General features: G+C 40.1%; 1 protein-coding gene and 2 non-coding genes across 3 annotated transcripts; 1 reads left to right on the plus strand and 2 right to left on the minus strand.

The window, feature by feature from the left end:
• Window positions 1–1,483: 1,483 nt before the first annotated feature.
• LOC141646750 (uncharacterized) lies at window positions 1,484–47,838 on the minus strand. Its single transcript, XM_074454691.1, has 2 exons — window positions 47,583–47,838; window positions 1,484–3,621 (listed from the first exon to the last, which is right to left on the minus strand). Exons 1-2 carry the CDS (start codon window positions 47,836–47,838, stop codon window positions 1,484–1,486), a joined length of 2,394 nt encoding a protein of 797 aa, XP_074310792.1.
• On the minus strand, window positions 25,173–25,279 carry LOC141622280 (small nucleolar RNA R71). The gene has a single exon (XR_012532921.1). It is a non-coding gene; the product is annotated as a small nucleolar RNA R71 (small nucleolar RNA).
• Window positions 47,839–56,938: 9,100 nt separating the features above from the next.
• LOC141625091 (small nucleolar RNA R71) lies at window positions 56,939–57,045 on the plus strand. The gene has a single exon (XR_012534892.1). It is a non-coding gene; the product is annotated as a small nucleolar RNA R71 (small nucleolar RNA).
• Window positions 57,046–72,089: the final 15,044 nt, after the last annotated feature.

The following is a 72,089-nucleotide window of genomic DNA, read 5'->3' on the forward strand; positions in this document are numbered from 1 at the left end:
AAAATATCTCATGAAGCCTAGGTCTTTTATAGAAAATGCTGCATCTAAGCCTTCCTTAATGATCACAATCTCAGAGTCAGAAGTACCAGTGATGATTAGATCATCCACATAGACTAGAACAAGGATGAAAGATTGTGTGGCTTGATTAAACCTTGTAAACAAGGAGTAATCTTGTCTTGATTGAATGAAACCAATGCTGATAAGGAATTTAGATAACTCTTTATTCCATTGTCTTGATGCTTGCTTTAGGCCATATAGTGACCTTCTTAATCTGCAAACATGTCCTGGAGTGACCTTGTAGCCTTTTGGTGGCTTCATATACACCTCCTCGTCCAAAAAACCATGCAAGAATGCATTATTGATGTCTAGTTGGTGTAAATTCCACCCTTTTGCAGCAGCTACAGCTAACAAAGTTCGTACTGTTGTGAACTTTGCTACTGGAGAAAATGTATCAGTATAGTCTTTATCCTTTACTTGACTATATCCCTTTGCCACTAGTCTGGCTTTAAACCTCTCTACACTGCCATCTTGTTTGTATTGATTTTAAAAATCCATTTAGAACCAATAGCTTTGTGACCTTCTGGTAATGAAACCACATCCCAAGTCTTGTTTTCTTCTAGGGCCTGAATTTCTTTATCCATTGCTTCAATCCATCTTTGATCTTTACTGGCTTGCTTGAATGTGTATGGCTCAGGCTCTTGAATAACATTGTTTAATGAATGAATATATTCTGGAGCAAAATCTTGCAGCTTGTTTAACAGCATACTGCTAAAAACTGTAGCATGAGTTGTATTGGCTGATTTGAGATTGCATTGATACTCTTGAAACCTAGGAGGGATAACCCTAGGTCTAGTAGACTTTCTAATCTCCTCTGAAGCAGGAGCAGGCCTCTGCCTACTGTTTCTCCTTACTGGTGCAGTGACAAAATCAGGGATGCTGACTGCAACAGTAGGCTGGGATACCTCATTACTGGTGGAATGAGTTTCTTCAGAACCCCTGTCATTGTTAGTGGAAACAACTGGAACCAATATACTAGATGTTGCTGGATTTACCAGATCAACATCAAGCTGATTGTCTTTAGGCAAAATCTTAAAAGGAAACTTATCCTCTTGAAACACTACATCTCGACTGACAAATGTCTTATGAGACAAGAGATCATATAATCTATAACCTTTTTGATTGTGGGGATATCCAAGAAAAACACAATGCCTTGCACGAGTGCCAAATTTATCCTTATATGTAGGTGGCATAGTAGAATAGCAACTACAACCAAATACCTTTAATTCTTCATATTTAGGTTTGACATTGAATAACAACTCATAAGGGGTTTTCCAAGATAAAACAGATGAAGGCATAAGATTAACTAAATGAGTAGCAGTCAAAATACAAACCCCCAAAATTTTATAGGTAAGCCAGAATGTATTATGATAGCCCTAGCAGTGTCAAGCAAATGCCTATGCTTTCTTTCTACACGCCCATTCTGTTAGGGAGTGCCAACAACACTTGTTTGATGCAGTAAACCCTTGGATTTAAACAATGAACCACATACTTGATCTAAAAATTCAGTACCATTATCACTTTTTATAACTTTTAATTTAGCATCAAATTGAGTTTCTATATAAGCAAAGAAATTTCTAATTAACTCAGGGACTTGATCTTTAGTTTGAAAGAGAATTGTCCATGTGCTTCGAGAATGATCATCAAGAATAGTTAAAAATGAACGAGCCCCTGACAAAGATGGGGTCTTATAAGGACCCCAAACATCCATGTGAAGCAAAGCAAAACAAGAAGAAGCTATAGATGTACTGTTTGGAAATGGCAACCTATGATGTTTAGCCAAAATGCAAGTATCACAAAAGAACTTCTCTTTATTATTATTATTGTTTATAGTAGGTACAATGTTTCTAAGTCTGGCATAACCAATATGACCAAGCCTGTCATGGATTATCTGAGTATGTACATTAACAGCAGAAATGTTATTAGCAGAAGTGACAGCTTGCTTATTCTGAGACTTAGTTATTACATTCACTACTATATCTCTGATTACATTCTTTATTATACTACTAAAATCCTGATATCTGTAAAGATCTCCTATTCTTCTTCCCACTGCCACTGTTTTCTTACTTGAATGGTCCTGAAAAACACATTTTTTGGAAGAAAACACAGCAGACAAACAATTGTTATCAATTAACTTGCTGACTAAAAGCAAATTTTGTCTAAAATCAGGAATGAACATAACTTTATCTAGAACAATATCAGCATTCAAGTTAACATCTCCTAACAAGTAAACAAGCTTGATAGTTCCATCAGGTAGTCCAACAGGTATAGGATGCTTTAGCTTTCTAACATTATGCAGCAATTTAATATTAAAAGTAATGTGATCAGAAGCTCCTGTATCAATAATCCAGTCATGCACATACGAAGTATTAGTGAGAGAATTAACCTGAGAAGCAGACATTATACCTGCAAAATTAACATTAGATGGACCTGCCTGATTCTCTGACAACCTTTTCATGACCTGATCAATAACAGAAGTGACCAACCCTTCCATTGTACCAGCATCAAACGATGTAGATCCTCCCTGAGACTTGTAATTAGCCTTGACTTGATCTGCAACAAGCTCATCCAGTGGTGAATCTTCATCACAATGCTCAACATTATTAGCTGATTTCTTGAAAGTATTGGGTTTCTTAGGATACTTGTTGTTGTTGGAGACCTTACCCTTGCCCTTGTTATTTTTATCAGCAGGAAAACCAACCAACCTATAGCATTTCTCAATTTTATGCCCTGATTTACCACAATAAGTACATTCTTGAACCCTGAAACAATCTTCCAAATTGTGATTGTTCATGTCACAATGACTGCAATACTTCTTGCTTTCACTGGTAGATGCTTTCTTGGTGCTCTCAATCTGTTTGTATGAAGCATATGCAGTAGTATCAGCAAGAACTTCAACAGATTCTGTAACTTGCTTTTGTTTTTCAATCTTCTGAAGCATTCCAAGTGATTTGTTGATAGAAGGCAACGGATCAAAAGATAGAATCTGAGTACGAATGTTATCATACCCACTATTGAGACCCATCAGAAATTGTATGAGCTTACTATTGTTCTCCCTGTCCTGCATCCTCTTGAATAAGGAACAGGTGCAAGAACTGCACTTGCCACAAGAACAACTTGGCAGAGGATCCAAGCTGTCTAAATTCTCCCAAGCTGACTTAAGCTTGCTGTAATACTCCATCGGAGAGGAATTCCCTTGACTGATATCTCCCATATCCTTGGTGAGTTGATAAATCTCGATGGAATTTGCCTGACCATATCGTTCAGACAACTCTAACCAAAGCTGGCGAGCAGATGTGAGATACTTCAGATTGTCCCTGATCGTTTTATCCAAGGAATTCAAGATCCAGCGCATCACCATTAGATCACAGCGAATCCATTGTCTGTACTTCTTGTCAGTTGAAGCAGGTTTTGGGTTAGAATCATCAAGAAATGACTCTTTATTCTTGGATGTCAATGCCATCAGAACCTCCTGCTTCCACCCCAGAAAATCCGCACCATCAAAGAGAAATGTTGTGAGATGAGAAGTAGGCTGATCAGATGTTGACAGAAACAATGGATCATCTTAAAAATCATAACCAGATGAATCATTAGGAGTTGATTCAGGCATCTTGATTGTGTATTAGAAGATTAAAGAAGAATTATGAATGATTTGAAAAGAGTTTTGTGAAACAAAGAAGAAAAAACTAATGAATTTATGAAGAGAAGGTTGAAGATATGAAGAACTAGTGATGAAGCAGATGAAGATATGAATGATTTTGATGATGAAGATATGAAGAGATTTATGCGGAAGCTTTATGTTGTGACCAGAATCGATTTGGTGATTGATACCATATCAAATGTATTGAACTGTATTATGATTGAATTGAATTATGAAAGTTGTATCTTACAGATTGTGATACAATGAGTATATATAGTAGTTAGCACCGACCTAACTAATGTAACAAACTGATTAACAAACTGACAGCTGTACATCATTAAGCCTAACTAACTCTTAACTAACTGTAGTTATATTCTAACTGACTTGCTTATATCATCAATAGGTTCAAAGGGTTTTCATGCCCCTTGAATTTAGGGATATCCGTCATGTTGAAGTTGGTTGGCAACTTGGAACTTACGGCCTCATACTTGCGATTATTCTCCCTATAAATGTCATCCCCTTTAAGATACATCAATTGCTCCTCTAAGTATTGGAGTCTTTTCTCAGCTGCAGTCATTCCCATGGGAGGGTTTTCGTCCCTAAAGTCATTCACGAAGTCATCAACGACTTCACTTTCTCGAGGAGGCAACCTCGCTTCTACGGCATAGATCCGGCCCTCGATGGTGTCAAGGCGATCATACACTTGATCTTGGGTAACTTGGATTTGAGCTAGCGCGCTTAGGATTCGATCATTACCATCTTGAAGTTGATTGAGATTCACGTCGCTTGTTTCAGGCATCTTGGAAACTGGATAAGAGATCGACGACGAATCAAAACAAGATCGACCATTCTAACACACTACTAAGAAAGAAATGTTTTGACTCGTGAAGTGGGTGTGTGCCACTTGTGTCAGTGAGCTTTGAAGAAATGACAAAATTTGAAAAATGTTGGTCCTAGTCAACTATAGTGTAGTTGTAGGAGTGGACTCGAAGTGAGGTTTTGAAATGGGCTTGGGCCCGAATTTTGACTCGATACATGGACAGAGTTTCGACTCGGTTTTGCGCTAATCATGGGCCTTTTTTCGAAATTTACACTTTAAAGGGATTTTGATTTTGCAAAAATTGTCATGGTTTCGTTTAGAAATGGTGATCACGTAAGGTACAAGCATTATAACGGGATGCTGAGTGCATTTAAAAAGGTTTTGGTTTAAAGGGTAGGTTGCCATACCGAACAATCAAACCCGAAGGCTGTGGAGAGGCTCGTACCAAACAAGAGTAAGGCCGATTCCTAGTCCATTTCCTCAAGTAGTGAAGGTCCTTGATACAAACAAGAGTAAGCATCATGGTATGGATGACGTCAATCGCTATCCATCCTTAGGCCCAAATAAGAATTAGGACCGTTTAGACAGGACGATTGGTCGAATGGGTTGGGTTGGGCCTAGGAAGGCCGAATGAAACGATCTAGGAAGACCGAGTTATGAAAACCGACAATTGTCTTGTACAAACTATTCCCTAGCCTTGTTCAAGTTTCACCCTTTTGGCTACACGTAAGTGTATTATCCCCAGCGGAGTCGTCAAACTGTGGACGCGGGCCCACGGGGGCGCTTGGGAAGGAAGGAGAACAAGCATTTGCATTTGTGGAGTCGCCACCAATTTTTATGGGAAATTGGAACCGTTCGAATACCTCGTGTCATGTCAAGACACAAAGTAGAGACATGAACACCAAGAACTCGTTACCCTTAGCATTCTATGTCTAGAATGACTCTCGTGGATGCCAATGAACACGGATGTTCACAGAGATCTTGAGTAAGGGGTGAGGGTACGTATTAGGAAGCTCTTTTGATCGAACACCTAATCCCGCCCGCCTCGATAGCGGCCTCTACTAATGATTAGGGAAATTATCTATACTCGATATATTGTCGATTATATGCATGCAATGCAACATCCAATGTTTTAATCCTAGCATGTGAAGATTAGACTAAGTCGGTGAACAAGTAATTTAATCATACAATTAATGTCAAAGTAGGAATTAAGGTTAATTACATGTGAAAACATACAAATGATACAAGAAATATGATAAATACAATAAATAAAATTACAATAATTAAATTACAATAATTACATCGGGTTTATTGATTTATGTCGAAAATACCTTTAAAACGGATAATTTAACAAAAAGGAATAAAAGAATGAATTAACGAACAAATCATTAGGCGATAATACGGTTAATAGTTAATTATACGTAAGCTAATTAAACTAGGTCAAGGTAGAACGGAAGTTCAGAGACAGAAGTCAACCTGGAACAGGCGCAGCAGGACTGCGCCCTTTGGAAGAGGCGCAGCAGTTGCTGCGTCTGTTCCAAGGGTGAGTTCTGGCTCTGAAGCCAGAACTGCAAATCTTTAACATTAATTGGTGAATTTAAGGATCGATTATGATATTTAACTCGGATGAAAGTGATTTAATTCATTATTTACATATGAATGAGTCATAAAAGCAATAAAACATGGATGAAACGAATATGAACGAATTATTTACAAGATTAAAAGGGATAATTAACAAATTAATGAACTAACTAAATTAATTAGGTTAAATATGATGAATTAACGATGGACTAATGATGAATATGATAATAGACAGATGGGAATATATCAAAGATCGAATTCCAGAAACTCAACATGAATGAATCGAATTTCTACAACCCGGTTTGACTTTAATGACGAAAACCCGCAAATATTAATTACTTGGGATTTAAGGTCGGATTTTTAATGATGAATCATATACGTTAATGAATGATAAATAATGTACATGTGAGATTATTACGCTATTATATCAAAGAATTGACGAAAACAAGCGGAAACAAATAAAAAGAAGACGGATTTACAGAGGATGAAGGAAGAAGAAAGGAAGCAGGAACTGCGGAAGCCTCACGAAGAGGCGCAGCAGATACTGCGCTCCTTCGAAGAGGCGCAGCAGTTGCTGCGTCCTTTCTCGACGGTTATCTTCTGGTAATCCGTAAAAAGGGTTTTAAATGAGGTTTTATAAATCGGTTTTAATAAGTATTTTCGACATAAATCTTACATTAATGATACAAAAAGATAAATAACAATAAATAAAAGAGAGATTTACACCCTCAGACTTACATGTTTGACGAAACGAGATGAACTAAGTTTACGATTAGTGATGCTCGACTCGAATGTAACGAAAGTGCCCTCGTAGGAGGAAAACGATTAAGATTAATTAAGTTGATTAGTTGTGGAGTTGGTCAAATTGGTCGGTCATGCAAACGAGGGTGGTACTCAGAAGGATCCGAGCTTACGTGGTCGAATGTTCAAGCACGTAGACGCCAAAAAGTAAGAACTTGGTCTAGAATGCAAAGGGAGAAGAGAAGAGCGGACACTCGCGTGAGAAATATAAGGAGCGAAGGCTCCTATTTATACTAATCACGTGAAGGAATAGGGTTTTCGGAGAAACTTTGGAAGTGAATCTCGAAAAGATATGAAAAAGATACGAAAAATACGCAGAAAAGGACCTGGGAAGAGGCGCAGCAGCCATCGCGCGTCTCTTGGAAGAGGCGCAGCACTGCCGTCTGTTCCCAGGTGGTTTCCTCCTGCGGAAGAAAGATTTCCGTGTTTTAATTATGGAATAACGGGATAATCTTATTTTCCTTAATATTTTGTATGAATATTACGGGAAATTGTTTACCAAAGATTAAAAGATTGTGAAATATTTATAAAATATGGAATAGAAATATCCTAACATTCCGAACATTCGACTCGGGATTTAACGGTTATCGAAAAAATGAAGACGGTTTTAGGCCCGGACCCCAAATGTACTCTAATTACTGTCAAAACGACCGTATCGGCGCGTAGATGACAACTAAGAGGTAGACATGAGTGTTTGAGCAATCACTTGATGATAAACTTACGAACTGTCACAAATCGTTCCGCGTACCAAACATGCGGCCCAATCATCACCGGGTGGTTTGCGGGAGGTGCAGAAATGAGGTATCTACAGAGCCCCCACTTTGACTGAGGCTTGGACAAGGCGAAAGTCAAAGTATAGCCATCAGGTCAATCGAAGATTACAACCTGACGACTATGGCGACGCGAGGCGGTTCAAGGGGTCTGAACCAAGGACCTGTCGTCGGGAACAATTTAGAGTCTGTCGACTATCGGGGAGGGTCGTTTAAAGTCTATTAGACTACGTAAGGAGGCTCGCCAGCCATAAGAAGAGATCATACCTGAGACTTCTTCTCGAGATGCTTCCGGAGGTGCGTGGGAGCTAAAGGTAAGCGTAGGAGCTAAGGGTAAGCGTAGGAGCTAAGAGTAAGACCTAAAAGATATATAAGGATTGGTGCTAGGGTGTGGGGCCCTAAATGAAAGCATCGACGGGAAGGAGGCCCGAATATAATTTCAAACTAAGGGGTAACTAAGGCTTGAGTGTAAGAACTCTACGGGTTTGGGAACTTCTGGAGAACGACACCTTTATCGCACTCCGCGGGGAAACAAGAAATATTGTGAGTAGCGGGGACACAAAGTGGAACTGGCCGGGAGAAATCTGCTTGGGTCGTCTTCAAACAAACTTCGGATGAACTTGAGAGGGACGATTGTATGTCGTGAACTCTCGTGCTGGGAAACCTTATCAGGAATGTATCTCCAGGTCTTGAGAGGGATTGTCTATCCGCTTACTCTCGCTGGGGGAACATAATCGGGAACTTATCTCCATGTCTCGAGAGGGATTGTCTGTCCGTGTACTCTCGCTGGGGGAACAGAAAAGAGGTGTGTCGAAACACCTGTGAAGGAATACCTGCTCGATGTGACAAGCAAAGTCTTGGAAGCGTAAAATAACGTATAATAGCCCACAGTCAGCTTAGAAATGCAGGTCTGAACGAAGAATAATCGTCAAACGGACCAAAAAAGATAAAATGGCATCGAGGAAGAGGCGCACCAAAGATGGGCCCACAAATAACGAACTCATAACGAATTTTTGAAAACTCGTATGAAGGGAACCTCAGGAAGAGGCGCAACAAGAGCTGCATCTCTTGGAAAAGGTGCAGCGCCTGCTGCGTCTATTCCTGAGTGTGTCTTTTCTTCGTAAAAACGCTATAAAATAGAGGGACTTAATTTCATTTATTCGAAACATAAATCATCAATTTCTCTCTCAAATCTTAACCATTTCCGCCAAAATTTGATCCAAAAGCTTGCATTCGCCATGACTAATCGAGGTATGTATATCATTCTTGCATTAATCTTCTATAATGGATGAATTTGATCGACAAAATTTAGGGTTTTCAACCCTAAAATGTCGAAAATTTGGGGCTTTTTCCCAAATGATCTTGCCTTGTAAAATTGATCTTGTAAATGGATAATTGGTAATATAAGGATCATAACCATATATTTGTTTTGAAGTTTTGTTGAGTTTTGAGCATTTGAGTGAAATTGAGACGGTTTCACAGCTAAACCGTAAATTGCTTCAAAAATGGCCTTAGGATTGCCCATTTGCGATGAAACTTGATATTTGGAATCCTTGGATGATGGGTAAGCTTCCTACCATCTCGAAATTTTGGTTTGTGACGGCTTTTTCAGGACACTTTTCTAGGGCATAATCGTCGTTATAACGAAATGCTGCCGAAATTTCGACTCGAACCCATGACTAGGCTTCAACTTAGGCTTGACTTGACCCAAATTACCACATGAGTGATCGGGTTTGTGGGAATACGGCCAAAGATGGCGAGAAAAGAGCGATTTCAGGGCTTCCGAAAGCTCGAAAATTCCTTAACCAAGGCTCGTCATCACTTGACGCGGCCTGAATTTACTTTAACGTTGCAGGTGACGAGGCTTCTACTTCTGGGAGGGCTCCCATGGAGATAGACACTGCTGTTGACCCTTCTCGTGCTATCGAGGAGGCTTTGGAGGAGGCTTTCACCGCCGCGGTGATGGCTGCTGAAGACGAGGTCCACGAGGAGGAGGCTGCTGAGGAGGAGGAGGCCCCGAGGCGGGCCAACGTTGGGCGAGGCGGTCGTCAGCTGAGGGTAGCACCTGCGTGGGATGAGACCTGGGACAGCAGGCACTTGCTTTGGGCTGCGGAGGGTCACCTGTCCTACAGGACGGTGAAGAGCTTAGTAATCTTGAATTCATTAACCATCACTCACCTTCTTTCATTTCATTTGCTCATATCCTTTCCAATTTTCATTCAAACTAAAGATAGCTTTTGTTTCAAATCACAATAGGAGGCTGGGAACATCAGGTCGTTCTCGGGCGACACGACGGCGATGGAGTGCTACGAGAGGCTGTCGGTGGAGGAGCGCGCCATGATCGAGCGGGGAGCGTTTGGCACCTTGGTGCAGGCTTGGAGGGATATCGCGAAGAGGAAGCTGCGGGTTAACCTTAACCTGGTCCGCGCTTTCTTGAACCGATTCTGGGACACGACTTCCACTTTTCACATGCCTTTTAGTGAGGTGGGAGTCACGTTGGAGGACTACGGCATGATTTCTGGGCTGTCGTGTGGGACTGAGGTGGTGGAGTGGCCGGAGACTGCCATGAGGGTGGACTCGGCCGAGGCTAGGAGGTTGATCGGCTGGAACTTGGCGCCGAAGGTCTGTTCTGATGCCCGGTTTGGTGCCCGTTCTTATGTCCGAGACTACTTTGCGGGGAAGACCCGGCGCGGGTGGTGATTGACGGATAGAGACGGCTCCTCCTCCCCTACACCGAGCAGAGGGCCCGTTTGTGGCTTTGGTGGCTTCGTCTTCGATCTACCTCGGAGACAAGGGAGAGAGGCTGTCGACGAAGCTCCTTCCCTTTCTTTCTGACCTGAGCTCCCTAGGGCGTTGGGACTGGGTCACTGCTGGTTTTGCAGTCCTCATCCGCTTCATGAGGGCCATGGTTCGTCCGGAATTGATGGAGAAGGGGACTTCTCCTGGTGCTGTCGGCCCTGGACTACTGTTGGAGGTATGAACCTTCATTTAGACTAAAATCACTTCCTTTCCTTGTCGAATTACGAAAAATCGTTATTGACTATCTTGCTTCACAGGCGTGGGTGTACTCCTACTTTCCGAGCCTCTCGCCCAAGAGGACGGAGCCGCTGGAGAAGGCCTATCCCGTCGTGAGGGATTGGGTGATGTGTCGTACGAGGAGCAAGCGTTCCTCTCACGGTGTCTACCGGCGGGACGTGAACGCTCTTCAGCTGGACAACGTGAGCATCTCACTTATATTCATTTTGATTCTTCATTACTTCTAACCGATCATAAGAATGATTCCTTGTTTATCTGTCCCCAGTGGGTGCCCAGGCCTTGGGCGGAGTACGCTGGAGCGCCTCCTTTTGTGGCTGAGGTCCTTCGACCTAGGAGCTCGAGCCGGCTGCTGTTGAGGACGTCGATGGGTCCTTTGTGGTACTTGGGCGAGCGCTTGGCTCGTCAGTGCTCTCGGGATATCTTGACGGTTCCCATCGATCCTCCTAGGACGATGTTCAGGGAGCCTTCTGGGGCTGAGATGGAGGCTGACTTGGCTGGCATTGGTGGTGACGTCCTCCTTCTTCCTGGTGAGGACTACTCGGCGTTCCTCTACGGGAGGTTGGCGTACTGGCCGGTTGTGGTAAGCATCTTACTCTTCTTTATTTATTTTTTTGATTTTGAGGGTACGATGAAAGATCATCGATTAATGAGAAACATTTGACTTTGCAGGAGGTCGAGGCGGCGGGCATCGAGCCCCTAGAGTACCCCGAGACCCTTGAGTACACTGACGTGACCGGGAGGACGACGATCTCCGAGCTGCGTGACTTTGACGTGGCTGTGACGGATGCTGGCCTGGACGATTGGCAGCATCTGATTCGGAGGGTCCGCCTCTAATTTGCATGATTATTGTGTAAGAACACATTTTGATTGAACTTATCCAATTTACTGAGAACTTATTTTTGAAAATGCAGGTTGCGCCGTCTCGGTTTGTGGCGTTATGGAGGGTGGCCAACCGGCTGCGAGCTACTGCCGTCGAAGCACTTGTCGGCGGTCGAGGCCGTCAGGTATGAACCTTTTGTCTATTTTATTTTTGAATTTGATTTTCCAACTTTTCTTATAATTGCTTGAAATGATTGACATGAGCCAATTTTGTTATTTGCAGGGGGAGCGTGAGCTGGAGCGAGAGTTGGCCCAGTCTCGGGAGGAGACAGCTCGCTTGTTGAGGGAGCTCGAGGTTCTCGACGCCGAGGTTGCTGCTCTCGAGGCGAGAGTTGCGGAGTTAGAGGGCGACCGGCAGTAGTTTTGTCTTGTTGTTGTTTGTTTTGTTGTATCTTGCACATTTGTACATATTAGGACCTACATTTTGGACATTTTGATTTTGCTTGGGGCTCAAGCCCCCAGTTTGTTGTACATTTCCCATTTTTGGTTGTATATGATGGCCTGAGTGCCTTTGCTGCTGGGTTGTGTTGCTTGTACCTGCAGGTTAGCTTTGAACAGGTTTGGTAGATGACGGTTTATGCCGTCATGCTGCCGAAATTTACATAGAAATTACATAGAACATACATTTGTATATACATATGGCATAAATTAGCGCAAAACGAATGACTCAAAAGTGCAAAAAAATGCAAAAGAAAGTGCCAAAAATGCAAAAAATTTGCCGGAAATGACCGGACGGTAGGGAGGGTTACCCCTAAAAAAATGAAAAAAAAAAGAAATCTATAAGTTAGAAGTGAAATGATTAAAAAAGGAATAAATAAATAGAAATAAAGGAAATATATATAAGTTTTGAAATAAATTACGTTAAAATGAAAATTATTTCCTAAAATGAAAATATACAAGTGTGCTAGAATGACGAAAATGCTGATATTGCCTCGAAATGCGTGCCCGTGGAATTAGAAAACACGAACTATGGAAATTTTGACGTATTTACCAAAACAATAACCCGTAGGAATAGGAAATTATTCGCCAAGGAATTTAGGAAAGATCCAACGCGGAAAATCACAGAAACCTTGCTGAGGAAGAGGCGCAGCAGGAGCTGCGTCCCTTTGAAGAGGCGCAACAGGTGCTGCGCCTGTTCCCAGGTGTGTCCGTTCTGACGGATTTTAGGAAACAGATTTTAGTATAAATAGAGACGTCGATAGAGCTTTTATTCACACAATTCTCCCGTCTCTTCTTCGTCTTATTACATAAAATTCTCAATATAATCATTCATCATGAATACTTTGGAGATTCGTCTAAAAGAGTGGACCAATGAGTTTTCCAACATGGAGAAACACGATATGGGTGCTTATAATCTTGGATCTTTGTTGAGTTTGAAGCTCATCAAGGTTGTCAAACCATTCCTAGATGCTTGTCTTGATTATTGGGACCCGAATTATCATGTTTTTGTTTTCCCCGGAGGCGACATTTGCCCATTTCCTGAAGAAATTGCTGCGATTGGTGGATGAGACCCAGAACACTTGCCTGCTATTCCTTCTACTTCGCAAGGGTATAAGAACAAATTCAGAGACTTGCTTGGGTTGACGAGAATTGAGGTGGACCGTTTAGTGACCTCGAAAGGAGTGCGAATGTTGGACTTCATTGACCGATTCATTAACAGAGCCGACCCCACCATTTCTTATGTTGCTAGGCGAGGAGCATTCGGATTTTGCTTGTTGCATGTATATGTCCTTCAAGGGCATGTTGATGAAGACTTAAGAGGTGATCCCCGTCTCCTGGGCCTGATTGAGCAAATGGAGCTGCGTAGGAGCCCAGCTTGTTTATGCTTAGGAGAGATCCTATTGGGTTTGGATAATAGGAAAACCAATCACGACCTACCGTACTTGGGAAGTCCCGTTATTTTGCAGGTAAAAGAACGCTTTTCTTCTCTTTTTTTGTTCTCTTTTTTTTTGTCTTTCGTTTTTTTTTTGTTTTTTGTTTTTCGTTCTAATACCCGCTTTTGGTAGGTGTGGCTTATGGAGCACCTTCGATTGATCGAGCCCCCAGTTCATGTTCCTTCTTATCATGCTCGTTCGATTGCAATGAGGACCAGGCTTTACATGGTGGACTTCACTCGAGTCTGCAATTATTGGGAGAATAAATTGAAGAGTGATGATGGCCCCTTGATTAGGTGGATTGTACCATGGTGGCATTTCAAATCTGTCACTGGGGTATCTTCCTTGGATCCTACCCGATCTGTGCACATTCCTGGCTTGGAATTCATGGTATGCATCTTCCCGGAGAGACTGATGAGACAGGTTGGACTAAAGCAGACAATCTCGAAGCTTGACACAGTCCCGCAGACTGCCATGGCGCTTACTACTGAGAGCCGAAGGGAGTGGGCCATTAAATGGGCGCAAAGAAATGTATGGTTCTTGAACTCTTCTGTTAGTACCTTATGGGTGTCGGATTCCTATCTGCGGTGGAGGAAGGCTACTACTCCGGAGGAGCGCGAGAGATTGAGGAAGCGCGAGCCTGTTGACTACAAGGTGCGCGAGGTGGAAAAGGAGAAAGAGAAGCATCTGACTGAGGGAGGGGAAGAAGCCGGGTTTCGAGTTGTTCATCCTTCGAAGAAACCAAAGACCTCTCCTGCCGTGGACAAAGTGATTGACAAGAATGGGAAGGCTAGACCTCGAGAAAGACCGTTGGTGATTAGGTCCGAAGTGGCGTAGGAGCGTCCGGCTCGGGGTCGTGACAAGAAATATGACAAGAATGACAAGGGCAAAGGGAAGATGGAGGAATAGCCCAAGTCTTTATTATTATTTATTATTATTATTATTGTAATAAGAAGGTGGGGTTTTTAGAATCCTAGCCTATTTTTTATTTTTATTATGTAACGTATTATTATTATTAGAAAATGAATGAAATAAAAAAAGGTTAATTGGTTATGAAACCGTTGTGATTTTCTATTTATTATTCTTGTCGAATTCCAAATGCAATTGCAAATGTCCTTCTATTTACATTTTGAAATTAATGGGTTGTATCCTGTGAAGGATTGCCTACGTATTCATTTAAAAATGAAATCAAACCCTTGCGCGTAGTTCGAGTAAATGTAAAAGAATAATTGTTCTGAACAAGAGCTTGTAATGAACTTAGAAGATAAGCATGAGCTTTTACTTACTCTTAAGGTGCTAATTTAGTTTATTTGATGATATGAGGATGACAGATTGTCAAAATGCAAGAGCAGAGTGACATTAGCTTATTTCAGCTTGGCCAGGGGCCGTTTATTTAGTGCCACAAGAGCGACACGTGAGGTCACGCGAGGCGCGTTTTTGTTCCTATTCTAGGCATAATACCGTTTTAGTTGGTCAAGGTTTGTCGGGTTGGCAAATTCATTCCCATCTAGGTCTGTGATTCTAACCGCACCCCCTGGAAGTATGGACTTGACTAGAAATGGCCCAGCCCAATTAGGTTTGAATTTTCCCCGTGGATCGACAGGTAAAAGAGCTCTAACCGACTTGAGTACTAAGTCTCCTTCCTTGATGTTCCTTGGCTTGACCCTTTTATTGAAGGCTCGTTTGATACGTGCTTGATATGTTTGGACATTATATAATGCGCGTAGCCTGCGTTCATCCAGGAGGATGAGTTCTTCATATCTATCCCTCTTCCAATCGGCTTCCGGGATTTGACTTTCGAGTATGATACGCAATGATGGTATTTCTAACTCGACTGGCTGTACAGCTTCCATGCCGTAGGTCAAATAGAAAGGGGTGGCCCCAGTGGGCGTCCTAACAGATGTGCGATATCCCCACAAAGCAAAGGGTATCTTGCTTGGCCAATCTCGATAGTTGTCAATCATTTTCTTGAGAATTGTGACAACGTTCTTGTTTGTCCTTTCTACCGTGCCATTAGTCTGTGGTCTATATGGCGAAGAGTGGTGATGCCTAATTTTGTACTTGGCTAGCAATTGCTCAGTCTCGGCTTGGAAATGTGATCCATTATCACTAATGATCTCATGTGGGCAACCGTATCGACATATGATGTTGTTTTGTATGAACTTTGCTACGTTTTTAGCCGTGAGACTAGTGTAGGAAGCCGCTTCTACCCATTTGGTGAAATAGTCAATTGCCACTAGGATGAAACAGTGACCTCCTGTTCCGGCTGGGGTTATCTTCCCGATTATATCAATTCCCCCGGCAGAAAATGGCCAAGGAGATGTCATTATATAAAGTAATGAAGGAGGGACATGCTGTACGTTCCTGAAGATTTTGCAGTTATGGCAATGTCTTACGTATTTGATGCAATCGGATTCCATTGTGGTCCAATAATATCCCAAGCGTGTGATCTTCTTTGCCATCATGGGCCCACTCATTTGAGGACCGCATTCTCCATCATGGACTTCTTCCATCACTTTTCGTGCCTGTGAATGATCGAGGCAACGTAGGATTACACCAAGAGGTGTTCTTTTGTATAACTCTCCTTGCGTGAGAACGTATTGGGAAGCTAGTAGGCGTATAGCACGTTGTCCCCTTTTTTCCATATCTGGTGGATAGGTACCGTTGAGCTTGAAATTTAGGATTGCTTGGAACCAAGGTTCCTCTGTGATTTCCTCTTCATCGGTGATTTGGTGACGTAAGCTGGCTCTGATCGTCGTTCGATACATAAAGGCATTTCCACCATGTCATCTGGCATGTTAATCAAAGATGCAAGTTTTGCAAGAGCATCTGCAAATTGATTTTCTTCCCGAGGTAGGTGTAGATAGGTCACGTGATCAAATAATTGGGCAACTTGGTCTATTCTGGCTTGATAAGGTGCTAGGCTTTCGCTTCGGATTTTCCAAGATCCCGTAACTTTATTGATGATCAGGGATGAATCCCCATGTACTCGGAGGTTTTTAATGCCTAAGCTCACTGCCGCTTGTAGTCCAATGAGACAAGCTTCAGATTCTCGCAAAGATTGTTTGTCACCTCGAAGTCGAGTTTGACAGAGATTGGTGTATGCTCGCCTTCAGGAGAAATGAGCAACACTCTTATTCCAAATCCTCTTAAGTTTGATGCTCCATCAAAGTAAAGGTCCCAGGAGTCTACATCGGTTTGGAGTATATCCTCGTCTGGAAATGACCAAGTATCTATTGTTTGTGCATCATTGATGGGATTTTCTGCAAAGAATTCAGCAACGGCGCGCCCTTTTATAACCCTCAGGGGCATGTATTTGAGATCGAACTCTGAGATCATCAAGGTCTATCTTGCTAGGCGTCCGTTGAGGACGGGTTTCTCGAAGAGGTATTTGACTGGATCCATTTTGGAGTATATTTTGATGGAGTAGCTAAGCATGTAGTGACGTAGCTTCTTCGTTGCCCACACAAGAGCGAGGCATGTCTTTTCTAGTTGTGAGTATTTGCACTCGTACTCCAATAATTTCTTACTAAGGTAGTAAATATCCCTTTCTTCCTTTCCTACGGTTTGAGTTAGCATGGTGCCCATGGCTGTTTCGGTTACTGTGAGATATAAACCAAGAGGTTGATCCTGTTGAGGTGGCATGAGCACTGGTGGTTTAGCTAATATCTCCTTGATTCGGTCAAATGCCTTCTGACAGTCATCATCCCACATGGTGTGATCCGTTTTCTTGAGCTTCTTGAAGATAGGTTCACAGATCATGGTGAGTTTCGATATGAATCGACTTATATATTGCACTTTTCCCAGGAATCCTCTGACTTCTTTTTCTGTTTGAGGTTGTGGCATTTCGATCAGAGCCTTGATCTTGGAAGGGTCTATTTCAATACCTCGTTGGCTAACAACATATCCCAGGAGTTTGCCAGATGTTACTCCGAATGCGCACTTCTGAGGATTGAGCCTCATGTTGTACTTTCGTAGCCTTGAGAAAAATTTGCAAAGGTTCGCAATATGCCCCTCTCTATCCTTGGATTTGACAATCATGTCGTCTACATATACCTCAACCTCTTTGTGCATCATGTCATGTAGGAGTGTGGTTGCGGTGCGTTGATATGTAGCTCCGGCGTTGATTAACCCAAACGGCATGACCGTATAGCAATAGGTTCCCCATTGAGTGACAAAGGCGGTCTTATGCATATCTTCTATGGCCATTTTGATTTGGTTATAACCCGCGTACCCATCCATGAAGGATAGCAACGCGTGATCTGCGGTATTGTCCACCAATATGTCGATATGTGGTAGAGGAAAGCCATCTTTAGGACTTGCTTTGTTTAAGTCTCTAAAATCAACACAAACACAGATTCTCCCATCCTTTTTGGGTACAGGTACTATGTTGGCTACCCAGTCAGAGTACTCGGAAACTTTGATGAACCCGGCTTTGAATTGCTTATCGACTTCTTCTTTAATCTTGAGAGCCCATTCTGTTCTCATTCGACGAAGCTTCTGTTTCACAGGCTTGAAACCTGGCTTGATTGGGATTCTATGTTCGGCGATATCCCTGTCGATCCCTGGCATATCTCTGTAGGACCAAGCAAAAACGTCTTTGAACTTGTGTAGGAGGTCTATGAAACTGGCCCTTTCGGTGGGGCTCATGGTAGTCCCTATCCTAAGTTCTTGGGGTTCTAGTTCGGTTCCTACATTGATGGGTTCAGTGTTCTCTATTACTGGTCCCCCTTCCCCCTCTTGTAGTATTTCTTTGGCTATGTAGGGAGGTATCTCGATTGAGTGCAGGTCCTGGTTATCCTCGCATCATCAAATGTAATTGCACCAAGATAACACAAAGAGTAAGCAGAACCTGATTTATTCATATTAAAGTTTGAGAAAAGTTGAAACAAAGAAGCCATCCGATCCGTGGTCAGTGGCGGTAAAGGGACAGTTGTTGGGACATTTCCCGAACTACTGTTACTATTTGAGGCTAAGCTAGGAGAAACAAAGGGAATAGGGGTGACGACAGGAGGAGACTTCTTAGTGACTTTTCTAGACTCCGACTCTGACTCCGACTCTGACTCTGACTCGAATTCATCATCTTCTGGTTCTCCTTTGAACATCTCTCCTTCTCCAGTAGTGAGCTTGAAGAGTCTTCCTTGATTGTTGGTCCACTTGATTGATTTTCTCCATCCTTTCTGCTGGTTCGCGTTTGTTTCTGTGATTAACGCGGTAGGGTTGAAGTGATCGTCTTGAAGTATCATGGTAATGATCTCATCTTGCGCGGCTCTAACAAATCAATCTTCTCCAAATAGCAGACTGACAGCTTGTTCGTCTAAGCAAGGTGCTTGACGGGCTTTGGCGGTAGGAACCGTTTCTGGAGGAATGAAGTAGCAATCGTGAAAGATCTCGATTCCGGCTAGCTTCCTTCCGAGGTAGTGCCAAGGTTTGGGAAATCCGTGAAAGAGTTCTTGACCTCCTTCCCTAACAAAGTACCCATTTAGGGTAGGGAAGTATGGTCGCATTTGGACTCCTATGTGTTTACGGCTTTGAACTTGAGCGAGCATCTCGAGAACTTCCTCTTTAGTGGGTTTGTATCCTAGTCCAAGTGGTATTCTTTTTTAGTTGCCTTCCTTGTAGGGTGCGAAGGTGTTTCTTCGGGTAGGGTTCAAAGGCATTCCAGGGAAGTATCCCTGGGATTTGAGTATGTGGTTGACCACCAAGTTGGAGTAGGGATCGTAGCATAGGGCTGCCAATTCACTTTCTATGACACTTATGCTTTGAAAGCCCCCAAGTTCGTATACTGGATCCGCAAGGACTTGATTATTTGACTTCTTTTCGATTATTGCCTTGATGGGCGACGAAGTGATCGTCACCACTTTGCCATTTAATGGGATCTTGATCTTTTGGTGAAGGGTGGATGTTACCGCTTTGGAAGCGTGAATCCAAGGTCTTCCCAGAAGTATGTTGAAGGAAGCTTTGATGTCTACTATTTGGAAGTTAACCTTTCTCTCAATTGGCCCTGTGGCTACGGTTAGGTTAACAAGCCCTACTACCTTTCGTTGTGTACCATCATATGCGCGAACACCTTGATTGGTAGGGGTCCAATCCGACTCTTTCATGCCTAATTTGTATGCCGTTTTTAGAGGTATGACGTTGACCGCGGAGCCATCATCTACCAAGGTCATTGGCACATTCTTCTTTAAGCAAATGACGGTGATGTAAAGAGCCAAGTTATGACTAGCACCAAAGGGTGGCAAATCTTCGTCTGAGAAAGTAATAGGATTACTTAACTATGGTGATTCTTGGAAGACCAAATTGACTACATCGTCGGGTGTGGAGTTATGTGCCACATTTAGTTTGGCCAAAGCTTGCAGTAAAGCTTGGCGATGTGGGAATGAGCTTGCTACTAGTTGCCAGACTGAAAGATCAGCCTTTGTCTTTTGTAATTGCTTGAGCAAATGATCAGTAGAGTCATCTTCGTTATCATTTGGTGTGACAACGTTGGTTGGACCATTTTGAGTAGTGCTTTGATATGGACGCCCCGAACGAGTTAGGTGGCCCACATCTTGGTCTTCACCATTTTGGACTATTTCCTTGACTAGGGAGTGTTTACTGAGATACTCGTCTTCATCATCATCGGCCCATACCCCATTGATTGTAGCTAGTTCCCTCATTCTCATGATCTCATCTTCTAATTGTGTGATTTGGTCGACTAGTTTATCAACCACGGCGACTAGTTCTTGCATAGTAGCATTTTGAGAGAAGATTAGTGGCGCATGTTCTTTAGGTGTCGCATTGGGGTTATGTAAAGTTGTCACCACGCTTTCCAATTCCCAAACTTGCCTATCCACACTTCTTGCCCATGCAATGAAGTCGGCGATGGTAGGGGAAATGGTAGAGTATAACCCTTCATTTTCGATTGCGTGGATTTCATCTTCAACTGGAGAAATGAGGTGTGAACAATCTAAGGTAGATTCTTCACTTGTGATCACTAGAATTCCAAGAGGATTCTGAGTGTTGTTGGGTTTGCCTCCCGGCGGTATTGATAGTCGACCATCCTCAATCATGTCTTGAAGCACATTCTTCAGTTTGTAGCATTTATCTGTGTCATGCCCCTTACCCCTATGATATTCACAGTACGAGTTCTCGTCCCAGAATTTGGATTTCTTTTCTGGTTCGGGAGTAGGTCCTATGGGTTGGAGTTTGCCTTGCTTCATTAATCTTTTTAGAGCATTGGAGTAAGTGTCCCCAAGATTTGTGAATTTCCTTGGTGGGGTACTCTTCTTGGATGGCTCGAGAAGGTTAACTTCATCGGTTTTGCTAGTGGAGCCGTAAGAACGACTTCTTGAGCCTTGATATCCTCGACCTACCGTTTTGGACAAGAGCCCTTTACGGATGTCATCTTCAATCCTTGTTCCTAGTACGGTTAATTCCTTGAAAGTTTTGATGTTTTGGTATCTCAAATGGTTGGCATAGATGGGCTTTAAGTTGTCCACGAATTTCTCCACAAGGGTAGCCTCATCCGGGCGTTCAACTAGTTGAGTACTAGTCTTGCTCCACCTACTTAGGAAGTCGGTGAAACCTTCTTTGTCATTTTGGGTAAGAACCTCTAGAGTGCGCATGTTAACTTGGATCTCAGCATTATCCGCATATTGCTTAGCAAACTCGATCGTGGCATCTTCCCAAGTAGCGATCTTCTTGTGTTCTAGAGAGTAGAACCATTACTTTGGGATGGTGTCAAGAGATGAAGGAAAGATCCTTAAGAACATCTCGGGTTTGATGCCTTTGATAGACATGTAATCTTTGAAAGCACGGATATGGTTCAAAGGGTTTTCATGCCCCTTGAATTTAGGGATATCCGTCATGTTGAAGTTGGTTGGCAACTTGGAACTTACGGCCTCATACTTGCGATTATTCTCCCTATAAATGTCATCCCCTTTATGATACATCAATTGCTCCTCTAAGTATTGGAGTTTTTTCTCAACTGCAGTCATTCCCTTGGGAGGGTTTTCGTCCCTAAAGTCATTCACGAAGTCATCAACGACTTCACTTTCTCGAGGAGGCAACCTCGCTTCTACGGCATAGATCCGGCCCTCGATGGTGTCAAGGCGATCATACACTTGATCTTGGGTAACTTGGATTTGAGCTAGCGCGGTTAGGATTCGATCATTACCATCTTGAAGTTGATTGAGATTCACGTCGCTTGTTTCAGGCATCTTGGAAACTGGATAAGAGATCGACGACGAATCAAAACAAGATCGACCATTCTAACACACTACTAAGAAAGAAATGTTTTGACTCGTGAAGTGGGTGTGTGCCACTTGTGTCAGTGAGCTTTGAAGAAATGACAAAATTTGAAAAATGTTGGTCCTAGTCAACTATAGTGTAGTTGTAGGAGTGGACTCGAAGTGAGGTTTTGAAATGGGCTTGGGCCCGAATTTTGACTCGATACATGGACAGAGTTTCGACTCGGTTTTGCGCTAATCATGGGCCTTTTTTCGAAATTTACACTTTAAAGGGATTTTGATTTTGCAAAAATTGTCATGGTTTCGTTTAGAAATGGTGATCACGTAAGGTACAAGCATTATAACGGGATGCTGAGTGCATTTAAAAAGGTTTTGGTTTAAAGGGTGGGTTGCCATACCGAACAATCAAACCCGAAGGCTGTGGAGAGGCTCGTACCAAACAAGAGTAAGGCCGATTCCTAGTCCATTTCCTCAAGTAGTGAAGGTCCTTGATACAAACAAGAGTAAGCATCATGGTATGGATGACGTCAATCGCTATCCATCCTTAGGCCCAAATAAGAATTAGGACCGTTTAGACGGAACGATTGGTCGAATGGGTTGGGTTGGGCCTAGGAAGGCCGAATGAAACGATCTAGGAAGACCGAGTTATGAAAACCGACAATTGTCTTGTACAAACTATTCCCTAACCTTGTTCAAGTTTCACCCTTTTGGCTACACGTAAGTGTATTATCCCCAGCGGAGTCGCCAAACTGTGGACGCAGGCCCACGGGGGCGCTTGGGAAGGAAGGAGAACAAGCGTTTGCATTTGTGGAGTCGCCACCAATTTTTATGGGAAATTGGAACCGTTCGAATACCTCGTGTCATGTCAAGACACGAAGTAGAGACATGAACACCAAGAACTCGTTACCCTTAACATTCTATGTCTAGAATGACTCTCGTGGATGCCAATGAACTCGGATGCTCACAGAGATCTGGAGTAAGGGGTGAGGGTACGTATTAGGAAGCTCTTTTGATCGAACACCTAATCCCGCCCGCCTCGATAGCGGCCTCTACTAATGATTAGGGAAATTATCTATACTCGATATATTGTCGATTATATGCAATGCAACATCCAATGTTTTAATCCTAGCATGTGAAGATTAGACTAAGTCGGTGAACAAGTAATTTAATCATACAATTAATGTCAAAGTAGGAATTAAGGTTAATTATATATGAAAACATACAAATGATACAAGAAATATGATTTATGCGTGTCTTTTATATGATGTTTTACATCCCATTTTACACGCATTTCAGAGCTCATTCTTGTAGTTTATGCTACATTTCTCCCTATTTCCGTCTACTTCCGTATTTTGTACATTATTGCAGAAATGTGGAGAATTTAACGGGAAATCAAGCCAAATCCGTCCCCGAGTAATCTGCATTGCAAATGACGTAAAGGAATTGCTTAAGGAACGAGCTTGGTGCGCGATTCAAGGCCCAAAAGACAAGTCCACGAGTTAAAAGAAGTCAAGTAGCAGCTCTATTAGTCGATCGACCATAATCTTTAGTCGATCGACCAATGTTCGGGTTCCAGAAGCTACTGTTTGCTGAGATCCAGTCGATCGACCACCATTGTCAGTCGATCGACCAGATCGCTATTCCAGACGTAAATTAAAAGACCGTGAATCTTGAAGCCCGTGAAGTTTAGGTTTAGGAAATAAGGTGTTACGTTGATTGCTATATAACGTAACATAAACAATCAAGTTAGATATCAGTTTTTCTATCCAAGTTTTTATCACAATACAGTACTTTCAGTTTTAGTTCATTCGAGTAATTAGGGTTTGGAACATCGGTTAGCTTTGGATTTTCTGTTCTTATTCTTAATCGTTCCTCTGAATCTCGGTATTCCTTCTACCCTAATTTCATTTTATTGTTTTACTTTCGTTATTAGTATAAGATTTCCTAGATTAGTATCCCAAAGCCATTTATCGTTTTATCGCTATTTGTTATTTACTTTAAGCATGAATTCAGTAATTGCTGTTAGTTTTATTGTTGTTATTACTTTTATCATGAGTAGCTAATTCTTTAGTGCTAGGATGTAGGCGATTTATGGCATAGGCGGCATTAGATTAGAAAGGACTGTCTCGCGTGTCGGTCGATCGACTGACATTGCCAGTCGATCGACTGACCTCGTAGGGTTTTCCTTCGTTTTAATTATTTTAATCTTGTATTTAACGAATCGAATGCATGCGACCAGTTAGATACCTATTTTGTGACTGACCCATTAGATCGAAAGGTAGGGGAGGTTATTAGACCATCAATTAAATCGACTAGACTGTGCTAAGATCGAAAGATAGGTATAGTTTAGACCGTTAGTCACTTTTCAGGACGAAAGTCAGTATTAGTGACATTAGGGACCTATAGCGAGATCGAGAAATGCTATTTGTTAAGAGTGGACCGAGAGGACCTCTTTATTTCCCGCCTTACCTGTGTTTGATTCAGACCGACTTAGTTTGCTGCCGCCGAAGCTATAATGAACCGACCATCCTAGTACCCTTCTTTTATCTGTTTAAATCGTTTATTTAGTTTATTGTCTTTATTCGCTATTAGCTGTAGACCAATTCAATTCAACCCCCACAATAGTTACCATAGACTAAATATAGATCAACTAGAATTTACAACTGCCTCCTCGTGGTTCGACCACTGTTACCACTAGCCTAGGTTAGTCTTAATAGGAGATTATAAATTTTATCTTTGGTACTCACAACGACGGGTATCAAATTTTGGCGCCGTTGCCGGGGAGGCAATAGTCCTAATTTTAGTTGTTTTTATTTTTAGTCTTTCTTAGTTTAAGGGACATCCGTTCCTTAAACTTTTCTTATATTCTTTTTGTAGTTTCTTCTTATGCGCAGGTCACAGGGTGGAGAATTAGTACCATTGAACCCTAAGCTTGAAAGATCCTTGCGCGAGTTGAGACGAACACAAAGGGTATTACCGACGGAGGAAGAGCTGAGTACTCTGTCAAGCTATTACGAGAACGATCTGTTCGAAGAAGACCCACAGTCTTCACCCGTTTCCACTTCTTCAGCCGAGACAGTTACTTCTCCGGAAATTCCAGTCATGGCCGAGGAAGCAAGTATAGCTAGTTATTCTGAGCCGACAGCCGATAACTTATACAAGGGGTTCGAATTACCGGGAGATGCCAGGAAGTTCGAACCAAAGCCTGCCTACATTACTATGGTCGAGAGAAATCAGTTTGGGGGAGCTGCAAATGAAGATGCAGCTAAGCACATGGAGACCTTTATTGACTACTGCTGCTCCATTCCCCCACCAGCTGGCGTGACCCAGGATCAAATCAAGGAGACCATGTTCATCTTCTCCCTTCGTGATGCTGCAAGGGAGTGGTATAGAGATTTGGACCGGACCGCTCAGGGGATCACTGATTGGAATACATTGGCATTAGCGTTCTACAAGAAGTACTTCTCTGCTTCAAGGACGATCGCTATTAGAGCTCAAATCACGGGTTTTAAACAAGGGCCAGATGAGAATTTCCATGAAGCATGGGTCCGATTCAAGAAGTTGGTGCGAACCATACCGCACCATGGGTTCGAAAAGTGGAGTTTGTGCAATCATTTCTACAATGGGTTGTACGACGATCAGAGGGCCATTTTGGATGCTGTAGCCAATGGAAGATTCGCTGAAAATTTGGGAGCAACAAAGGGGTGGAAGATCATTGACGATCTAGCTACCCACAAGGCCGAGTATGGGAATTCTAGAGGGAACCAGAGGAGAGCTGCTGAATCCTCCTCTGTTGCTGCACTTGAGGCTCTCACTGCAAGATTTGACAAGTATGAGCTAGGAGGAGCTTCTAAGGGTGGGATATACCAAGTAAATGCTGTGTCAGACGGTCCCTTCGCCTGTGAAAGGTGTGGAGTTGAGGGCCATGTCTCGAAAAACTGCCCTAGTCCCTTCGAATCTTGTGCTGCCTTTCAACACTATAGGCAGACAAACACCTACTACGAGCCAAGCCACCCAAACTTGAGTTGGAGGAGCCAAAATGTCCTTAACCCAACTCAAGCTCCACTGCAGCAACAACCCTATATACCCCCTCATCAAAAGCAACAGCAATATCAAAAGCCCCCTTATGTGCCGCAGCAGCAACAATCACAGAATTCTGAATTCTCCGAGCTCAAGAATCTGTTACTAAAGGAGTCCCAAGCAAGAGAGGCCGGGATGAAGTTACTAGAGAGCCAAATTGCTCAACTGGCTAGCAAAAGTAACACTCGAGCTCCCGGACACTTACCTACTCAACCTGAACAAAAGGAGACCCTAAATGCCATCACTTTGAGGAGCGGGTCCACCCTTGATGGTCCTGCCATGGTTGAGGATGCTGTTGGAAAAGATGAGCCGGAAACAAGTCAAGAGAAAGCTTCAACGAACAAATCAAAGAAAAAGACGTCTGCCAGGTATTTCAGTCGATCGACTGATATACCCAATCGATCGACTGAAGCACGGGTTACAGGAGCTTCGAATCAGCATCTCGGTCGATCGATCGAGGAGAGTGGTCGATCGACGAGATCGGCTAGCGATCTTGAAGAATTTCGTCCTTTAATGCCAAATAATCTACGAGACCACTTGTTCCGAGGTACCACGATCCAGAAGGTGTTAGGACCAGACCCGAGTGCTTGATGGGTCGGTCCCGCCCCAAGTTCGACCCAATGACGGTTAATGGTTCTCATTTGAGACGATCTGAGGAGGGGTCTAGCTTCAACAAAGAGAAGGTGACGGACTTCCAGCCTAAGTCCAAGGACGCCGGCGCGCGTGAATTGGAGGAGAGGGCTAAGGTACTCCTCACAGCCCCATATCCAGAGAGACTCGTGCCGACCAAGGAACAGGTGTCTTTCAGTAAGTTTGAGAAAGTAATCCGTAGTCTGAATGTACAAGTCCCTTTCCTTGAGTTAGTCAACCAAGTGCCCGCTTATACTAAATTTATGAAACAACTGTTGTCCAAAAAGCGGTCACTTGAAACAGTGCACACTGTCGCACTCACCGAGGAGTCTTGCTCCTATCTGTCTCACACTGCGCCCCATAAGTTAGAGGACCCGGGTAGCTTTTCTGTCCCTTGCAAAATAGGTACCTTCTCAATTGAGAAGGCATTATGTGACCCAGGGGCTAGTATAAGTGTCATGCCCTTGAGTTTAGCTAGGAAACTCAAGTTGACCCGGTTTGCTATCACAGACATGACAGTTCAGATGGCTGACCGATCTGCGGTCGAGCCCATAGGAGTCCTAGAGGACATACCCGTCCAAATAGGGAAGTTTTTCTTCCCTGTTGACTTTGTTGTCCTTGACATGCCTGAGGATGCCCATATACCAATCATCTTAGGAAGGCCGTTTCTGCACACTGCTGGTGCAGTCATTGACGTAGGCTCTGGAACTTTGACCTTCAAAGTTGGGAAACATTCTATCATTTTTGCCCAACCTGCTAAAAAGAAGGACCCCATGTGGCCTGTTACTTGTAATACGGTTTCTGAAAAGAAATCGTACTTTGTGCTTCCCGAATTGCCTGTCCCTATTACTACTGCTGTGTTAACCCCTCCGCCCCAGATTGGGAGCAAAATGGAGGAAGAATCTGTTGTTTTAGATAATGCAGGAGCTGATTTGGGGAAGGAAGAGCCGTTGGATGCTCCAGCTGCGACAGAGCAGATTGTTTCAAGAGGCGGTCTTGGATGCCTAAGCTATGGGACTGATGAGGAAGTGGAAGATGAGCCAGCCAAGGTGAGATGGTCTGATTTGGATTCTGACGATCCCAAGGAAGCCTTTGATTGGGGGGATGACGAAATTGATCTGTTGAGCTCTCCGACTGTCGAAGCTAAGAAAGGTGCAGCTGATAAGATGAGCACCATTGAGGCTACCTCTAGTAGCCAGAAGCCGACGAAGTGGGCCATACCGTGGTCCTTCTTGATCAACTACTAGTTGATCAAGTTCGTTATAAACTTCATTTTATTGCTTTCGAACTATTTTGTTTTCTATTGCTTTTGTGTGCGCGAAAACTTCGCCTTTATTTCGTTTTGTTTAGGATTTTTATGCACTTTCGACATTCTTCTGGGTTTTGCGCAATTTTGGGCGCGTATTATTGTGCTTTTGCAGGTATTTAGAGCTTGTTAGCTCAAATCATTGAGCAATTACGAAGAAATAAGACGCTGCAGCAGTGTTTTCAGTCGATCGACTGGCACCATTGGTCGATCGACTGAATTGCAGGTTTACAGGAGCTACTGTTCACGCCCACCTGGTCGATCGACTGATCTCCGTGGTCGATCGACCACTGCTGCTGCTATATTCGTTCACGACCTCTCCCCTGCTGTGTTTGGTCGACATGCGGACCTAAGGGAGTTTTCTACTCCACTTTATTTTCCGTCGAATTATCTATTTCTTCTATCGTCTCATTTGTGCACAATTTTTACGCTTCAAAATTGTTTTCTTCGGTTTTATGCGTGGTTTTTGTTTGTCTTTTCAGGTCTTTATTAGTAGCACTGCTAGCTACTGAAACCTCCTAGCTCACGCTGGTTTGGGGAGGTTTCCTTTGCTGCGCTTAAAGTCTTGTGAGTTCCTGATTTTTACTTCATGTCTTGTTTATTTATTTTCTCGCAAATTCCCATTTCTCTTTTCTTCATTACATGATTTTGCACAATGGGGACATTGTGCGATTTGGTTTGGGGAAGGGTTTTGCGTCGCATATCATATGCTTGCATTCACGTTTACATTTTTGCTTTGCATTGTTGTTTATTTATTCATATATATCTAAAAATTCCAAAAAAAATGAAAAATTTCAAAAATTTCATAAAAATGCACGTTTATTTCAGCATATAGGTTGAGTCGGAACGGTAGTATTTCAATGATGACATTGCATTTGCATTTGTTTATGCCTAAGCCGTGCTAATTGACATGTTATTAGTAGAATCGTATAAGTGCATATCTACGAGTTTTCGTTAAATATCTTGCTGAACTTGAGACTTGACTTTGAAAATTGGCAACCTACATCATATTTCTGAGATTTAGAGCCTATAACTGGTGACATTCATGACCGGTTTATTTAGGAATGTGAGTAGTACTCCTTATGAGACATGTTTCCTTAATTTGCATGAATATGAATTTGATCTACTTAATACCTGTATGCATTCGGTTTGTGGTTTGTTGACACATGTGGTAGAGGTTTCCCTTTATTCATTTTACCCATAAGCTCCACACTGCCAAAAATATCCTTTTTTGTCCCATTTACTACATCCTACATTTAGCCTGTCCTTTGTCAAGCTAGTAGTCTGTGTTCTTGGGGTTGTTACACATTTTTGGTGGTATTTGCTCTGTTGAGACGATGGTTGGGAAGATGAAATAAAGGAGGAAAGGAAAGAAAGAAATAGAAAAGAAAAAAAAAAGATGAAAAAATGATTCGAAAAAGAAATGAAAAAAGGGTTCTGTACTGTTCAAATGAGTCGATCGACGGCTCCTTTTGGTCGATCGACTGAGATTCGAGAAAAGAGATCAATTCGCATAATTTAATCCTTATCTTTTGGCGATTTTTGCTCCCATGTTTCATTTATATCCTATGGGGAGTTTATTGATTTGATAGTTTTGAGATTGTGAGTTTTGTGCTTGCTATAGCACCGTTTCGCTTGTTTATGAGCAAGAAGCTGGATGTTGCCACTTGGTCCCGTTTTGGTACTAGCTTGATCACCTGTACCTCCACTTTTCCATAAAATGTTTTGCCCCTTCTTACCCATACCTCACATATCCCATATATACCTCGGCATGTGTCATTGGTCATCTGTTCGGTTGGAATGCATATGTACGGTCATAGAGGTCATTTTCATGTTTTATTGCTGGCATGTTTTCATAGGTCGTAGTTAGGTGAGAGTCACTACAAAATTAATTCTTTTTATCTTACATATATATCACCTGTGCTTATTGAGTGATTTGAGCGACCCGTGAGAGTCTAATTTGATAAGTCTGTACAGTTGACGGTTCAGCAATCTTTAACGACTTTATAATTCGTTTGCATGATTCGCATTACTAATTGATTGTTGGTTGTGCATTAAATTGGTTTAGGTTTAACAGTTTGCATTTCGCTCTGAGATTGAACTCGTTCCATTAGGTCATTAGATCGAGTCTAGTTCTTGCTTGGGGACAAGCAAGGGTTTTGTTTGGGGAAGTTTGATGCGTGTCTTTTATATGATGTTTTACATCCCATTTTACACGCATTTCAGAGCTCATTCTTGTAGTTTATGCTACATTTCTCCCTATTTCCGTCTACTTCCGTATTTTGTACATTATTGCAGAAATGTGGAGAATTTAACGGGAAATCAAGCCAAATCCGTCCCCGAGTAATCTGCATTGCAAATGACGTAAAGGAATTGCTTAAGGAACGAGCATGGTGCGCGATTCAAGGCCCAAAAGACAAGTCCACGAGTTAAAAGAAATCAAGTAGCAGCTCTATTAGTCGATCGACCATAATCTTTAGTCGATCGACCAATGTTCGGGTTCCAGAAGCTACTGTTTGCTGAGATCCAGTCGATCGACCACCATTGTCAGTCGATCGACCAGATCGCTATTCCAGACGTAAATTAAAAGACCGTGAATCTTGAAGCCCGTGAAGTTTAGGTTTAGGAAATAAGGTGTTACGTTGATTGCTATATAACGTAACATAAACAATCAAGTTAGATATCAGTTTTTCTATCCAAGTTTTTATCACAATACAGTACTTTCAGTTTTAGTTCATTCGAGTAATTAGGGTTTGGAACATCGGTTAGCTTTGGATTTTCTGTTCTTATTCTTAATCGTTCCTCTGAATCTCGGTATTCCTTCTACCCTAATTTCATTTTATTGTTTTACTTTCGTTATTAGTATAAGATTTGCTAGATTAGTATCCCAAAGCCATTTATCGTTTTATCGCTATTTGTTATTTACTTTAAGCATGGATTCAGTAATTGCTGTTAGTTTTATTGTTGTTATTACTTTCATCATGAGTAGCTAATTCTTTAGTGCTAGGATGTAGGCGATTTATGGCATAGGCGGCATTAGATTAGAAAGGACTGTCTCGCGTGTCGGTCGATCGACTGACATTGCCAGTCGATCGACTGACCTCGTAGGGTTTTCCTTCGTTTTAATTATTTTAATCTTGTATTTAACGAATCGAATGCATGCGACCAGTTAGATACCTATTTTGTGACTGACCCATTAGATCGAAAGGTAGGGGAGGTTATTAGACCATCAATTAAATCGACTAGACTGTGCTAAGATCGAAAGATAGGTATAGTTTAGACCGTTAGTCACTTTTCAGGACGAAAGTCAGTATTAGTGACATTAGGGACCTATAGCGAGATCGAGAGATGCTATTTGTTAAGAGTGGACCGAGAGGACCTCTTTATTTCCCGCCTTACCTGTGTTTGATTCAGACCGACTTAGTTTGCTGCCGCCGAAGCTATAATGAACCGACCATCCTAGTACCCTTCTTTTATCTGTTTAAATCGTTTATTTAGTTTATTGTCTTTATTCGCTATTAGCTGTAGACCAATTCAATTCAACCCCCACAATAGTTACCATAGACTAAATATAGATCAACTAGAATTTACAACTGCCTCCTCGTGGTTCGACCCTGTTACCACTAGCCTAGGTTAGTCTTAATAGGAGAGTATAAATTTTATCTTTGGTACTCACAACGACGGGTATCAATGATAAATACAATAAATAAAATTACAATAATTAAATTACAATAATTACATCGGGTTTATTGATTTATGTCGAAAATACCTTTAAAACGGATAATTTAAGAAAAAGGAATAAAAGAATGAATTAACGAACAAATCATTAGGCGATAATACGGTTAATAGTTAATTATACGTAAGCTAATTAAACTAGGTCAAGGCAGAACGGAAGTTCGAGAGGCAATCAACCGAACAGCGCAGCAGAGATCGCGCCCTTTGGAAGAGGCGACATTCTTCTTTGCGTCATTCCCAAGGGTGAGTTCTGGCTGATGTTTTAATCGCAAATCGTTAACATTAATTGGTGAATTTAAGGATCGGTTATGATATTTAACTCGGATGAAAGTGATTTAATTCATTATTTACATATGAATGAGTCATAAAAGCAATAAAACATGGATGAAACGAATATGAACGAATTATTTACAAGATTAAAAGGGATAATTAACAAATTAATGAACTAACTAAATTAATTAGGTTAAATATGATGAATTAACGATGGACTAATGGTGAATATGATAATAGACAGATGGGAATATATCAAAGATCGAATTCCAGAAACTCAACATGAATGAATCGAATTTCTACAACCCGGTTTGACTTTAATGACGAAAACCCGCAAATATTAATTACTTGTGATTTAAGGTCGGATTTTTAATGATGAATCATATACGTTAATGAATGATAAATAATGTACATGTGAGATTATTACGCTATTATATCAAAGAATTGACGAAAACAAGCGGAAACAAATAAAAAGAAGATGGATTTACAGAGGACGAAGGAAGAAGAAAGGAAGCAGGAACTGCGGAAGCCTCACGAAGAGGCGCAGCAGATACTGCGCTCCTTCGAAGAGGCGCAGCAGTTGCTGCGTCCTTTCTCGACGGTTATCTTCTGGTAATCCGTAAAAAGGGTTTTAAACGAGGTTTTATAAATCGGTTTTAATAAGTATTTTCGACATAAATCTTAGATTAATGATACAAAAAGATAAATAACAATAAATAAAAGAGAGATTTACACCCTCAGACTTACATGTTTGACGAAACGAGATGAACTAAGTTTACGATTAGTGATGCTCGACTCGAATGTAACGAAAGTGCCCTCGTAGGAGGAAAACGATTAAGATTAATTAAGTTGATTAGTTGTGGAGTTGGTCAAATTGGTCGGTCATGCAAACGAGGCTGGTACTCAGAAGGATCCGAGCTTACGTGGTCGAATGTTCAAGCACGTAGACGCCAAAAAGTAAGAACGTGGTCTAGAATGCAAAGGGAGAAGAGAAGGGCGGACACTTGCGTGAGAAATATGAGGAGCGAAGGCTCCAATTTATACTAATCACGTGAAGGAATAGGGTTTTCGGAGAAACTTTGAAGTGAATCTCGAAAAGATATGAAAAAGATACGAAAAATACGCAGAAAAGGACCTGGGAAGAGGCGCAGCAGTCACCGCGTCTCTTGGAAGAGGCGCAGCACCTGCTGCGTCTGTTCCCAGGTGGTTTCCTCCTGCGGAAAAAAGATTTCCGTGTTTTAATTATGGAATAACGGGATAATCTTATTTTCCTTAATATTTGGTATGAATATTACGGGAAATTGTTTGCCAAAGATTAAAAGATTGTGAAATATTTATAAAATATAGAATAGAAATATCCGGAACATTCCAGAACATTCTGACTCGGGATTTAACGGTTATAAGAAAATGAAAACGGTTTTAGGCCCGGACTCCAAATGTACTCTAATTACTGTCAAAACGACCGTATCGGCGCGTAGATGACAACTAAGAGATAGACATCAGTGTTTGAGAAATCACTTGACAATAAACTTACGAACTGTCACAAATCGTTCCGCATACCAAACATGCGGCCCAATCATCACCGGGTGGTTTACGGGAGGTGCAGAAATGAGGTATCTACAGGTGGTGGTCAGTTGATCCCTTTAGGTCACATCTATAGGATGAGGCCCAAATAGATATTTAATTAATTGTATGTGATACAGATTAATTAATTCCTTAATTATGGGAGTGTAATTTTGCATCTTATTGTAATGTGATTAAATAAGATTTAATTTAGTAATTAAGTGTTAAATTACTAAATTAGTTGAGGTATTATATAAGTTTTAAGGTAGAGGTAATTAGTTATTTAAAGTTAGAAGAAGTTGTAATTTTAACTAACTAGTAATTATAGGACCCATTATATGTTGATATAATGGTAGTATACTACTCAAAAAGTTAAGTGTATATTATATTATTAATTGTAATATTTAAGTGTTAAATGATTACATTAATAATTAATTATGTAAGATAGTTAAACATATGACTTATAAGCATTTGTGGGACAAATGACAAAAGGCAAAAATGGACCAAAATGGGTCCATATTTTCGGCCAAATAAGAGAACAAAAGATGCTCTTTTGTCTTTTGTTTGTTTTGATTAAAGTGTGATTGTGACACATCACACAAGCTTTTTCATACTACATCTTACACATATGTTCCCTACACTCAACCTACACTATACAAATGAGTATAAACAAATGGAAAAGATTCTTCCCCATGCTAAAGGCCACCGGTTTTTGGCTCTTCAAATAGAGCATTAGTTGCTCATTTTTCCATCTTGTTCTTTGCTTGTTATTACTTCATCTTACTTCACATGCAAAGTCATAAAAACTCTCTAAAATACTAATACTCTCAAAACTATTACTAGAGGTAGTAATATTAGTAATATTAAGGGAACATTTCTACTATATATCTAGTTAATATTAGTAGGAATTTTTGGGATTAATCTTGGGTGCAACTTATTGGAGTGTCTTCTATACTTGGAGTTTTAGGAGGATCATCCATCATATTAAGCTCAAGAACAAGTGAAGGAAGGTGACCTTACTTGTGCCCACATTTTCGAACCAAGCATCAATGTAAGAGACATTATTTTTCTTATAAATCTCTTATTTTGTTATGCATGCACTAGATCTAAAGAACAAATAATTAACAAGTTAATTAGTTCATTATTAGAGGAGTCTAATAATAGGTATATGAACCTAACAACAAACGGGTTTGAGCCACACCCAAATGAAAGCGGGAGAGTCTGCTTCATGAATCCAAGAAGATTTCATCCCAAAACCAATTGATAATGAGAGGAGCAACTCCTTTGCTTATATGGATGACAACTTTTTTCATCTTTTCCAATGTGGGAGACTTTTACGTGCATTACAATTTTGTATATAGGTTGTATTTGGTAAAACTAGTTGGGAAAGATAGCCAGTGTAACACCCCCATACACCAAGTGCCTTACCAGGATTACCTAATACACGAGAATGCTACAATCTCGGTTACCCGAGGCAATGTATATCAAAAGGACCATAAAAGAACATACTTTATTAAACAAGTTTAAAGCAATCTGTCAAATGGAAATACAACTGTTCCAAAATGTTAAACCAACTAAAGTAAAAAAATGTTTAAAGACACAGTGGAAGACTTCTAGACATCTCGTGGTGACTCAACACAGCTATCCCATGCGCGTCCATCTCATACCTGCTCAATAACTGCTGACCATCCCCGAATGGATCACCACAGTTTTCAAAACATTTAAACGGGGTCAGCTACTGATTACACAAAATACAATATATAAGATACACATACACATTACCCAAACTCCGTTACAACTCAACACACCTGACTACACACTGTAGTGTCACACTGAAGTGTGTAGTCCTGCCAGAATACTCATCGCAACAGATATTCCTCGCCGCCAGTGGGGGACCGCAGCCATTCCCACCTAAGCCCCGCTCATCTCATCCGAGCGATAACCCATGTTCCTTAATGTGCACATCCCCTCTGTAGCGGGTTCCACAGAGGGCGAATCAAGGGCGTCAAGCCACTCCCGCAAGTGACTCCACTTAGCCGAGGACGCACCTCGTGAACCACAGACAGTTATACAATCAATTATGCAACAACAACTCCAAAACCAAACCAACATGTTATAGATCAACAATAAACACAATCACCGTCACAATTATGTAACCAATAACCGAGTAGGGAAACCCTACCTGGAATAATTAATCACGAGACCGTCACAAGCAGTTAATCAATAATGCTCCTCTCCGAAACCTCCTCCTATAATCACATAATCATGCCATTACCATCTAATACAACAATATACTCCCAAACCCCTAATCTACCCAATTAGGGTTTTAAACAAAATCAACGAAACGATATAAAAAACTATACAAGGATCTTACCCTCGACACGACGAACTCAACAGCGTAAAGAACACGACGATCCGACAACCTTAGCCTTTGGGATTTGATAGCAACGCGACGAATGAAAGCAACGTAACTTGTTTTCTCTTTGAAAGGTTTTAGAAAAGGTGAAAAGTGATAAAGAAAGTGACAGAAGACTTTATATATTAATCACACGTTATTAACAAATCCCGGCTAAAACAACCCGTAAAACCAATTTACTCGACTGAGTAAGTGACTTACTCGATCGAGTGCCCCTTACTCAATCGAGTGTCACACATACTCGATCGAGTACCCATTAGGCAGACTATTGTTTCGTATCTAAACATACTTACTCGACAGAGTAAGCCCCACTCGATAGAGTACCCATAGACATAGAAAACCGTAGTATTACAGTCTTCCCTCCTTAACACGAACTTCGTCCCCGAAGTTCAACCCATACACAAAAACAAAACACACTAACTGAAACACGATCCAACAACATAACTAAAACTCAAAACAAAACCCCCAACCACAACTCAAACCGTCTCAAAACAACTACTAACTGTACCAAAACTAACATAAACCATACCAAAACCTTATGCGATCATCTCCTACCCCCCTAAAAGAAACATGGTTACGTCCCCGTAACCACACATACCTGATAAAAAAGAGACGGATACCGTTCCCTCATGGCCTCTTCCGCCTCCCAAGAACCTTGTCCCCAACCTGAAACTCTATGTCACGACGATGTAAATCTGCATAACTCTTTTGTCGATCCTGGGCCGGTTTCATCTTTTGCCTGATCAGATTAACCTGTTCTATCATCTCCTGTACCATCTGTGGTCCTAAAACCACTGCCTCAGCTCTATCATCCCAGCAAATCGGACTCCTACACCACCTCCCATACAAAGCCTCAAACGGTGCAATCCCAATACCCGTAACCACTCTTGATATTGATCACTTGTAAAATACGACCTTTGTGAATATGGATTTTGCAAATTGTTTTACATTGAGGGGGAGAAATTTTAGGATATGAGAATCGGTTATCGCACATACACTTGTGAGGACAAGTGGGAGTTTGTTGGAGCTTGTGTCCTCCACAATTAGTGTGATAACATTTATAAATCTCTTATACGTTCACAAGGGTATACTTAGTATTTTATCAGTTGATTAACGTTTACTTAATAACGGTTGGCTTGCTAGAAGTTTGACGTTATTATCATACTGATGGCGGTGATCAACTGGTCCCTAAAAGTCACACCTAAAGGATGTGTATTGATGCCTTATATGACTAAAAGGTTAGTTCAAGTATTTGACTAAAAAGTTAGTCAATGTGATGATCAGACGATTATTTAATATAATTAAATAATATTAGCTGAGACGAATTAATTATCAATTCGTAAATTAAATATAAACTGTTATATTTAATTAATGTATATAATGTTAGCTTGAACGAATTAAGATGTTAATTCGTAATTAAACGTAATCGGTTATATTTAATTAGCAAATTATAAATATGCGATATTTATAGTTAAACTATATATTATACGAGATTGTCATAATAAATTATTACAGACCGGTATTAATAAATCGACTACAAGCTGTTGTTTGTGGACTTATTAAATACGTGACGAAATAAATGACAATTGATAAAATATACGCATTTTATACAATGTAAAACCAACCGAAAATAAGGAGATTTCTCTCCTTATTTGGAGTTACACGGTTTGAGGAAAAAAAGAAGGAAAAAAAGATCTTCCCCATTTCTCTCCTAATTTCGGTTATATTAGGTTAGAAGGAGGATCATTTTTATTCATTCTTTTTGACCTAATTCTATCATCACACAAAAAACCTAAAAATTAGAAATTAGGGTTCATCTTTTCTAGCAAAAGAGAGGCATTTCTCATAGCATTTTGGGTGCAACAATTAGGAGAATATCGATTCGATAGTTGTTCTTAGGCCAAATTTGCTAGGACTAAAGGTTAATTCTTAATCTCTACTCTTTTTGTTTATGTAAATTCGTTTATGACTAGTTTTTCATAATTATAATTTCGTTATAATCCGAATTTTAGAGGAAGTATACCGATATTTCCCACGAGTGGTATCAGAGCTAGGCCACGAAATTATTTTATATGATTTTCATAAATGGATTTAAACAAAAATTTGAGAAAAAGAAAAAAAAAGGGTTCGGCCGTTTTAAAAAAAATTCTGCCGATTAAATTTTTTTTTGCCGAGACCTTTTTGTATTTTTGATGTTTTTGCTCCATTTGATTTTTCATATTGTTGTTTTAATTTGTTAAGATGATAATATGATAAATTTGTAGATGTTTTGATTTAATAAAAATTAAATTGAAATGGAAATGGAAATTGTTTTTGGTTTATGATGATTATTTGTTTTTGCTATATAAATTTTGGCACACATGATGTTAAATTGTTGTTTAAGGATCATGATTCATTAATTTAAATGTTGATGTTTATGCCAATCTTGTTCTAGTAGCAACATTAAACAAATTTGTTCATTATAAAAGGGTATTTTTCTCGAAAAGAAAAAAAAAACTGTTTTTCTTCATTTGGGCATGAATGCCGAGAGTGAGAAAGAAAAAAAAAGGGATATTTTTTCGTTTTTAGGGCTAAATGCCGAGAGGAAAGGAAATTTTTTTTTTTGGGCAAATGCCGAGAGCAGAAAAAAGGAAAAAAAAACTGTTTTTTTTTTTTTCGTTTTTGGTATAATGCCGTGGGCAATTTTTTTTAAAAAAAAAAAAAAAAATCTGTTTTTTTTGTTTATTGGCCATTGATAATTATACATTAAATTTATAATGTATGATTGTTTGTTGTGAAAAAGTTCACAAATTTAAGATACCTAATTATTTTAAAGAGGTTTAAAATAATGTTGGATTAATTCATATTACAAGTTAATATGTATTGAGATTGGAATTATGGTGAGTAATTGAGGAATTGTCACATAATTTGATCATTATAAAATAGGTGGTTTGGATAAATTACTCTACATAATTAAGGAATTATGTCTTGAATGATTAATTTATAGTTGATGCATTTTTATTTAGTTGTATGAATTGTTGAATGGTTTAATTTACGTATTTTTGCAATCGGTTGTAATTTGTAATACCTAGTGTGGCCTTAGTTAATTATGTTTTCGTAATGATGGAAACATAATTTTTATGTAATTTTGAGATCTCGAATCTCCTTCAATTTTCTTTAGTATTATGGTTTTGAAATTAGAATGTAAATAGGTTTATTTTGTAATTTATTTATTGTAATTTTTGAGAAGACTAAAGATGGAGATTGGATTGCTCACTCCCGCTACATGGACCAAGATGGAACATCAAGACAAGCTTCTCGGGTCCTAGGAAGGATTCCAAAGTTGTATTTATGTTCATTTTGGTAGATAGGCCACACTAGGACTTTATTTTGTTTTACGTTTTTTTCATTCTTATTGCTTTTCTTCGCTTCATAGTTAGTGCATCATATTCCGCCTAAACCAAACCACCTACTTAAATGCATGAAAATTGACTCATATAGTTTGGATGTTAGTTTTCCTAGACACAGAGATGTTACACAATTTTAAGCCATCATCTTAGTTTATTCATTCTCGCATGCTAGATATTAGTTCACTTAAAATGAATTAAAATAAAGTTGATGGGATCTTCCTCTAAAACTGAAATTGAGACTAGTCTTTATATGCCAAACATCTATGAATCCCTTCTTCGTCGGTCGGCATATAGGACCTTACTCTCCATATGATCCCTTCTACGTTGGTAAGTAGTTTGTGTTGACTTAGTTTACCTCAACATTATAATCCGAAGAGTTTCTCGTGATTATGATGGACTATAGATAGAATTTACAGAAATTTATCGACCAAGAATTCTATAAGTAGAATTAGCCAAGAGGTTGGCTTATCAATTTACAAATAATTGAGTCTTGGGATCATTTATATAATTCTTGAGGGAGGTCAATTGTATAAATGCTTGAGTCTTCGCGTTATAACAGTATTGCATTAGACTTAAATCATAACGATGAGTATGCTTATTATATTTATTCTTCTTTTCGCAGTGTAGAATTCATTTTATATTGATAATACTGCTTGCAACAAATGGCTGGAAATAATGATATCCCTATACCAAGTGCCACACTTGGACGCGAGTCCTGGCTCAAAACTTTCATGGACCACATGAATCAGTCCACACGACTGAAGAATGACGGGTCCAACTTTGCGGGCTGGGAGGCATCATTACGGAATGTTGTCATTGCTGATGGTAAGCTCAAGTACTTAACTGAGCCAATACCGCCAAACCCAGGCCCCAATGCAAGAGCTAACGAGTCAATTGCTTATAATGACTTCGTCATGGAAGAGGGTGCGATAAAGAACGTACTCATTTTTGCAATGGAAACCAATTTGCAAAGACGCTTCATAGCCCAAGGTGCAAACAAGATTTTCACCACGCTCACTAATGAGTTCTCAAAAGCACCGAGAATCGTTACTTATGAGCATACATGTCGCTTCTTTGATGCGAAACTCCAGAAGGGCCAACCGGTTAGCCCACACATTCTTAACATAATTGAGAATGTCGAGAAACTGGAGGCACTTGATTGCAAAATCAGTGAGAGCATAGTCATTGGTCGTATGCTTCATTCACTTCATGATGGTTTTGCCCTATTCAGGGCAAATTACTACATGAATGACACGAAGAAAAGTCCTCATGAGCTACACTCACTTCTCGTACAGACCGAGAAGGATATGAAATTGAGTGAGAGCATGAAGCAAGATGTTCTCATGATTTCCAACAAGAATAAGGGTAAGGGCAAGGCTCACGGCGACCTAACTGTAGGAAAGCCAAAGTTTAAAAAGTCAGGAAACGGTAAGAGTGGGCCTGGTGAGACTAGTGGCTCACTAGGCAAGGCAAAGATCAAGGACGGTAACGTTGAGTGCCACCATTGTCACAAGACTGGGCATTGGAGGAGGAACTGTCCCGTGTACCGTGAAGACATAAAAGCAGGCCGCGTCACTCCTTTTGGTATGTCATCTTATATTCATATGATTGAGATTAACCATGCAAGTTTCGGAACTTTGGTACTTGATACTGGTTGTGGTTCTCATCTGTGTAATCATTTGCAGGGCCTAAAAAACATCACACCTCTCGCAAAGGGTGATGTGGACCTGCGAGTCGGGAATGGAGCACGAGTTGCTGCAGTCTCAAAGGGAACATACGTAATCCAACTCCCAAGTGGTTTTGAGTTATATTTATAGAACTGTTAATATGTACCCAGTTTATCTAAGAACATTATTTCTGTTTCCGTACTTGATAAAGACGGTTTTTCATTTTCAATTAAGGATAATAGCTGTATTTTCTCTTTTAATGAAATGGTTTATGGCAAAGCAGTTTCCATGAATGGAATTTACATCTTAGATCAAACCACAGATATATTACATGTGAATAATAAGAAATTAAAGGTTGGTGACAAAGATCAAACTTATCTATGGCATTGTCGAATGGGACACATAAATGAAAGACGTGTAAAGAAACTCACCGAGAATGGGACTATCCCCACATTTGATTTTTCTTCATTTGGCACGTGTGAATCATGTCTTATCGGCAAAATGACTCGAATTTCCTTCAAAGGTGTTAGAATGCGCGCTAGTGACCTATTAGGACTCATACATACTGATGTGTGTGGACCTATGTCAATCACCGCAAGAGATGGCTATAGATATTTTATCACTTTCACGGATGATTTAAGTAGATACGGATATGTCTACTTAATGAAGCATAAAAGTGAGTCCTTTGAAAAATTCAAGGAATACCAGAACAAGGTTGAGAACCAACTGGGAAGAAAGGTTAAAGCACTCCGTTCAGATCGGGGTGGCGAATATCTTTCAAATGAGTTTGATCAACACCTTAAAGACTGTGGAATTGTTTTACGATTAACTCCACCGAACACCTCAATTAAATGGTGTGTCCGAACGGAGAAATCGAACACTACTTGATATGGTTCGATCCATGATGAGTCACACGGTAGTACCGATTCATTATGGGGCTTTGCTCTTTGTCACCGCTCTTATACTTAACCGAAGTCCGTCTAAAGCTGTCGACAAGACTCCATATGAAATGTGGAAGGGAACGGTCCCTAACTTGTCCTTTATTCGGGTTTGGGGCTGCGAGGCTTATGTTAAGTGGAGACACGAGGATAAGCTCGGCCCGCGATCGGTCAAGACATTCTTTATTGGTTATCCAAAAGGAATGTTTGGTCATTACTTCTATTCGCCTACCGAACATCGAGTTTTTGTTGCGGCTAGTGCAAAGTTCTTAGAGAAAGAATTTCTCGAGAACAAGTCAAGTAATAGAACCTTCGAGCTGTCGGAGATTCAAGAACCAACAACCGAGGAACGGATGGAGGAAGATGTTCCTTCAACTGATGATACGGTTAATATTCCTCAGGAACCTAGGAGGTCGGGTAGAGTCTCTAATCCTCCGCATGATACATTGGTATGGTCGAGGAAAATGACGTTTTGCTCCTAGAGAGTAATGAACCCGCTACCTATAAAGGTGCCATGACCTGTTCCGACTCTAAGCTATGGCTTGAAGCCATGCAATCCGAGATTGACTCCATGTATGAGAATGACGTATGGGATCTTGTTGATTTACCTAACAAGGTACGACCTCTACAGTGCAAATGGCTTTACAAAATAAAGCATTCTGTAGACGAGCAACCAGATACCTATAAGGCATGACTAGTGGCAAAAGGTTTCACTCAAGTGCACGGATTGCATTATGATGAAATTTTTGCACCCGTAGTTATGCTGCATTCCATTCGGATAATCTTAGCGATTGCCGCTTTTCATGACTATGAAATTTGGCAAATGGATGTGAAAACCGCCTTCTTAAACGGTTATTTGGAGGAAGAATTGTACATGGTACAACCCGAAGGTTTCATAGATCCAGAAAATCCTAAGAAAGTGTGCAAGCTTAAACGTTCCATTTATGGACTTAAGCAAGCTTCTCGGAGTTGGAATCATCGTTTCGACCAGGTGATAAAAGAGTATGGTTTCACTCGATCGGTCGAGGAACCATGCTTATATGTCAAGTCGAGTGGGATCAAGATTGTTTTCTTGATATTGTATGTCGATGACATACTCTTGATTGGGAATGACATTCCTCTCTTATCTTCGGTTAAAGGATGGTTGAAGAAACATTTCCAGATGAATGATCTGGGTGAGGCACAACGCATATTGGGAATCCGTATCTATCGAGATAGATCACGACGGATGTTATCACTGAGTTAGGAGTCTTATTTAGATAAGATTCTTGAAAGGTTCAGCATGACCAACTCCAAGAAGGGGAACCTTCCAATCATTTCTGGGATGCATTTGAGCAAGTCTCAGTCACCCACGACACCTGAAGGGGTTGAACGCATGAGTCGTGTTCCTTATGCATCAGCCATAGGATCAATCATGTATGCCATGATATGCACACGTCCAGACGTAGAATATGAATTGAGTATGACGAGTCGGTACCAAAAGAATCCAGGTAAAACACACTGGATGGCTGTTAAAAACATTCTCAAGTACCTACGGAGGACTAAGGATTGGGCATTGACTTATGGAGGAGATACTAAGCTATATGCAATCGGTTACGCAGATGCTAACTTCCAAACGGATCGAGATGACTCGAAATCTCAGTCTGGATTCGTTTTTACTCTTAATGGTGCGGCGGTCAGCTGGAAAAGTTCCAAACAGGAAGTTGTAGCAGATTCTACTACTGAATCCGAGTACTATGCCGCTTCAGAAGCAGCAAAGGAAGCTATATGGATGCGTCAATTCTTACAAGGACTAACCATAGTTCCTAGTTCGAATGACCCGATCAACATCTATTGTGACAATAGAGGTGCCATCTTCCAGGCCAAGGAGCCTAAGTCTAGCAACAAGTCTAGACATGTACATCGGAAGGCTCACCTAATTCGTGATTACGTGGAGCAAGAGGAGATAGTGATTGACAAAATTTCTTCGGATGACAACATCGCGGACCCTCTCACTAAACCGTTGAAATATGATAAGGATGAAGGGCACGTTATTTCCATGGGAATTAAACGTGTTCCTGAGTTGTAGTAGTTGATTATGAATTCGATACATTTTCTTTTTCATATGCTATTTATAACTTCATCGTATTATTTCATATTTTGTTTTTCATGTGGATTGTACGACAACATTGAACACCACAAAGTGAACTGAATTACATTATATTTGTTTTGGTCCGTAATCGCCTACATGAGCTGATAACTCTGGCTATTATATTGGGAAGTTGATTGATGGTGGGTTCAACGAGCCATAAGTCAAACGGTTGGCTGACCGATCACAGATGCGAGTTATAACGATATCTCGTAGGACAAATTGTGACAACGTAATGGAGTCCTAAATGTTTAAAAAACATTCGGTGCCAGATCGTGGATTGGACGTCCATTGTGTTCCTAGAGTCGATTCTTTTGACTATCGACTGTCTCTTGAGATTAAGGCAGTTTTTGGGTGACTTTGGTTTCTTTCTCATGGTCTACCGTAACAGGAGGCCAAGCAGATTTTTACTGGGTCATTTCATACTGTGCTTATATCTGCAGGATTCGAGTTGAAGAAAATATCCAACCTTTATCAGGTTTAGTTATTTCTCAGGGCCACTCGAGGAGTTGTAACTGAAATGCATGGCCATGCTCGAATGATGATTCGTTCATCAGTTAAGTTACTCTCTAGTTGGGAAAACCACTCTTGATATTGATCACTTGTAAAATACGACCTTTGTGAATACGGATTTTGCAAATTGTTTTACATTGAGTGGGAGAAATTTTAGGATATGAGAATCGGTTATCGCACATACACTTGTGAGGACAAGTGGGAGTTTGTTGGAGCTTGTGTCCTCCATAATTAGTGTGATAACATTTATAAATCTCTTATAGGTTCACAAGGGTATACTTAGTATTTTATCAGTTGATTAACGTTTACTTAATAACGGTTGGCTTGCTAGAAGTTTGACGTTATTATCATACTGATGGCGGTGATCAACTGGTCCCTAAAAGTCACACCTAAAGGATGTGTTTGAGAGATGTGATTATATAAAAATGTAATCACATTGATGCCTTATAAGACTAAAAGGTTAGTCCAAGTATTTGACTAAAAAGTTAGTCAATGTGATGATCAGACGATTATTTAATATAATTAAATAATATTAGCTGAGACGAATTAATTATCAATTCGTAAATTAAATATAAACTGTTATATTTAATTAATGTATATAATGTTAGCTTGAACGAATTAAGATGTTAATTCGTAATTAAATGTAATCGGTTATATTTAATTATCAAATTATAAATATGCGATATTTATAGTTAAAGTATATATTATACGAGATTGTCATAATAAATTATTACAGACCGGTATTAATAAATCGACTACAAGCTGTTGTGTGTGGACTAATTAAATACGTGACGAAATAAATGACAATTGATAAAATATACGTATTTTATACAATGTAAAACCAACCGAAAATAAGGAGATTTCTCTCCTTATTTGGAGTTACACGGTTTGAGGAAAAAAAGAAGGAAAAAAAGATCTTCCCCATTTCTCTCCTAATTTCGGTTATATTAGGTTAGAAGGAGGATCATTTTTATTCATTCTTTTTGACCTAATTCTATCATCACACAAAAAACCTAAAAATTAGAAATTAGGGTTCATCTTTTCTAGCAAAAGAGAGGCATTTCTCATAGCATTTTGGGTGCAACAATTAGGATAATATCGATTCGATATTTGTTCTTAGGCCAAATTTGCTAGGACTAAAGGTTAATTCTTAATCTCTACTCTTTTTGTTTATGTAAATTCGTTTATGACTAGTTTTTCATAATTATAATTTCGTTATAATCCGAATTTTAGAGGAAGTATACCGATATTTCCCACACCAGCTACCACCAAACTCCACCACACAAGCTCGTAACATATCCTCCAAGGTCTTGATAGTCCTCTCTGTCTGCCCATCTATCGCAGGGTGAAAAGCAGTACTCATCTTTAAGGTAGTTCCCATTAGATCCTGCAACTCTCGCCAAAACTGTGATATGAATCTCGCATCTCTATCTGACACAATATCCTTAGGCACCCCATGCAACCGAACCACATGCTTTCTATAAGCCAAAGCTAACTGTATCTTGGTTCAAGTATCTTTCATCGGAACAAAGTGAGCTGACTTAGTCAAATGGTCAACTATCACCCATATCATGTTGTTACCCTGTTGACTCCTCGACAAACCCACTATAAAATCCATAGAGATAGATTCACATTTCCACTCAGGTACCTAAAGAGACTGAATCTTACCTTGTGGTCGTCGCTGGTGTCCCTTAACCCTCTGACATGTCAAACATCGAGTCACAAACTCAACTATTTCCTTCTTCATCCCAGGCCACCAGAAAGTCTTCTTCAAATCTTTGTACAACTTGTCACCACCTGGATGTACTGAATATGCACTAGTAGAAAAACCCCCTTCGGTGGCGGTTTTTAGAGATTTAGGGTCCGTCGTAATCGCGGCGTCGTATAAACTTTATGGCGGTTGTAGGCGATTGTTGAACCGCCGCAATAGCTCTTCTATAGTGGCGGTTGTTATACAAAACCGCCATTATAAACTTATATAATACGACGGTTGTTAGACAAAAACCGCCATTGTAACTTATCTATAGTGGCGGTTATTTTTTGAAAACCGCCACCATAGCTATTTCAATAATAACTTTCCACCACTACATGTTCTCTATAACGCCGGTTGTTGTTAAAGAACTGCCATTAAAGATAATTATGACGTCGATTGTTAGTAAAGAACCGCCACTAAACGTGAACTAATAGTGGCGTTTCATTCTTAAGAACCGCCACCATAGACAGATATTTTTTTTAAAAAAAAATTTATTTGCTACCAAAATTTCGGCAGCAATGTCGATATTGATTTGATAAGCGAAATAGAGAAATAAATAAACAATACATACAAAAGAAAGTCAACCAACAAACTTGCATATCATCCGACGGAACAATAATGTCGATGTTCAAAATTATACATCCAATTGTATAAATAATCACATATATACGTCTAGTGAATAAACTAATTAAACATTTCATGTTCTCTAAACATTTAATAGCCCATACGTCTTTAACATCTTTCATCTCGTCAATTAATTTTGGGGAAGCGTCCTGTAAACCCGGTGCAAAAAGAGTCTAACCCAGCAACGATATTAGGATGGAACACAAACAATAAAAGTAAGTAATAACAAATAAAAATGACACCACAATTTCTCACGTGGAAACCCTTCTCAACTAAGGGAAAAACCACGGCTCTCTCGACAAATTAATTCACTTAATAAGATATTACAAAGTTTGTAAGTACAATCACTCACACTAGTATTGTCACTTTCTCTCAAACTTTGCCTCACTCTTATTATTTCTAATGGATGTTGAACACTCTCTTTTCTCTTTTTAGAACAAGAAGTATTCTCACCAATATAATGTAATTTGTCTCTCTATATTTTGTGTGTACTAAAACAATTAGCACCATCACCTATTTATACTAAGAAGTTCCTAAAAAACTTCTAGTAAACCATTAATTGTTTTAATTAAAACAATTCTATAACTCTTTGTGCATTGCATGTTTCTTCTTCCAAAACGTAAATAATTTACGTATTTCCATTTGAAACATCAAAGCTTTATTTCCACATTTATTTTAGGAGTTTGGGGAGATTAACTCAATAATTTCCTCCCTTGACCCAAAGCTCCAAACACCTCAACTATCTCAGATCGAAAAGCGGACTTTTTTCTTTACATCGGCCTTTCTCTTCGCGCTATGTCAATCCACATAGCAAATATTGTTTTTCGTTTTCACCCCTTGCATTACCAAGCTTATTCCACGATATACTTTGCACCACTTACCACTAGCAACATATCGGTTTCCTTGAGTTGTCAACACACCCAAAGAAATAATGTTGGAACAAGCTTTAGGGACATATCTCACGTTTTTAAAAGTTCTTATGGTGCCATCATGGAGTTTCATTCTCACACTCCCTACACCCTCAACTTTCAATTTAAGACCGTCGCCCACTTTAACTTGCCCAAAGTCTCCATTAGTTTGCAAAGTATCAAATGATTCTTGGTCTTTACACACATGCACAGAGGCACCCGAATCCATCACCCATTTTTCTTGACATTACACCTCATCTTGAGTAGTCAAGAATATATCTTCATCAATACTATTACCACGCAATAAATTGGAAGAATCACCTATATCATCAACCTTAGCCTTGCCCAACCTTTCTCTTAAAGACTTCACACTTTTCAAGTCTTCCTTCATTATTGGACAATTTCGTTGAATATGACCTTTCTCATGACAATAATAGCACTCCACATTATCCATGTCTCTCGCATGCGACTTTGATCTACTTCTTTGGCCATCTCCATGTCTTTGTGATCTTCTCCCTCTTTCACAACCATCTGCCACTAGTACCCCATCACTTGATGATGCATCTCCATCTATTTTTGCCATCATCCTCTCATTTTCTCTCACCACCAGTATTGCTTCATCCAACGAGATATTCTCTTTACCCAGGAGCATCGCCATCACAATGGGTCTAAAACTCTTCGGCAATGAAGCCAATAACAAGAGAGCTTGCTCTTAATCCGGTATCTTCTCATCGGCATTCACGAGTTGACACACTAGTTGATTGAATTTATTTATGTGGTTGATGTGGGTACGTGATGGTGGTGTCGTCGGGTCACGTCCAATCAAACACAATTTATAGCTTCACAAACAACTCTACAATTAGTAAAGAGGCAAGTAAAGGTCGGATCCCAAGGGACGGGAATTGAGATGAGATTTCTATTGCAACTAGTGGTGTCTTAGGGGTGTCACAATTTGGGTTGATGTAGAAGGTCACTAAACTAAATAGCAATGAAAGTAAACAAGCAAGATGAATTAAAAGGGTTGTAAACAATTGATAAAAAGCACTAGGGTGTCATGGGGTCATAGGGGAATCATGGGAATTGATCATACAAACATGTTCTCAAATTATAAGCAAGCAATTATTGTTGTGATGGATTGAGTTGGGTTATATCTTACAATCCTAGGAAAGTTTGGGTCCCGGAGCCGAATCGATTAGATTGTACAACACCTACAAGTCGACTTAATCTTCCCTACTCAACAACATGCATGGTCTAATGAGACTCGAGTTGGTTTATATCTTATAAGTCTCATTGAAAAGATAGGTGATGGGTAAAAAATGAAAGGATTCATAGGCTCGCATTTCATCAAACATAACATGTGCATGAGTTGAGATCAAAACAAGCAAGCAAATAAACCATGAAAGCATATTAATTTAAGCATGAATCATTCCCCATGTTGGTTTCCCCTAATTACCCATTAACCCTAGCTAGGTGACTACTCACTCATTATCATGTTGATCATGCTAGCAAGGTTGTCAATCATACCAACAAAATGAAACATGATGAATAAATGAAAGTAATTAACAATAATTAAAAAGGGATTAAGAGAATTATACCTACTAATGATCCAATAATAAAGCAAAGATAAAAGAAGTACTTGATGCTTGATTGAGAGGTTGTCAATCTCCCAATAATAACCCAAATAATCTTCAATTACCTAAAATAAAGGATGAACAAAAGAGAGATTAAGGAAATAAAACTTGTATTAAAACTTGATTAATTGTTGATTACAAAACTAAAGAGAGATTTGATTGATATTAACTACTCTAAGAATTGATAAGAAGAACATGCTCTTCTAATTAGACTAATGGGGTATTTATAGTGGAAATTAGGTGGATGCATTAGGGTTAACTAAGGGCTAAACTAGTAATTTCACTTTTTAGATTTGAGCAGGGAGACGTCGGTATTTTTCGAAGGAAGGGCTTCTTTCACGGAGGCTTGAAGAAACGAAATCTCGCTGTACTGGAATCCGTGCGTCTTAGGCTCGGGACGGGCGGATTCAAGGTCTGGGCACGGGCGTCTTTGTGAGAAGACGGCCGGATTCTGGTGGCTGTTGCCCGGGCGTCTTCGGCAGAAGACGCACGGATTGTGCTGTGGAGGACGGGCGGATTCAGGGCAATCCGCTCGGATTGTAGCTCAGCATTGTTTCTTCTTTTTTTTCTTCCCTTTTCTTCATAAAATCCTTGGGGATTTCCTCGGGGATGCAAGGATCCTTTCTCGTCATTGCCCAACTACTATAATATGTACAAAGGCCTTCTAATCTTGTCTCTCCTTGATGCTTGGTCATTGAATTCAATCAATTTAGTCTCGTTTTGCCATGAAAATGCAAGATTCTTACTCCTTTCCTACCAAGGGATCAAAATCTCAAAGAATATGCAAAACAAAGAACTAAAGACAATAAATGACCCAAATATGCACTAAAAAGCATGGGAACAAGGCTAATTCGGGGGCTAAATATGCGCTAATTATGGTCACATCAAATATCCCCAAACTGAACCTTTGCTCGTCCCGAGTAAAGAGGTGACAAAGACTAGGACCATTATTTAAACTAACCTAATAACATAGCCGATATGAGACAATTAGCGGGTCTCACTCCGCCCCTTCAACTCACAACAAGACAACCATGAGGTAGGATGCCTTCTTGCAAGGCAAGGTGGGTCTTGCCAAAATGGCGACACATCCAAACATTAAGCACACAAAATCAAATAATGGATGCATCTACAAAAGGAACAGCCACTTCCTCATCAAGTGCCGGAGGCACTAAAGAAGAAAAAATTTAAGAGCATATAATCCTTCACAAATACTAGTTCAACAAATTACTAAGGCTAAGAGGATGGCACTAAATCACCTCCAAATGGTGTTAAACTAGACTACTTTCGTCCTCAATTTCCAAATGCTTTCGTCAAGAGCGATCGGATGGTGGTGGAATGATGATCCCTATGATGCTAGTAGCATATGACATGACAAGTCTCGAATTCTCTACAAAAGTAAAGGTCATGGATCGTCCCAAGCTCGACAAAGTGGCTTGACAAAAAGGCTTTTTGGGAATGAAATGCTCAAATCGTTATAAACAAACGGTGGATATGACTAGTATTAAAAAATTGACCTCATTTAACTTTCACATTTCAAAAATTTAAGATGGGGTTTGTCCCTTCCGGGCTAATGTCCTTTGCTTTCGCCAATCGCTTATTAGGCAACCGGTTAACCTCTAGACAATAGCTTTTCGGGGTGATAGTCACTCTGCCTCTGGGCGGTTGAATTCACAACCGTGTGGGGGCCCAATTCAATGGATCCCTCTCCAAAGCACATCGAAGTGGTACGCCTCCATCAAAACAACTAAATTTCTCAAAATTTCAACATTTCATAACATTTGAGATTTCCTTAGCATTAAATTACTTCCACATGACAAAATTTTCGAAATGAGCACTTCAAACTTATTGATAGAAAGTATTTTTGGGTTGCCTTACCACAAGGTCAATCAAGGTCACCTAGACAAGTTAACCAAGTCCACATCGCATCACGGGGTTGGATAGGTGACTCACATGAAAACCCTTGACTAGGCTTTGGATCATGGGTCAAAAGACACTACTATGACAGAATCTAGGGTGTTTTACAACCATTCTAGTAGGCAAAGTCTTAAGTTGAAAAAGTATTTGTAATGGCTTAGTTACTCTTGTCAAAGTTCCCAATTAGGCACTTTTCAAAACTTTTCATATAAATGCAACTACATGCCATGATGTAACTATTATATACATCATAATGCAAGTGATTCTATCAACTAATATGACATATAAACTAAATGCAAGTCCTAAGTTCACATTGTTATACCGCATCAATCAAAATAAAGCCACATAGTCATTAACATAAAGAGGAAAAAGGAGATTGGAAAGATCATACCATGCGGTCTTCATGATCCTCATGTCTCGGATGTGGCGTAGTCGATCAATGTGAACAAGGATAGAACAAACACAATATATACAATAATATATACAAGACTACACTACAAAGGAAAAAAAAACATGTTTTTGGGTTTTCAATTTTCAAATTTTTATGGTTTTTCGAAATTTTTCAATTTTTTTTGGATTTTTGAATAAAAGTTAAGTTAGAATTCCCCATCCCCACACTAATATGGGCATTGTCCTCAATGGCCAAAATGATGGGAAATTATGCAAACATGATGCATGATTTCTACACTAAATGCAAGCTACACTAATCTACACTACATGATGCATGGTTTTTGTTTATGACGGAGAGGATAATTTAGATTACCTCCCGTTGTGTATGCATTGACTTCCCCAAACTGAGTTAGACACTATTGCTAATGTCCTAAGGATGGGTGTAGTTCATGCACACACTATGCAATGCATGAAACTAATTTGTCATTTTGGATTTTGAAAGTGGGAACAATAAAATGAGAACACCTCAATAGGGCTGAGGTGTTAGTCCTCTATGGTGCTAGGACTACTCCAACAATGATCAAGATTAATAAATAAAACAAAGAGAGAAATAGACAAACCTCAAGAGGGTAGGAGCCTCTAAAACTTGCTAATCTTCCATCATATCATCACTATCATCACTTTCCTCATTAGAAGTGGTCTCATTGCCACTTTCTTCTTCACTTTATTCTTCACCTTGCTCATCATCCTCTTCTCCTTATTCATTAGCTTCCTCATCAATGTTATCATCAACCTCTTCATTACCGACAACCTCATTGTCACCCGGAAGCTCACCCCTAGATGCACTCGGAAAGAGGACTTCCCTATCCGCCCAACTAGGGAAAGGACATGAAGGATCAAGTAGTCCTTGCCTAGCTAAGTGTAGGAGGGGTGGATATTGAGCTAAGTAAGCATTTTTCCGATCCTCGAAAGCTTGCTTGTGCATCTCTTGCATGAGAAGAGTCAAATAATCATTTCTTTCTTCAACGCCATCGGGCTTGAACTCTTGGTACTCGAAAGGGTAGGGTGGTGTGACAATGGAAGAGGAGGGCATTTCAATTTCACCCTTTTGTTGTCAGATAATGTACTCGGCCTCTTTTGAAAGGGGAAGTAGATAGTTGGTCCGGTGGACGCTTAAACGACAAATCTTCGAAGGCAAAGTGAAAGATCTAGCCTCACTAGTGAGCCATCCATACTTGGTATCAAGAGGGTTATGGGTAACCCACTTGTACTTGTATATCATATTATTAATATCAACGAGATGACCACCCTCTTTCGCCTCATACTTGCTATCCTTGTTGAAGTTTGGATCAAAGTATTTAGCTAGGATAGTTACTAGGCCTTCATTCACAATAACGGTAGTGCCTTTCTTCCCACAATCAATATTTAGCCATCTATCCACGAAAAGCCTTAGAGAGTTGAAAGGCTTGGTGAATTCCCTTCCGATGTTCAAAGCCGACTCAAGAAGAACAAAATCGAGTTTGGTGAAATGGTTGGTGTCTTTTCATGCAATGATGGTGTTCCCTATGACCTTGTGCCATACTCTAATGCCCGGATGGTGGACTAAAAGAGCACGACTAGCATGAAAGTCCTCAAATTTCCTTCCGGAAATCGCCTCCCAAAGAGGGTCGGGGTCATACTAGCCAACATTCTTAAAATAACTCGGTGAATCACTAAGACCCAAAGCTTTACCCATTTCCTTAAAGGAGATGCGTCTACTAACATTAGCTAGACGAAACTCGATGCTTTCCATGGTCTCAACCTTGTTGACTTTTAAAGAACTCAAAAATTCTAAGGTAAGGGAGGGGTATGTCAATTCTTTTGATTCAAACAATTTCTCCAACCCCATGGCTTTAAAGAAGGCTCTAGTTTGCTCAAGGACACCCAACTTATCTAAGGTATCTTCACAAATAAACTTGGTGGATAGAAATGATTTTCTAGCACACTTGGCAAAAGTGTCCCTATGGGATTTGGAAATGAAAATTACCTCCGGATAGTTCGAAAGTTGATCAATTTCCGGAGTAGTAGATGTTGTTGCTCCCATGGGAGGTTGTTGTTGTTGCACTTCCAAGTTTGGGTTAGCTACCACCATAGCCAATGCTTTCTTTGCTTGAAGACTCTTTTGCCTTGATGAAAGTGTCTTTGCCTTTGGTGCCTTTGCCTTTGTTGCTTTTGTTGCTCCCTTAGTCCTTGCCATTGATGAATAAACCAAGAAAAGAGTGAAAAAAATCTTCAATTTGTAGTGTACCCAAATCGATTTAAAGGTGAAAGGCTTTGCCTTTATGAATTCAAAAATCGACTCAAAGGTTGAAGATTTTTGTGCTTGGTTTTGATTTTTATTGAAAAAGGAGTGATTGATTTGTTGTTAAAAGGATGTTTTGATTTGATTTTGGTGAATGTTGTTGAGGAATCTTGTTTTTGTAATGGAGAGGATGAGGGTTTTGAGGGTTTTGGTAGTGTTTTGAATGAAGGAATGAAGAAATGAATGTGGGAGGGGGTTTATAAAACCCGAAAAATTTGAAATGCAGGGGCAAGACGGGCGGTTTTTGCTCGGGACGCTCGGATTTGGCCTGTTCTGGGTTGGGAAAAACTCGCCTAAAGACGGGCGTCTTTCAGTGAAGACGCTCGGATTTGCAAACACGGGACGGGCGTCTTTTACAGAAGATGGGCGGATTCCTTTACGAGGATTTTTCTTGTTTTCCTCGGCCAAAAAGACGGGCGTCTTTCTTTCGGGATGGGCGATTTTTGAAGACAAAGGGATTCGAATGCAGGACGCCCGGATTCGTTGACAGCCAGAAATTTCAAAAATTCAGCTCATGTTGGACGGGTGTCTTTTACCCAATATGCCCGGATTGTCTGAAGACGGGCGGATTCTCCTGAATCCGCTCGGATTCTACCCCTTTGTACCCGGATTCAGTTCCATCCGTGTACTATGCATATCCCTTGTCATTTTCCATTCTTCAAAATCTCGTGTTCTTCATTGTGGGGGCACTACTAAGGCATGAATAGCCTAGGCAATTGCTATCCCCACACTAAGCTAAAGCACTACACATCAATTGAAATCATTAGTCCCTCCCTCACTTCTCTCAAACATGACAATTATCTTGATCAAAGTATAAAAATCAAAAAATAACAAAAATGCAATACAAGAATTGAAATGCGAGTTAGGGAGTTAGAAATATTTACAAATGGTGGTTTAGGGAGGACTCCACCAAACTCTCATTCTTGATGAGATGTCAAGGGGGCATGTCCAAGGTGTTGTTGATGTTGCTCAACACCTTGAAGAAATAATCAAAAGCTTGTTCATTATCGTGATAAATGTCTTCAATAGACCTTTTCCCTTGTTGTCGGTCTTGATCGATGGCATTACCAATGTAGGGATTAAAAATCCCTTCGAATTCGTCGTCCCAAAGACCACAAACTTCATTAAGTTGATCATTAAAAATCTCTTGATTTGATGGGGACAACTCTCCCATTTTCTTTTCTTGGCCAATGAGGCCATCTTCTTCTTCTTTGCTTGATTTTGATGAGCTTTGCAAGCTCTCTTTGTTACAATTCACTTGCTCTTTGAATGGAGCATCTTCAATTTTCTTCTTCCATTGGAGTTCCGACTTCTTCCTATCATCCTTCCGGCTATAATGATCAATCATGAAACATGGTTCGTGTAAACGGAGAGCTCTCATAGTCTTGTCAAGATTAAAATTTATACTCTCATCTCCCACTTCTAGAGTGAGCTCTCCATGTTTCACGTCAATCACCGCACCCGCGGTGTGTAAGAAAGGTCTTCCTAGAATGATTGGAATGTTGGAGTCTTCCTCCATATCAACAATGACAAAGTCCACCGGGATGAGAAACTTCCCAATTCGTACGGGAACATCTTCCCATATCCCTAATGGTGTCTTCGTCGATCTATCGGCCATTTGGAGTGTGATATTGGTGCATTTAAGCTCTCCCATCCCCAACCTTTTACTCACCGAGTACGGCATAACACTCACACTAGCCCCTAGATCACATAAGGCTTTGTTGATCGTGGTGTCGCCAATGGTACACGGTATTGAGAAGCTTCCCGGATCCTTTAGTTTTGAAGGTGAACTCCCTTGAAGTATTGCACTACTCACCTTAGTGAAGGCGATAGTCTCAAGTTTCCGGATCGACTTCTTCTTTTTGAGGATGTCTTTCATGTATTTCGCATAGGCCGGCACGTGATTGATTAATTCCGTGAAAGGAATCGAGACTTCCAAATTCTTCACAATTTCCATAAACTTTCCAAGTTGGTCATCAAATTTGGGCTTGGCTTGACGACTTGGAAAAGGAAGTCTAATCACAATGGGCTCCTTCTCCTTGACCTTGTCTTCATTTTTCTTTGAAATCTCTTCTTTTGATTATTCTCCATCCTTGGAGTTTTGCACAATTTCTTCCTTATCACTAGGTTCCACAACTTCATCCTCAACTTGCTTCTTCGGTGCTTCATACCTTGTACCACTTCTCAAGTGAATGGCACTAACCGTTTCATGTCTTGGGGGATTACTTTGAGGTGGTAATTGCCCCTTTTGTCTTTGTGAGCTTGAAGATGCTAGTTGAGTCAATTGGGTTTCCAACATCTTGGTGTGAGCTAGGATGGTGTTGATGGTGGTTTCCTTTGCTTGACTATCTTTTTGCATTTGAGTGAAAAACTCTTGTTGATTCTTTTGCATTTGGAGGACCGCTTTTTGAACATCAAAACCTTGGTCATTTTGTTGATTGTATGGATTTTGATTTTGGTAACCTTGGTTTTGGTTGTAAAAGGGTCTTTGATTTTGGTTTCTCATGGGAGGTGGGGTGTATGTTGTTTGAGGGTTTTGAACATTTTGGCTTTTGTATGAGAGATTTGGATGGAATTTGGTGTTTTCATTGTAATAGTTGGAATAAGGGGTACCACTCTTGTATGCTTGGAAAGCATTCACTTGTTCATTTGTTCCCCTACATTCACTTTGGTCATGTCCCAAAGTTCCACAATTCTCACATATCCCACTTGGGATTGATGAACATGCCGTCATGGCATTAACATGATGCTTTGGTGATTTTGAGGCTTCTTCAAGTCTAGCCATAGCTTTTTCAAACTTCAAATTGAGTGTGTCAATGTGAGCACTAAGTTGAGCACCCAATTGAGTAACGGAGTCCACTTCATGCTTTCCTCCTCTAGTAGCCTTGCGAGGTCTACTATATTGTGAGTTATGGACCGCCATTTCCTCAATTTTGTTCCATGTTTGATTGTCATCAACTTCGGTGAACATTCAATTTGATCCCATGTTGAGAATGTTCCTTGAATCTTCATATAGACCGTTCCAAAATTGTTGTACCAAGAACCACTCGCTAAGTCCATGATGAGGACATGAGCGACAAATTCCCTTGAACCGCTCCCAAGCTTCATACACAGATTCTTCATCCCTTTGCTTAAAACCCGTAATTTGAGCTCTTAGCATGTTAGTCTTTTCCGGTGGGCAGAATTTTTTGTAGAAAGCTAGAGCCAACTTTTTCCAAGAATCAATTCCGAGAGTGGCCTTATCAAGGCCCTTCAACCATTGTTTCGCGGTGCCAATTAGAGAAAAAGGAAATAAGACCCAACGAATTTGGTCTTGAGTTACACCGGTTTGAGAAATCGTATCACAATAGTCACAAAAAGTTTCCATATGAGAATGAGGGTCTTCACTAGGCATCCCCCCAAATTGGATCCTTTCGACTAATTGGATAAAGGCGGATTTGGCAATAAAATTTCCGGTTAGATGTTGTGGTGTGGGAGTACCATTGGGTAGGTTCTCCTCGGTTGGTACGGAATGTGATGAAAACTTAGGCATTGTGGGTTGATTTTGTGTGGTATTTTGTGTTGGGTTCTCCTCACCTTCTCTTGCAAAAGGGTTGATGAACTCAATAGTTGGTTGAATATCTACAACCTCACCAATACCTCTCAAATTCCTCCTAGCAAGTCTTCTATTGGTTGTCAAAGTTCTTTCAATTTCACGATCAAAAGGTAACAAATTACCTTGTGACCTTCTAGACATGCAAAATATCAAACAACTTGAAAACAATTAGAACAAACCTTGAGGAGTTTTACTTCCCCAAGGCAAAGAAAGACACAACTAATAACAATATAAGAAAATCTAAATCAAGCTAACACCGTCCCCGGCAACGGCGCCATTTTGATGCAGGACAATGGTGTACGTGATGGTGGTGTCGTCGGGTCACGTCCAATCAAACACAATTTATAGCTTCACAAACAACTCTACAATTAGTAAAGAGGCAAGTAAAGGTCGGATCCCAAGGGACGGGAATTGAGATGAGATTTCTATTGCAACTAGTGGTGTCTTAGGGGTGTCACAATTTGGGTTGATGTAGAAGGTCACTAAACTAAATAGCAATGAAAGTAAACAAGCAAGATGAATTAAAAGGGTTGTAAACAATTGATAAAAAGCACTAGGGTGTCATGGGGTCATAGGGGAACCATGGGAATTGATCATACAAACATGTTTTCAAATTATAAGCAAGCAATTATTGTTATGTGATGGATTGAGTTGGGTTATATCTTACAATCCTAGGAAAGTTTGGGTCCCGGAGCCGAATCGATTAGATTGTACAACACCTACAAGTCGACTTAATCTTCCCTACTTAACAACATGCATGGTCTAATGAGACTCGAGTTGGTTTATATCTTATAAGTCTCATTGAAAAGATAGGTGATGGGTAAAAAATGCAAGGATTCATAGGCTCGCATTTCATCAAACATAACATGTGCATGAGTTGAGATCAAAACTAGCAAGCAAATAAACCATGAAAGCATATTAATTTAAGCATGAATCATTCCCCATGTTGGTTTCCCCTAATTACCTATTAACCCTAGCTAGGTGACTACTCACTCATTATCATGTTGATCATGCTAGCAAGGTTGTCAATCATACCAACAAAATGAAACATGATGAATAAATGAAAGTAATTAACAATAATTAAAAAGGGATTAAGAGAATTATACCTACTAATGATCCAATAATAAAGCAAAGATAAAAGAAGTATTTGATGCTTGATTAAGAGGTTGTCAATCTCCCAATAATAACCCAAATAATCTTCAATTACCCAAAATAAAGGATGAATAAAAGAGAGATTAAGGAAATAAAACTTGTATTAAAACTTGATTAATTGTTGATTACAAAACTAAAGAGAGATTTGATTGATATTAACTACTCTAAGAATTGATAAGAAGAACATGCTCTTCTAATTAGACTAATGGGGTATTTATAGTGGAAATTAGGTGGATGCATTAGGGTTAACCAAGGGCTAAACTAGTAATTACACTTTTTAGATTTGAGCAGGGAGACGCCGGTATTTTTCGAAGGAAGGGCTTCTTTCACGGAGGCTTGAAGAAACGAAATCTCGCTGTGCTGGAATCCGTGCGTCTTAGGCTCGGGACGGGCGGATTCAAGGTCTGGGCACGGGCGTCTTTGTGAGAAGACGGCCGGATTCTGGTGGCTGTTGCCCGGGCGTCTTTGGCAGAAGACGCACGGATTGTGCTGTGGAGGACGGGCGGATTCAGGGCAATCCGCTCGGATTGTAGCTCAGCATTGTTTCTTCTTTTTTTTTCTTCCCTTTTCTTCATAAAATCCTTGGGGATTTCCTCGGGGATGCAAGGATCCTTTCTCGTCATTGCCCAACTACTATAATATGTACAAAGGCCTTCTAATCTTGTCTCTCCTTGATGCTTGGTCATTGAATTCAATCAATTTAGTCTCGTTTTGCCATGAAAATGCAAGATTCTTACTCCTTTCCTACCAAGGGATCAAAATCTCAAAGAATATGCAAAACAAAGAACTAAAGACAATAAATGACCCAAATATGCACTAAAAAGCATGGGAACAAGGCTAATTCAGGGGCTAAATATGCGCTTATTATGGTCACATCAGTGGTCTTGCAAATTTGCATCACCCTTCTCCATTTTGAGTTGATACAACTCCCACCGTAAACATAGTCGGTTGGTGAGCGACTTTGACGCATACATGCCTTGTAACTTCTCTAACAAGGCTCTCGGCTCCTTATCGCTCAAAAGATTGTATTTAATCTCTGGTGCTACCGCCAACCTTATCATACTCACAGCTTTCTTTTTCGTTGACTCCCAATCAGACGCACTCATCTCCGATGGTTTAGTCAATTCCAAAGCAAGACTCGACTGAACTAGCAAGTCTTCAACCGTGCTTTTCCAAACCATAAAATTCATCTTCCCATCAAACAATGGAACATGAAATTTCCCCGTCATCTTACTTACGATAAATACGTTCCTCCGATTTACGTTCCTCCCTAAATCGGAATCTCCCACACCTCCCAGTATACAGAACCTTCGGCTCTGATACCACTGTTGGGGAAGCGTCCTGTAAACTCGGTGCAAGAAGAGACTCACCCAACAATGATATTAGGATGGAACACAAACAATAAAAGTAAGTAATAACAAATAAAAATGACACCACAATTTCTCACGTGAAAACCCTTCTCAACTAAGGGAAAAACCACGGCTCTCTCGACAAATTAATTCACTTAATAAGATATTACAAAGTTTGTAAGTACAATCACTCACACTAGTATTGTCACTTTCTCTCAAACTTTGCCTCACTCTTATTATTTCTAATGGATGTTGAACACTCTCTTTTCTCTCTTTAGAACAAGAAGTATACTCACCAATATAATGTAATTTGTCTCTCTATATTTTGTGTGTACTAAAACAATTAGCACCATCACCTATTTATGCTAAGAAGTTCCTAAAAAACTTCTAGTAAACCATTAATTGTTTTAATTAAAACAATTCTATAACTCTTTGTGCATTGCATGTTTCTTTTTCCAAAACGTAAATAATTTACGTATTTCCATTTGAAACATCAAAGCTTTATTTCCACATTTATTTTAGCAGTTTGGGGAGATTAATTCAACAATTAACATAGTCAAATCTCAGAGCGATTGAATGTCCAGGTATCTGATGTTAAGAATGTTATCATTTGGGGAAACCACTCCTCTTCACAATACCTTGATGTCAACCATGCAACTGTGAAAACTGTAGATACCCAGTTTCTGCAGCTTCCAAAAACCACCCGATGATGATCGGACTGTAACGTGTTTTTGATATGCGTGCGTGGATTGGCTATACAAGAGACGGTTTAATGCACTACTCGAATATGAAAAATGATTTCAAAAGTTTTCTAACTTCATTTGTATTAAAATAAAACTATTTAGAGTTAAAACCGTCTTCGGACCCAAAACCGACTCAGAAACCCGCAACTCGAGTCAACCCGAGTCAACCCGAGTCTCGAATGTCAAAAATAATGCCATGAATATCTTTATCATGTCATTTCCATTAAAATGACCCTATTTAGAGTTAAAACCGTCTTCGGACCCAAAACCGACTCAGAAACCCGCAACTCGAGTCAACCTGAGTCAACCCGAGTCAACCCAAATCTCGAATGTCAAAAATAATGCCATGAATGTCTTCATCATGTCATTTTCATTAAAGTGACCCTAATTAGAGTCAAAACCGACACCGGGCCAAAAACTGACTCGAAATTCAAATCCCGACTCACACGGGTCAAACCCGAGTCAAGCACACAAAACACCTACCTCAAGTAACACCAAAATCATCTTATTATATGCCCATATTGTTACACGACATCTTATATGAATGCCACATATCAACAATGGATGGAGAATAGGCCACGTCCAAATTGAAAGGGACAATACACCCATTTGTATCACGAGGTAGCTCGCGCCTCAATGGGGTGTCTGCTTAGCCTCTAAGCAAACACAACCGACCTACCATCCCACAATTCTCTATAAATACCCACCATCACACACCATAATCTTCACGCGAGCGTCCGCCCCTTCACCTCTCTCTTAAACTTCTAGAATCGACTTCCTAAGTCAGAAAATCGACACGTGTTTACGACCTACCGATCGTAAACACAAACCTTACACATATTGTTTGGTACCGTCGCCGTGCATTCGACTGACCCATTTGACCAACTCAATTCTTCAATTAACATGTTTTAATTAACATATTTTCAACTCATTTTCAAAACAAAATCCTTTTTTAAGGCACTCTTTTAAACTTCTTGATCGTGAGTAGTCGCTACGAGCAAACCGTCTCTAAAGTCGTCTACATCGCAAAATATCAATACACATAAGTTTGAGGGTGTAAACAACTCACCTATTTCATGTCTTTACTGTTTTTATGAGTTTATATGCATGAACAATGCATAATACGATTCAAACATAGGATTAGACGAGCAAAAACCGAGTTTTGGCCTGAGACAGAAGCTCCTTGCTATGCAGGGAGGCTCACGCCTCATGTAGGTGTCCAGGTCATACTCATCCGTATTTGTTCTCGTCTTTCCTCTTTATTTCGTTTCTTATTTGTAATCGGTTTTTTACCGTTTCAAATGTTTCAAATCATTTCTATGACAAACTTTTTAACCATAAATCATAATCACCCTTGGTTCCATATACCATGACGGTTAAATCCGTGACTTGGTGATATTAATTGGTTAATTACATTTTAAAGGAATTTCTATTCTTTTATTTACCATTTTAATTCATGTTTATGATAAACATATTTTGACCATTATAGAAATCATCCTTGGTTCTTTATACCATGACGGTTTATTCCGTGACTCGATGATATTATTGGTTAATTACATTTTAATGGGTATTTTAACCCCCTTTTATTTTATTTACCATTTTTCTCATTTGTTTACATTTGTAAATATATTAGTCATAATTCATAATCATCCTTGGTTCTTTGTACCATGTCGGTTTAATCCGAGTACGATGAGAAACTTGGCTAACTACAAAGAAATGAACTTAACATATTTAGTTCAAATCAAACATTTTACATTTCTATTTGTAAACTATGCTTTTCAAACATGCAAATCCGACAACGAGTATTACTAACATAATAGTAATTATTCCGAGTCATGCAAACAATACATGCAAATTATTTAATCACAAATACGATTTTAAACAACCTTTTCAAAAACCAGGAGACGCCCCCTTGGGTCGGCTCATGGCTCGCGCCCCAGGAGGCCGTCTGTTTTCATCTTTCAAAACCAAGGCAGAGCCCTTTACCTCGCCAATAGGCTCGCGCCTTAACAGGGCTGCCTGGCACTGTTCTGCCTCGTTTTTAGAACTTGTCTAGGACGATCCTGATTACGGCTAATCCGAATACATGACGGATCAGATTGACAAGTTTATGTTTTTACACTTTGTCATTTGACACACTACTTTTTCAAATAAATGGATCGTGTTAAGCATCATAACCCGAATATGGTAAATGGATGTTTAATAACCGTTTTCACATGTAAATCAATCTAAATCCAACTTGACATCTTATGCTTGATATTTGGATTAACAAACCAACTCAGAAAGCTCACATGTTAGGTTAATACTTTTGGATGTGCATTCATGCATTTACACCGTTTTATCAACTTTTGAACTTAAACAACCACGATCGATCAGTAGAGGCCGCTAACGCGGGCGGGATTGGGTGTCCGATTAAAGGGCTTCCCAATACGTACTTACTCAGAACCTTTGGATAGTGGATGGCCTTATTCAGGGCGTACGAGAGTCATTTTAGGCATAGAATGCTAAAAGGGGGACGAGTCCTTATCTTTAGTACCTATGTCAAACACCGCTTTTTGCCTTGGTTGACCTAGGTATAAAGTGGATTCGAACGGGTTCCGAGCATCCCACAAATGCTTGGTGGCGACTCCGAACATCTCTAATCGTTTCGAGACCTTTACCGAGACGAAACCGACCGATCTAAAGCGATCCGGTCGAAAGCATTTCAACGCCACCGAGCTTGGCTTTCTAGACCGCTGCATGTCCACAGATTGGCTTGGCGTGCAGGTGGCCCGTAACTACGGACCGGTAGGTGGCCCAAATCCACAGAGCGAGACGTGGCCCATGTCCACAGTTTGGCGACTCCGCTAGGGAAAACTAGGACACTTGTGTCTTTGTGATCTTTAGAGGTGAAACTCGAACGAGGTCGTGGTATAAAGTGCATTAATTGATATTACGGTCATAAGTCGGGTTCCTTGTCCGGGCCCATAACCAAACCTTTACCGACCAATTGGCTCGTCTCGTCGGCGTGAGTTTTCTCATCCCCGCGTTTCGAATCCCGATTGAGTCAAGCATACCGTTGACGTTACACATTTCTGTTTCGTCAAAGAGCTTTCATCACCTTCGAGCACGAGGCTAGGGCACCCTCCTTACACATTTTGTTTGGATCGGTATCCCTCTCACAAATCGGGGTTTGATTGCTTGGTGTGTAACCCACCCTTCTAAGCCAAAACCCGTGTCAGCATAATGCATAATCTAATTAAACTGCGAGTGCTTATGTGCTACTTGATCATAAGTCCTTCCGTGTCATTTTCAAACTTTCAACAACACCTTTTTGCGCCGTTATAATGGCCATTTCAAACCCCGGTCTTTTGCCGACCGTTGCACGCCTTTCTAGGCCGTCGTAATGACGATTTTCAAAAACCCGGTTTTTTATAACCGTTTCAAACCACCTTTTTAGGCCGTCGTAATGACGATCTTCAAACCCGATTTTTACAACCATTTTAACACACCTTTCTAGGCCGTCGTAATGACGATTTTCAAAACCCGGTTTTTATAACCATTTCAAATGCACCTTTTCATACCGTCGTAATGACGATTTCAAACCTTGGTTTTCACGAACCATTTCAAAACACCCTTTTACGTCGTCGTAACGGCCATTTCAAACCTCGGTCTCTCGCCGACCGTTGCATTCTCAAAGTGCCCTTTTACGCCGTCGTAATGACAAATTCTACCCTCGAATTTTCAAAATTCGAAATCAGTTTTCAAACAAAAACGTTTTTCAAACCGTCGTAATGACGATTTTAACCCGTGCAACTTTCCAAATTTCAAATCTCGTTTTCTAAATCAAATTTGGCTTTTCTAAGCCGTCGTAATAACGATTTCAATTCTCACACTTTTCGATTTGCATACCGTCTTTTAAAAGTTAAACGGTTTTCTAACCCATCGTAATGATGAATTCAATCCACACGATTTCCAATTTCAAATCTTGAAAACGAATTTAACCTTTTTCAAGTTCCAATCAAAATCAAATCATTTGAAGGCCAATTTAACCGCTTTCAAATTTCCACTACTACAGATACAGGCTATAACAACGGTCAAAAACCGTTGTTATATAAAAAAGCGGACGTTGTTAAAGCGTCCGTTGTAGAAGGTTTTAACAACGGTTGGTTTACTTAACGAAACCGTTGTTAAAACTATTAACAACGGTTTTATGTATAAAAACCCGTTGTGGAAAGTGTGACTCAATTTTGGGGGGAAAGTTATAACAACGGGTTGTAATATACAAAACCGTTGTTATAACTAAAGACAACGGGTTGTTTCGCAATAACCGTTGTTGTTTGTTCTTAAAAAATAAAAAAAAATTAAATTAAATATTACTAGATGCATGCATAATTACGGCCTGTTAGAATTCCGATGCATGCATTATTACTGACATCACTGTACATATGAACGGATAATATGGAATGAGAAGGGTTAGTAATAGGATTTGAAGCAGCATTATTGAGAGATATGATGATGATTATTATGGCACAACTTCCTAACATATATATTAATTAAAAAGCAATTAACTCAACCCACACATTGCTTAGTATAAATACATTGCATATCTCAACTAACATTTCCATTATCTCATATATTCATCTCCAAACTCTAACTGTTAAAACAAACTCTACTTAATCTTTCAAATCAAACTCAAAAAACTCTAACAAAATGAATGATTTCATCCTAAAGACTCTTACCATGATCGAGAACAACAACAACTTCATCCGCCGGTTCCTCCATATTGAGGAAAGTTTCAGAGCTACCTTGCGGAAGCTCGATCCGCACCAAGCACGCCAAAGAAAATGGCTTGACGGAGCAAAGTTAGCGATTGCGGCTATATGACGATATAGCAATCTGCCGAACGGAACCTCCAAATAGCCAAGGAGGAGAGGACGGATACGATAGAGCACAATAAGATCCTCCATGAAAATATAAGAATTGCATTTTTACATATGTAATTTTTTTTTAATTTATGTATTTATAAATATATATATATATATATATATATATATATATATATATATATATATATATATATATATATATATATATATATATATATATATATATTAATTATGTTTATCTTACTTCTTCATCTTGCTTCTTCATTGTTTTAGTAACTAATTATGCGAACAATACTTAAACAAATAACATAATGGTCGATAAAAACACATACATGCAAAAGAAATAAATAGAAAAAGAAAATAATGACGATGAAACTAACAAGAATTAAGTAGATTTACCTGATAAATACAGAACGTAATAGACGATGAAATCACAAGGACGGCGAGAAGATAAAGCGACGATGAGAAAGAGAGAAATAGAGAAAGAGAGAAAGAGAGTGTGTATGTGTTTTGTGTTTGTTTGTCTGCTGTGTTTGTGTTTGTGTATTAAGGGTTGTGTTTTGTGGCTGCAGAAGACTTCTGTTTGTGTGGTTTATAGTATGGAAGGTATTGACAACGGTTATTAAACAACAACCGTTGTGAAATATGTTTTAACAACGGTTGTAAAAAACACCCGTTGTTAAATAAGTTTTAACAACGGGTTTCAAAAATAACCGTTGTGATTACTTTTCACTAACTTTGCGCCAATTTTGCGCCAAATTATTAACAACGGTTGTGCATGTGTGACCCGTTGTTAAAACTAATAACAACGGTTTTTATAACCATACCCGTTGTAATTGATTTTAGTAAAATTCGCGCCATACATTCTACAACGTCTATTGTGATTTTCGTGAATAATCGTTGTTAAAGGGGCGTTGTAGTTGCCTGGATTTGTAGTAGTGTTCAGATCCAATTTCAAATCTTTTGAAAACAAATTTAACCGTTTTCAAATTTCAAATTCAATTTCAAGTCTTTGAAAACAAATCTAACCGTTTTCAAATTTCAAATCCAACTTCAAATCATTGAAAACAAATCTAACCGTTTTCAAATTTCAAATCTTTGAAAACAAATTTAACCGTTTTCAGATTTCAATCAAATTTCAAATCATTTGAAAACAAATCTAACCGTTTTCAAATTTCTATCCAATTTCAAACCATTTGAAAACAAATTTAACCGTTTTCAAATTTTCAATCCAATTTCAAACCATTTGAAAACAAATTTAACCGTTTTCATGGCCATTGTGATGACGATTCCAAATTCTTCAATTCTCGATTTTCTAATCCGTGATTCGGAATTTCAAAAATCGTCTTCGGAAACAAGACATTGTTTTCAGAGCCGCCGCAATCTCAACTCAAAGCGTCTTTTGAAAACAAACCTAAGACAACCCTTTCAACTGGCCGACCTTTTAAAGATCCCTACTCTTCGAAAGCCGTCCATAAAACGACAAATGAACCTTTTTGAAAATTTCTATTTTCGAAAATTTCAATCCACCTTTCTGATTCAGCCTCGAGTTGATTTCAAGTCAAGTCGTCTAGATAACATCGAGTGTCTGCCGAACTTAGTACCTACCTTTTGGTCTAGGTCGTGTCGCCTAATTGTCAAGACATCTCCAATTATGGCGTTAGGAGAGTCAAAACTCCTCGGGTATTAAACCCATCTTTCCCCTAAATTACGGGTCAAAGGTCAAGTTTGTGTACATGTCTTGTCCAACGGCGTCACGCCAGTAACGCACATCCAAAATGAGTCAAAAGTCGTCTGTCTAGGCATCACTATGCCAAAGTTGACACTCGAGTTTACGTTCAATGTCATGCACCAAGAGTTCAAACACAAGAGGTCATTCACGATCTTTAATGAACTCGTAACCTAGTCACACCGTCGCGTCTTCATGACATAACTGCCTTTTATACATATATGTCACACTTGCCTTTGTTTGTGCAATACCTTGCCAAGACAAGTTATAACGCCTATCGTTATGTCAAATAGGAATCCCTTGGGTGCCATCAATCGCCAACCAGAAACTCAAGAAGCTGATCAACCTTCATCCGCCATGACTTCTGCTGAAACCAACCACATGGTCCTTCGACTCCTAGCTACCGTGGAAAACTTGAGCACTCGTCTCTCCTAAGTTGAGGACAAACTGGTAACCGGGAATTTTCCCTCTTCTGAAATTAAGCAAAGGGTTAAGCTCCTTGAAAGCCGGCTACTTGCCATTGACAAAACCAAAACCAGACGACCTCATAGGTCCTTCCCTAATTTGGGTATGCCTTATGCCATAGCCTTGGAAAGGCTAATCTCACAAGGAAAACTTAAACCAATTGGTCCAACTCCAGACCCTTTACCAAGCAAGCGAGGTCCAAGATGGGACGGAAAACTGTTTTGTCAATATCACCGAGGTCGCGGACATGACACTGAAACGTGTCTCCCCCTGAAAGGTGCCATCCTTGATATGATTCAAAATGGCGAATTACCACAACCGCCCTCAACAAACAACAAAATCAACCCTCCAGAAAACCCTATTGGACACAGTCAGGAATCTTCCCTAGACTGCTCTCACCTCATCTCTCCTGACGATGAGAAAATTCATGCAATTGATGAGGATGGCATACAAAGCGCTATAATGATGCTCTCCGTCTCCATCAACAACATATTCTCAAAGCTGCAAGTGGCTATCGATGATTTGAACACCCGGGTAGCTAATTTGGAGAAAAGGGTCGGTACTACCGAAAATGAACCTAACCACCAAGGAGAAAACCAACCCTCCATTCACCAACCAACAGCTGTCGAAAATGAGGAGTCATCTGATGGTTCCCACATCCACGAACCTACCAACAAAGAACATGAAATCGCCTCACCAAAATCCCCTTCAAAATTCCAAGCAACATCCCAAAAACTGTCCATCGACAATGAGCAAATCTTGTTTCCACCCAGGATTGACAAAATCAAAAACAAAAAAAAAACTCACAAAAACATCCCAAAAAACACCAATGTGGGAACCATGGGAAAACATCAAAGGGTATTCACAGATCTGAGAATAACATATGGCACCGCTCTGGAGATACTTGCTTCAGAATGAATGCTCCAACCCATTGGTTCGACTCCGGACCCACCAGAACATAGGAGAGCCCGATTCTGGGATGGTAATGCCTATTGCCAATACCATCAAGGCAAGGACCATGACACCGAAACCTGCTTCAAACTCAAGCATGCCATTCAAGATATGATCAAAGCTGGCAAAATCATAATTGTACCTCTCAGTCAAGACAATCCTCCTGAATGTCTCAAATCAAACAGCAAGGTTGAGCGTTCTCAAAGGACATTCACTAAACTCAACACAACCTATGCCGCAACTCTTCAAAAGTTCATGACTGAAGGGAAGCTACAACCAATCAGGCCAACTCCGGACCCGTCTGAATGCAAGAAAAGCCGTTTCTGGGACGACAATTCCTATTGCCAATATCATCAAGGGAATGGTCATGACACTGAAACGTGCTTCAAACTTAAACATGTTATTCAAAATATGATCGACAATCATGAACTGATAGCTTCATCCCTATGCCAACCAAGTGATGAAGACAACCCTAATGAACATCTCTTTCTGCAAGGAGATAAAAGCCTCATCGACTATTGTCCTCATATAATCCCCAACAATGAGAGTGAAGTGCTCAAGTGGGTCAATGCTCAAGATCAAACATTCAAGCCACTGGATGCTGCGAGGGAGACCTTCTAAGAGGAAAGTGATGATTAGGAGTCCGTATCTACGATTAAGTCTGAGTCCGAGTCCGAGTCTTAGGCTTTCTCATATCTATCCTAACGTCTGTCCTTTTATTCCTAAGTGACAAACTGGGGGTTGTCCCCATGATTCACATGTTTTCATCGAGTCTGTGCTAACATCTTATTTATCTAAATAAAAGCACGATTTTCAACTATCATATATTCTCTCCTTTACCATTTCCCGTTGACAACGAGAATTGATTTGAGAATTGATTTAAAACAAACAATGTGTTCCAATTCAATGTGAGCACACTCGAGTGACGTTCCGTACCGAGTAAGCGGAGGACTCAAAACTCCGTGTCCATTCTCTTTACCTATTCCATGTCTGGCAATAGAAACCTTTCATTAGCACCAATCTAGAACGAGCTTCTATCAAAAGGATCCTGCGATGAACCTATATAAGAAACCAGAACATCTCCTTGTTCATGGTCAATGACGGAAGGCAAGCCCATTCCCCACAAAAACATCCCATCACCAAATATCAACCGCTCACCAACGGGTACATCCCCGTCTGCACCTCTACCCTCCTCGGACGAAGGACGACAAAAAAAAAGCCAAAATCAAAGGCCCAAGCCAATAGCCATTCAACCAAAGCCAAAGCGAAAGGCCAAAATCAAAGGCCCAAGCCAATACCCCATTCACCCAAAGCCAAAGCTCACAGCCAAAGCAAAAGCCAAGGCTGAAGCCAAATAAAAAAAACAGAATAGTGAAATTCAAATTCGCTATCTCTCACAAATTTGAAACGACGGAATCAAAAACCGTCCGTTCAAACAAAAGTGAAATAGCGAAATTCAAATTCGCTATTTTCACAAATTCCAAACGACGGAATCAAAAACCGTCCTTTCAAACAAAAATGAGATAGCGAAATTCATATTCGCTACATTCACAAATTCCAAACGACGGAATCAAAAACCGTCCTTTCAAACAAAAATGAGATAGCGAAATTCAAATTCGCTACTTTCACAAATTCCAAACGACGGATTTAAAAACCCGTCATCTTCAGATCAAAAAACGAAATAGTGAAACTCAAATTCGCTATTTTCCCACAATTTCAAATGACGAAATTCAAAACCGTCACTTTTCAAGAAAATGAAATAACAGAATTCAAATTCGTTATCTTCACAAAGACTCAAATGACGGATTTAAAAACTGTCACCTTTCAAAATTTGGACCAACGAAGTCCAACACACCAAGTCCAGGACCAACAAGTCCAAAGCCCAGGACCCATGAGTCCAAAACACAAAGTCCAGGACCAACAAGTCCAAAGCCCAGAACCCATGAGTCCAAAACACAAAGTCCAGGACTAACAGGTCCAAAACCAGGACCCACGAGTCCAAAATACCAAGTCTAGGACCAACAAGTCCAAAGCCCAGGACCAACGAGTCCAATACACAAAATCCCGGACCGACAAGTCCAAAATACCAAACAAGTCAGTCCAAAACACCAGGTCCTGCACATGACCAACGTTTCTTCCCTCCAAACTCCGGGATCAACAAAGTACAAAACACAAATACCAAAACCTAATGTCAAAGAGCTAAAATAAGAGCTCAAGACTCGTCAACTAACAACAAACCCAACACTGCTTTACCCCTAAGTCCTTCTAGAGACTACTACAGGGAAACCTATCTAGGATCCTGGGGATTCCCCTCAAGATCATAACCAACATCGCTTCACCCTTAAGTCCTTCTAGAGACTGCTACAGGGAGACCTATCTAGGCTTCTGAGGATTCCCCTTAAGCTCGTAATATCACACCTTAACCTTTAAGGTCCAGACATGGGATTCTTATCCCAAATTATTTACCAACCATTTCGTGCTCAGGCCACATCAAGCCTAAGACCCCATTCCGCACCACATTACAAGCCGTAACCCACCGGCCTAAACACCACGAAATACAAACTCCAGATTTTTATCTGTCAAACAACCTACTATTACCAGGCTCCACATTCCAAAATGCCGGAGCCATTTCCACCTTGACCCAAATTCAGAGTCTTCAAAAAACATTGCTTTCTTAGGGTCCACTTTTTAGTGTGCTCACATAACAAGAAATATTTTCACCAGCTATGCCTCTTCGATTCATGATCAAAAGGTATTTCTCTCCAATCAACTTTCGAGTCACCAAACGGAATTTACCGTCGTGACCCTCAACTCCAGATTTTTATCTGTCAAACAAACCTTTTATTACCAAGCTCCACATTCCATAATGTCGAAGCCTTTTTCACCCTGACCCAGATGCGGAGTCCTCGGATGCTTTGCTACCAAGAACGGGACATACCTAATCTACCCTTAGGGTCCACTTTTTAGAGTGCCCACATGATAAGGAACATTTTCGCAAATTACACCTCTTCGATTCATGATCAAGGAGGAGTTTTCTCAAATCAATTTTCGGGTCACCAAACGGAATTTACCGTCGTGACCCTAACACTTTAAGGTCCTAACAACTCGCTTAGGCACACATTCAGAACTACGATCTGGTTTGATTTCACTTCACGTGAATACGTAGGCAGTCCTTCAAAGACACAACCATACACCTCAAAATCACTTCAAGGTCCTAACAGTTAGCTTAGGCACACACACACACACACTCAGAACTACGATCTGGTTTGATTTTGCAAACACGCGAATACGTAGGCAGTCCTATTACAAGGGCACAACCGCATACTCCTTGCACAACCCTTCCAATTTTCAA

This window comes from Silene latifolia, chromosome 1 (assembly GCF_048544455.1).
Source record: "Silene latifolia isolate original U9 population chromosome 1, ASM4854445v1, whole genome shotgun sequence".
NCBI classification, from domain to species: Eukaryota; Viridiplantae; Streptophyta; class Magnoliopsida; order Caryophyllales; family Caryophyllaceae; genus Silene; species Silene latifolia.

Bases quoted from the DNA above. Each gene is read 5' to 3' on its own strand.
- LOC141646750 (XM_074454691.1), bottom strand. From the start codon at position 47,838: ATGGATTCGGGTGCCTCTGTGCATGTGTGTAAAGACCAAGAATCATTT. The intron at 3,622-47,582 runs GTAAGTGGTGCA...ATGATTTTTAAG, and splicing joins AAACCGATATGTTGCTAGTG to ATGATCCATTGTTTCTGTCA.